The 60948-nt window shown below is 41.3% G+C and overlaps 1 protein-coding gene across 2 annotated transcripts; it reads right to left on the bottom strand.

Moving 5' to 3' along the window:
• Positions 1 to 19255: 19255 nt before the first annotated feature.
• IPMK (inositol polyphosphate multikinase) lies at positions 19256 to 59933 on the bottom strand. Of its 2 annotated transcripts, none has more exons than XM_039367358.1 (6): positions 59365 to 59933; positions 48185 to 48270; positions 43601 to 43697; positions 32306 to 32478; positions 27819 to 27900; positions 19256 to 24698 (listed from the first exon to the last, which is right to left on the bottom strand). In XM_039367358.1, exons 1-6 carry the CDS (start codon positions 59552 to 59554, stop codon positions 24100 to 24102), a joined length of 1227 nt encoding a protein of 408 aa, XP_039223292.1. In that variant the 5' UTR covers positions 59555 to 59933; the 3' UTR covers positions 19256 to 24099. The 2 variants fall into 2 exon arrangements, with proteins under 2 accessions (XP_039223292.1, XP_039223301.1); XM_039367367.1 differs by lacking the exon at positions 59365 to 59933 and adding an exon at positions 52320 to 52510.
• Positions 59934 to 60948: the final 1015 nt, after the last annotated feature.

Raw genomic sequence — 60948 nt, forward strand, 5'->3', positions numbered from 1 at the left:
ATGATGAGCTCTATACGCCATCAAAATTTAACATTACTAGTACGTTGATTGTCAGTCAGCAACAACTAAGACTTCTGTTTCCATCACTAGAAAATTTTATTTTGTCAGACGGCAATAAATGACTTTGGAAAAAGTAATATAAGATTGTATCAGTTGTGCAGCCTGCAGCAAAACATACATTCTTCTCTTTTCATCAGATACCGAAACAATTTAATTGTAAAGCAATGTCCTACCCTGAACAGGATCATTATAAAATGTTTTATTCCAAAAATTATTCATAACATTTTGTTAATTTTAAGAGAAACAACCCTTCCTTGCCATTTATCAGCGACTCCTACATCAGGGAAGCCATGGAAATCGAAGTTGGGAGACTGAAAATTACTTTAAAAAAGAGAAATTTTTTTTATTTACTATGTCAAAGTCAATTCCTGTTAGCTTAATGGACACCTCAGTGTTGCCTTTGTGACATCAGTCTAGAACTGATTTATGTTTGTTTTCTTCTAGAAAAATTACTTAATCCAAATGAAGTTCTAAGGGTTAGTTCTCAGACTGATAAAGGTGATGTTACACAAATAACCAATGGAAGAATCCTTTATTATCAACAGAGAGATTTGCCACTTTATTCATTTACTGTAAAGGAGTTAGGAAAAAGATAAAGATGTCTCTCTTCCGTGTATATAGGAATATATTGATTTTTAAATGGGAAGTAGTTTGTAACCTATGCTTTCTTCTCAATAAATCTTGCTAAAGGCATCCTGTGGGAATCATGCTTGGGAAATAATTATTTTTGTTGTGGGCAGATATCAGAGAACCTGACAGAAGGGTAAGTAATGGGATTTACAAGTTGTAGCAAGTGTGCTGAATCTGTGGCCATCCAGTTATTCTTTGGCTATAAAGATAAAAGTGTCCCTGCAGGTTTTACCCTGCTAGTCGTGACTGATTTTTGTGAGTGGTGTTCATCTCTGTTTATTAAGCCAAAGAGCCAGCATTGTCTGGAGATGTTTCCATAGTCATGTAGCCAGCATGAGGTCCCTATTCATCTGCTTGCATACTTTACGTGCTTTTGAATTGCTAGATTTGCAGGAGTTGGGACAAGCAATGGGAGCTCACTCCGTCTGAAGCACTTGGCACTCAAATTACCAAACTGTAAACCTTTAACAGTTTAAGACTCAGCGTCTTACTCACTGACCCACCACATCTACTCTTTGGCTATAATTATAATAATTTGAAAGTTGGATGTGATAATCACAGCTGTTCAGAATTAGAATATAACTTGTGAATGACTATATCAGTGATGGCCAAACTGCAACCCAAAACCCACTTATGCATTGCCGGGTGCCAGGTGGATATGGCCCACTGAATGGGCATGGCTATGGTAGTCATGGCAGCATGGTTGGGCATGCCGGCTTCGCTCGGGATGCCCGGGGCGAAGAATGGCCACAGTGGCAACCCTCCTTCCACCTTCACGGTTGCAGAAGTTTCCCTCTGATCAATCCAATGCACCTGAAGGTGAGAGGGTTGGGAGCCTCCCTGCGGAGGCTATGAAAGGAGGAGAGGACCCCGGAGCGGGCAGCATGGGGCCGCGGGGCAGGATGATCTGCTGATTCTCTGCCCGGCAGATAGGATCACTCTGGCCCGCATGCTGTCAGAAAGGGCTCTGCATGCCTAGTGTGGCACACGTGCCATAGGTTCGCCACCACGGGACTATATGGTCTGCATTTGGGGCCAATGGTCATATCACCTCTGCCACCATTTCCTCCTGTTTTTCTGCCTTCAATCCTTTGTGTGAGATTTGTTTCTTTACCATGTAAAAGAGGAGAGTGTATGGATGGCCATTCTCTTCCTCTCCCATGTGATCCAGGTGGATATATTTATTTTGGGGACTAATGGCAAAATTATTTCGGGTGTTGAGCTGGAGATTGCCAATCTCTCCTTATTTTTTATTAAAAGTTTTACAAAGAGCATAAAAACTATCACAAACTGAGAGAGGGAGGGAGGGAGGGAGGAAGGGAGGGTGGGAGGAAGGAAGGAAGGAAGGAAGGAAGGAAGGAAGGAAGGAAGGAAGGAAGGAAGGAAGGAAGGAAGGAAGAAGTGTAGAAAGAATTGAAAGAAATAGAAGCTTCTGATTTCCTTTGCAGCAAATATAAATACAATTACAAATTTACTGTTACTACGATTAAAAAAAACTCTCTCTTTTCTATTATCTGCTTGTTTTCCTAATCAAAACCACAAACCATAAGTGCATTTTGTTCCATGTTATAGGAAAAGTCTAGGAGATGTAATTCCAGAGAGGGAATGAGACGGCCATAGGAGGCCGGGCCTCCAGCCTCTCATCCGGTTTCGCTTTGCCTAGCATCTCTTAAAGGGATGGAAAGTTGCCCTGGAGGGGCAACAAAGAAAGAGGGATGTTTCAGGAGCTTGGATCTGGTGGCGACCAATCTAGGTGTACTGAATGCCCCCTCTAAAGGGGCAGAAGAAAGGTTGCCAGGAGAGCTGAGGCAGCCCAAGTTGTCTGCAGCCGGAAGGGAAGTTATGAAAAACAGCTGATCTCCAACAAGTTATGTCTGGGTGAGCTGAAGTCTTTTCCTTCTCCTTGTGTTTGAAAATATTGAGACCCTGAAAGGGAGAACTTGAAAGAGTAAAGACCCCCAGAGAGACTTTTGGAGCGGCAATTTAACATTAAGGGGAAATGTTAAATGAATATCAAATTACCAGACTACTGGAGTTTGGAGAGTTGATAAATAAGCCAACGAGGATACCTACTGGCGAAAAATAAGAATTAAAGAATTAAAAACACAGTGACCTTGGAAAGCTTGAACAAAACAAAGTCTTGGTCTGAGATAACAAGTGAAAGACTGTTTATAGCTATACTTGTTGACATTGGCTAAAGACTAAATAGACATTATCTGAGGAAAAGAAAAGAAAAAGAGAACATTTTAAATCCAAGAAAAGACTGGAGGAGGTAGGTTTGCCTCACAACAGCTGATTCCTGATTACACTTTGGATATAAGTTTAAGACTGTGAGCAATAAAATTAGTACATCTAGTATTTCCAGACTTGCAAAGAAAACCTCTTCGGTGCCCTCTGTCGGACAAGCCAGCCCAACAACTCAGAGTTCTGTCGGCAAATTGCTACAGCATGAAAAAGCAAGCATGGCTCAAGATGAAACACAGGCCTCTTTAAAATTAATTCAAGAAATTTTGCAGAGAAACCATGAGGAAACACAAAGTAAACTGGAGAAAGTAAGTGAAGAAATTACGGATATAAAGGCATAATTTGAAGCTCAAAATCAAAAGATTATAAAAAATGAACAGAAAATCCAGGAAGTGGAAAATAAAACTGAAGACATTGACAAAAAGGTGGAAATATTATTGCAAAAGAATGAAGGACTGGAACAAACAAATCAAGAGCTAGAATAGGCTATGGCAATGGTAGAAATGAGAGAAGTGGAACATTATTTGAGGTTTCAAAATATTTCTGAAGACAGTGAAGAACATATAGAAACGGTGATTATTGAGCTGTTGGCAGAACTCTTAAACGCAGACCGAGTAGACATTTAGAATGAGACGGATCAAATTTTCTGTATGAAGTCAAGCTATGCAAGAAAAAACAGATTACCAAGAGAAGTGCATGTGAGGTTCATGAAGAAATCAACAAGAGATGAATTACTGAGAAAAGTGAGAGAGGAACCCTTACAATATAAAAATAAAGAAATTGTGGTCCTAAAACAGATACCCAGGAGAGTAAAGGATACCCGGAGACACTACCATTTTCTAACTACAAAATTGATTGCCAAAGGCATAAATTTCAGATGGCTAATGCCAGAATGCATTTTAATAAACTGGAATAATACAAGATATCAACTGGACTCAATTTGGAAAGCAAAGGACTTTGAAGTAAGAAATAGAATAATTTTGGATGAAGGATTGCATCAACAACAAGAGGATAAGCAGATGGGAGAGATGCCCAAGGAGCAATGGCACAAGCAGAACAACAGAAGGAGAAAAGTGAACAAACGGGTGAAGGAGAAGGAACTGCCAGAGAACAAAGGACTACAAGATCAACTAGACCAAAATACAAGTAATGAAAGAGGAAATGGAGAAAAAAAATGAATTTTTTTCAGTAAACATAAATGGACTAAACTCCCCAATAAAAAGAAATAAAATTTTTAGGAAACTTCAGAAATTAAATATAGATATAATCTGTTTACAAGAGACACACATAAAAAAACAACATTATAAATTGTTGGAATACCCGAAAATGGGGAAGCTTTATTATACATCAGCACAACAAAAGAAATGAGGGGTGGCGATATACGTTAAAGAGACAATAGATTCTAAATTAATATATTCAGATGAAGAAGGAAGAATTGTAATGGTTGAAATATATTTACATCAAAAACAAATACCGTTTGTGGTAATTTATGCCCCAAATGATAGTCAAGAACAATTTTATCAAAGATTACACAGGAAATTAATAGAAATGGAATACCAAAATATTTGTTTAATAGGAGACTTGTAATGCGATAGTAGATGGAACAATGGATTACAAAAGTAGCAAAACAGGAAAACCCGTAAGAAGAAGACTACCCAAGACATTCTTTGATATGGTGGAAGAAATTGGAATTCAAGATGTCTGGAGAGAAATCAATCCTCAAAATCGACAATATAACTTTTATTCAAATAGCCATAAATCTTGGTCAAGAATTGACATGATTTGGATGACTTCTGAATTAAAGATGGATATACAGGAAATTGAGATAGAAATGGGCACATGGGGAGATCATAACCCTTTAAAAGCAACATGGAAAGGAGCACAAAAAAAAAACCCAAGATGGATTTTAAATCAATCTATACTAAAAGATAAAGAATTGATAGACTTGGCGAAAAGAGAAATGGAATTCTTCTTTAAAGAAAATAAAGAAGAAGACATATCACTACAAAACGTATGGGATACAGCTAAAGCGTATTTTAGAGGTATAGCTATAACATATATGGCAAAGAAAAATAAACAGACAAGACTGCAATATTTATTATTAAAAGAAAAATTTAGAAAGTTAGAGATAGAATTACAACAAAATCCACAAAAAAAGACTTTGAAAAGAGAAATGGAAATAATAAAACATAAGCTGAATTTGTTGGACTCAGAAAAATTGGTGGAACAAATAAAGAGAGCAAAACAAAATTTCTTCAAAAATGCCAACAAGCCAGGAAGATGGCTAGCTTATAAGCTCAAAAAACAGAAAGAGAAGAAAATAATACATAACTTAGTAGATGGGAAAAATTTAAAAAGGAAGAAATAAAAAAGATAATTAAGAAATATTATAAGGATGAAGGATTGCATCAAAGATGGCAAAGAGGAGGCTGCAAAAGAGAGAATTGCTCAATATTTAGAAGAAAGTAAATTGCCAAAAATTCCAGAGACATTCAAAACTATGTTAGAAGAAAGAATAACAATGATGGAGATATTAGAGGCTATAAAACAACAAAAGAATGGGAAAACACCAGGCCCAGATGGGGAACTGGCGGAACTTCATAAAAATCTACAAGATACATTAAGCGAACCACTGAAAGATGTTTGTAATGGATTATTGTTAGAGGCCAAACTTCCAAATACATGGATAGAAGCAAATATTACTTTGATACCAAAAGAAGACTCAGACTTGACATATATTAAGAATTATAGACCGATTTCATTACTCAATGTGGATTACAAAATTTTTACTTCAATAATGGCAAAGAGACTGAAAAAATACTTAGTTGAATTTATACATCCAGATCAAAATGGCTTCTTGCCAAAGAGACAAATTAAAAACAATTTAATGGTGATAATGGACGTATTAGAATATTATGAATTACATCCAGGGAAACAATTAGCATTAGTGTTTTTAGATGCCCAAAAAGCATTTGATAATGTTTCCTGGCAATTTATGGTTCAATAATTACAAATAATGGATTTTGGAAAAAATTTTACAAATACAATAAAAACAATATATAGCAACCAAACAGCAAAAGTGATAGTGAATGGAGATTATACTGAGAGCTTTGAGATAAGAAAAGGTACGAGACAAGGGTGTCCACTATCTCCATTATTATTTATCTTTACTTTGGAAGTACTAAATAGAAGGATAAGTCAGGACACAGAAATTAAAGGATTAAAAATAAAAGATGAAACATATAAGTTACAAGCATTTGCTGATGATTTAGTGTTTATCTTGGAAGAACCTTTAGAGATGATTCCTAAACTATGGGGAAAGATAGAAGACTATGGAGAAATGGCAGGACTAAAAATAAATAAAGAAAAAAACAAAGTAATAGTAAAGAACCTCACAGATAAACAAAAAAGGCAAATACTAGAGAAAACAGAGGTACAAATAGTGAAAAAAGTTAAATATTTAGGTATTCATCTTTCAGCTAAGTGTTCGTCAATAAAAGAAGACAATTATACAAAATTATTGAAGCAAATAAAGCTAGACTTGGAAAGATGGAAAAATCTGCAGCTGTCAATATTAGGAAGAATTGCTACAGTAAAAATGAATTTGTTGCTGAAGATTTTATTTCTGTTTCAAACGATTCCGATAAAACTTGAGAGAAAATTCTTTCAAGATTTAAATTCATTGGTTTTGAACTTTATTTGGCAGGGGGAAAAAGCTAGAATTAAGATGAAAACATTACAAGATGCTAAGGAAAATGGAGGTTTTGGGTTGCCAGAATGGACGTTGTATTACCAAGCATCTGTGTTAACATGGGTGAAAGAGTGGATAACACTTAGAAATAAAAGGTTATTGTATTTAGAGGGACATGATTTACAATTGGGGTGGCATGCTTTCTTATGGTACGGGAAAAACAGAGTCCATAAGTACTTTCAAAATCATTTTATAAGAAATGCCTTGTCAACAGTATGGGAAAAAATTAAAGCTAAAATATATTTTAAAATTCCAGGGTGGTTATCAACGATGGAGGCATTTATACATCCAAATTTGGTACACTTTGAAAAAATATGGACATATAAAGATATTCTAAATATTGATGGGAAATTAAAATCTAAACAAGAATTGGAAAATCAGGGAATTAGCTTGTCCTGGTGGGCACATTTACAGATACAAAGTAGATATGAAAAAGATGTAAAGATGTATGGATTTTACAAGGATCAAACTGTGTTTGATAAGATTTTGTTAACCTCAGATGAGAAATTAATCAAGAAAATGTATAACTTTTTGTTAATTTTGGATATGGAAAGTGAACAAGTGAAAGAAACAATGACAAGATAGCAATTTTTTTTGGCTATAATATAGAATTAGAAAAATGGCAAATGTTATGGGAGAGAAACTATAAATTAACAATGTCAACTTCATACAAAGAAAATCTGTATAAAATGTTTTATAGATGTCACATACTGCCAGCAAGATTAACAAACATGTTTAAAAATATGTCAAATAGATGCTGGAAATGTAAACATAACATAGGCACGTATTATCACATTTGGTGGACATGTGGTAAGGCAAAGGCCTATTGGAGAAAGATACATATGTGGTTAGAAAAAATATTGGGTGAACAAGTGGATTTTAAACCTGAACTTTTTTTACTAGGTATTATGCCTGAAAAGACTAATAAACAGAAATTATATTTAATCTTACACATCACTACAGCAGTGAGAATAATTTTTGCACAATACTGGAAGAATGAAGGACTGCCATCAGAGGAAGAAATAATCAGGAAAATATTGGAATGTGCAGAGATGGACAGATTAACTATGAGGTTGAAAGATAAAGAAGATACAGACTACTATCAAATTTGGAACTTATTTTATTCTTGGCTAGAGGAAAGAATGAAGGATTAGGAATTGAACATGTATTAGCAAACTCCAGACAACTTGTTGATTGGAAAAATTAACATATGTTGAATGAAAAAAAAACCAATAAAATCTTTATTTAAAAAAGGAAAAGTCTATAAAGGGTTTCCAGCAAACCATCTATAGATATTGTTTTTTTCTCTAAAAAGGAAGCTAATTTAATTGTCTCTGTAAGTTTCATCATTTTCGCCAACTATTTCTTCATTGTGGGTAGTGTCAAAACTTGCAATATTTGTGCAAATAATTGCTTCAGTTGCAATGGCAGTTCTCATATGTAAAAACAAAGTTCCGTGATTATTTTAAATTGCTTATCTTTAGAATATAATAGATCTGAAAGGGACCTTGGAGGTTTTATAATCCAGCCCCTTGCTCAAGCAGAACCATCTCAGAAAAGTGACTGTCCAGCCTCTTCTTAAAAACCTCCAGTGATGCAACAAAAGCAAAGATAATTTAAAAAGTGCCTTTCAGCATATAAATAACAAAAAAAGTCAAGGAAACAGTTGGTCCACTAAAGAGAGAAGTCCCAAAAGGCTCTGGTTCCAATTATAATTTAACCTTTAAAATCTTCTGATGTTCTCAACCTCTGCCTTAAGTAAAAGAAATCATATCACCTTTCAGTTATCAATAGCAGTAGTCAACATGATATGACTTGTGAAATAACATTAAAATACAGTACATTCTTCCAACATTAAGATCTATTCTGATTTAACCATTTTTAAAGCAAGAATATTAAGCTTTATGCCAGGTTTTTATTTTATTTTTCAAATTTGTCAACTTTAATATGTGTAGACTTCCAGAATTCCTAAAACAGCAAATTTGAAAAACACTGCTTTATGTTAAGCAAACCCCAAATTTTAGTTTGGGTTTCCAAGTTGAGTTAAATTTTGTGTCAGATGTATATTTGATATACGAATATTATTGCCAAGGTCTATAAAATGATATTAAAACTGAATTTAAACATGTAAAACACTATATGATTCATTGGGCAAGGAATTTGGGGTATGTGATGCTTGAACAATGGGAGAATATGTGGATGGAAGGCTTAAAATTCACACTAAATTATAACTTAAAAGAAAAATTTTACAAGATGATGTATTGCTGGTATTTAACACCAAATAAGCTATCTAGAATGTACAAAGATATCTCAAATGAATGTTGGAAATGTAAATGTAAAGAAGGGAGTTTTTATCATTTATGGTGGACATGTGATAAATCAAAGAAATACCGGAGTAGGGTTCATACATTAGTGCAGAAAATTCTTAAAGTGAATATAAAGATTAAACCAGAAATTTTCCTTCTGGATCTAATGGAAAAAGACTTGGAAAAAAATTTGGAACTTTGAGTTTATATATGGTGATGGCAGCAAGACTGCTCTATGCACAAAAATGGAAGGAAGCTGATGGAAATAGCAGAGATGGCTAAACTGACTGTTTTGATAAAAGAAAATATAAGTGATTTTGTTTCTACTTGGAAACCGCTTCTGGATTTTGTGCTTGATGTGAAAAAAAATGATACTATGATTTTGGGTTTTACTAATTAGATTGATTTATTGATATAGAAATGGCTAATTCATACTATTACAGAAATGTGAAAAGTTGAGATTTGATCTTGATTTTACTGCAACAGAAGGAGTCGGAAGTCAACACCTTTTGTTTCTCCCCCTCCCCTTTCCACACTATCCTTTTTTCCCCTTTCCTTATTGTTCTGTTTCAGGAAAAGAGGCATTGAGACAAAGCAACGAGTTCCAACAGTCTCCTTTATTGCAACACCAACAGAACAGCTTTTAAAATGGTGCGGCCCCCTTTTATAGCCCCCCTGCACAATACCTTGCTGGCCAATCATTGCAAAAGGCTGGAAGCAGCCTTTCTTCTCCAAGGCAGCACAATACCTTGCTGGCCAATCATTGCAAAGGCTGGAAGCAGCCTTTCTTCTCCAAGGCAGCACAATACCTTGCTGGCCAATCATTGCAAAGGCTGGAAGCAGCCTTTCTTGTCCCAGGCATCCACATGGTCTGCTCAGGCCAATCGCTGCAGCCTGTGCCTGCCGGCCCAGGACATAACACCCCTCCCCCCTTGGCTAAAATATAAGGCATACTCCACACTCCATTACATTGCGTACATTGCATCTATATATATACAACACTACAGTCTTGCTATCGCCATGCTCCCCACTCCCCTTGAGCTGCATTACTTAACCCAGACTACCAGGCCTGCCCATGAACTGACAAGGACCGTACATAGTCTTGTAAGTATTTGAGAGGACCTCTGGCCCGCCCTGATCTTCTCATGGCTGGTGTGTGTGCCTGGCCTGCCAGCTCGCCTGCCAGGTAGGCAGACCAGGACTTTGTTGCCCCAAAGACCCAGGGGACCCATCCAGCTGCTGACTGCCTGGATCTGCTAAATCCAAGCCAGGGTTCCTTGGGGGGGGGTAGAATTCCCCAAGTCCAGTGGTGGGGTGGAATTCCCCAAGTCCCCACTGGACTCCTCTTGGGAGCACTGTCCCTTGAGCCCTAGACCCGCAGCTGGAGTGGCCTGAATGCTGGAGGCCGGAGCTGCCTCCATGGCAAACCCCCTTTCTGTGGACTCCCTGTTTGGAGCAGTAGCTGAAGCCTGGGGATGTTGGAGAGACCATGGCCCACAATCATAATTGTGGTCCTCCTCCCTCCCGAGAGCAGAGCTAGGAGCGGAAGAGATGCTGGGAAGCCTCCAGCGCAGTTGGTCAATGTGACATCAGATCACACGACCATCATCCAGGCCACTTCGTATGACAGTGGCCCAGAGACCTTGAATACCACTGCTATGACCCAGATATGTCCTGGTCCATAGATGGAACGATGCCGATGTGGCATGCCGGATCATGTTGGCCTGGAGGAACACCTTGAACTCAAATGATGTGAATTGGGGCCCCGTTGTCGGAGACAAGGACATCGGGAAGTCTATGTGCGGCAAAGATCCCTCTCAGCACCTGGATGGTCCTAGCAGTGGTAGTGGAGGAGACAGGCACGACCTCTAGCCACTTGAAATGGCTGTCCATGAGAATTAAGAAGAATTGCCCCTGAAAGGGCCCAGCATAGTCGATATGGACCCTCGACCATGGGGTATGAGTCTCTTCCCACCTATGAACTGGGGCCTGGGGCATCTCCGGTCTTGACTGTTGACAGTGCACCTGTGGACCTGGGCCTCGACATCTTTGTCGAGCCCAGGACACCAAAGATGGCTGCGCGCTAATGCCTTCATCCGGACTATTCCCGGATGTCCCTCATGCAGAGACTGCAGGACTCTAGTCCTCAATGAGGTTGGGATTACTACCCGGCTACCGCATAGGACACACACCTTGAAGGTGGAAATCTCATGCTTCCTCTGCCAGAAGCTCTGGAATTCTGAGCCTGGGCATGTGTCAGGCCATCCAGACAACGCCCAAGTCAGCATGCGTGTTAGCATGTGATCGGTGGCTGTTTCTGCAGCCACATCCCTAGCACTGAGGGGAGATTCAGGCAAGTCCTGAATAGACAGGATGCGATTGGCAGGTGCTGGATCTGCCTCTATCCACTGTAATGGCAACCTGCTGAGACCATCTGCATGACCCATTTCTTTGCCTGGCTTGTGAACCAGTGTATGGTCATATGCAGACAGGAAGATAGACCACCTCAGCATTCCGGGGGATATTGTGTGTGGGGTTTGTTTGTTCGTTGTGAACAACCCCAGCAGTGGCTTATGGTCTGTAAAGACCGTGAAGTGGTGGCCATATACGAAGTCATGGAACTTCTTTATGCCAGCCACTATGGCTAAGGCTTCCCTATCTATCTGTGCATAATTGCATTCAGCTGATGACAGGGTTCTCAAGTAGTATGCTATTGGGACTTGCGTTCCATCAGCCTTCAAGTGACTTAACACAGCCCCAATCCCATAAGGGGACGCATCACAGGCGATGCACACTGGCAAGTTCTCATTGAAGTGCGCGAGAACCGCATTTGAAGAGAGCAAGGCCTTGACCTCTTTGAAGCTCTTTTCATGTGCTTGTGTCCACTGCCACGGGGACTGGTTGTCCAAGAGCCGGTGTAATGGCTCAGCCACTGCAGCCTTGTGAGGAAGAAATGAGTGGTAAAAATTTAGCAGTCCCAGAAAGGCCTGAAGTTCGCCCTTGGATTTGGGACTTGGGGCCTGCTGAATTGCTTGCAGCTTGGATTCCGCAGGATGGATGCCCCGAGCATCAATGCGGAATCCTAGAAACTCCGTGGAGGTAACCCCGATCTTGCACTTGTCTTCCTTAAGCTTCAGCCCCGCTTGGCGGAAATGTAGCAAAACGGCTCTCAGCCTTTCGGCTAAATTGTCAGCTGAGTCACCAGCGATGAGGACATCATCAAAATATGGGCAAACGCCAGGAATATTTCAGAGTGTTCACTCCATTACACTCTGGAAGATGCCAGGGGCCACATTTACCCCAAATTGCAATCTTCTTACCTTGAATGCCCCCCTGTGAGTCATTATAGTTTGGGCCTCGGCCGTTTCCTCATCAACTGGCAATTGTTGATAGGCCTGAGCCAGGTCAAGCTTAGCAAAGATCTGGCCCCCCTTGAGGGAGGCTAGAATGTAACTGACCACTGGTACTGGGTATGAATGCTGCTGCAGCGCTTTGTTAAGCGTGCACTTGTAGTCCGCGCAGATTCGAACTTCACCATTGGCCTTCAGTGGCATAACTATGGGCGTTTCCCATGGACTACTGTCCACAGGCTCTAAGATACCCTGCTGAATCAGTTTATCCAGCTCTGCATCTATTTTTCCCTTTAAGGCAGTGGTTCTCAACCTGTGGGTCAGGACCCCATTTGGGGTCGAACGAGCATTTCACGGGGGTCACCAAACAACACAGTCCGCCATTTTTTTCCCCTTTTCCTTAGCTGTGCTACTCCCTTTTATTCTATTGGCTTTTGAAAGCCAATAGAATAGACTCTCTTGAATAGAGTCTAATTCTATTGGCTTTCAAAAGCCAATAGGAATTGTCCAGGCTGTCTCTGCCCTGCTGAGCCCACCAAAACTCCTATTCTGCAAATGGTGCTGCACCAGTTGAGTAGTCCTTGACTTACGACCAATTGAGTAGTCCTTGACTTACGACCGGTTGGGGGTTGCTGCATTAAAAAGGTTGAGAACCACTGCTTTAAGGCAAAGGGCACCCTGTGTGGCTTGATTCTAATGGGGGCTATGGCTGGGTCTAGCCTCAGAGAAATAGGAGGGCCTTTGTAGGAGCCAAGTTCTGTACTGAACACATCTGCAAACTCCTTGCAGATCCCAGCCAGGCCTGTTGTTTGCACGCTGTGTATTCCAGTCACCTGAATTCCTAGGGCCTCAAACCAGTCGAGTCCAATGAGGCTCGTACAGTCTCCCCCAACCACAACTATATCCAATAGCCCCTCAAAATTCCTACGCTGCCCCTTGAGTGTGGCCTCCCCCTTCACATTGACTCTGGAATTTTGGAAATCTGTGAGGATGAGGTTTGATGGCCTGAGTTTCACCATAGGCCGCTTCTGCTGCAGACCTTGTTAAAGGTGTCTAGGGAGATGATCAATAGAGCAGACCCAGTGTCCAGCTCCATCAACAAGGGGACCCCTTGCAACTTCACGTTGATGTGAAGCTTCTTCCTAAATGGCCTGTGGACCCCTGTTCTAAAAACGCTCCTACGTGATGCGCAGAAGCCCACCCTGTTCTGGCTGGGGACCCTGGTACTTTTCTGAGGCAATTCTCCTGAGTAACGTTCCTTCTGGTGACCCAAACAGACGGAGGCAATGTGGCCTTGCTTCCCACAGGCCCTGCAGATGGCGGAGCGGAAACAGCAGTCTGTGCGGCGATGGCGGCCTCCACACCAAATGCACCAAGGGGATGATGCTGGCTGGGCCTTCCCCCTGTGAAGCCTTCTCCCTGGAGTTTGATGCAACCGGTCCACTTCCAATTCTGGATCCTGTTTGGATTCTTCGTGAGCAACCTCTTGATGGACGGTGGCTGGAATTTGCGGGAACTTGGAGAGCCGCAAGGCCTTCACAGCTCCACCTGCTGCTTCTTTGGCTGAAACTTCCCTCAGGGCATCTTGGAATGTGAGGCCTTTCTTCGCGAAGAGCTTCTGCTGCAACTCCCGGCTTCGCAGGCCACAGACCAGCTGATCCCTCAGTCTCTCCTCCAAGTCTTTGAATTCGCAGGGCCTAGCTGCTTGTCGCAAGGCTGCAACAAACTCTGCTGCAGACTCACCAGGCCTCTGGTCCCTCTGCTCGAACGTGTGTCGCCAGGCAATCACTGAGAGCTTGGGTTCAAAATGCTCTCGAAGCATCCTCTTCAATTCTGTGTAGGTGATTGATTCCAGTGGTGCTGGGGCAACAGATTCTCCGCAATCTCGAAGGTCTCTTGCCCACACACACACACACACACAGCAGCGTGGCAGCTTTGAGGTCATCTTCACAAATTTGATTCACCCGGAGGTAGTTCTCCACCTGGGCTACATATGAACTCCAGCGTTCTGGGTGAGCTGTGTCAAATTCTGAAAGCCGGTCTATCTTTGCCATCGTTTCAGCCCAGGAACTTCATCCACGCCTCTTGCTGCAAGGATTGAGAAGGGGCCCCCTTTTCTGAGCTCACCTCCAGTGTCTAAGTGCTGGCAGGCTAAGGCAATCTCCAGGAGCCACACTTCTCCAAGCTGCAAGCCCCCCTGTGGTGAGTCAGCTTGGCTTCTTAATCTGTTTGCCTTGCAGGCATCCCACCTTTCTCGCCAATGTTCTGTTTCAGGAAAAGAGGCATTGAGACAAAGCAACGAGTTCCAACAGTCTCCTTTATTGCAACACCAACAGAACAGCTTTTAAAATGGTGTGCCCCCCTTTTATAGCCCCCCTGCACAATACCTTGCTGGCTAATCATTTCAAAAGGCTGGAAGCAGCCTTTCTTGTCCTGGGCATCCACATGGTCTGCCTGGGCCAATCGCTGCAGCCTGTGCCTGCCGGCCCAGGACATAACACTTATCATTGTTCCTTAGTATTTGCTTTTGCATTTTCATATTTTTATGTTATAAATGAATAAAACTATATAACTAAAAAAAGATATAAGGTTATTTTGCACATCAAGGCATATTCCTATAACCTAATTAGCCATACTTCTACAGAGGTAGAAGTACATACTTTCCAATAGGAAGTCCCAAAGGTGCTTTTTCAAAAGGCAACTGGACTTTCTTTCTTTTTCCTTGAAGATGTTTCATTTCTCACCCAAGAAGCTTCTTCAGATGACTGAGAATCTCCATAGACATTTCCAATAGGAAGTATAGAGTATCCTTGGACAAGTTCCATGAACAATATTAAGGTTTAGCAATATTGAAAAATAGCAAATTGAAAAGAAAATTTTAATTTTTAAATTTGTTTCATTATAGCATAAATAATTTTTCAAATTGTTGAGCTTTATATTTTTATTTTATATTTACATTACTTTTTATAATAATGAATTTTTTTATTTTGTTCCTTTTGCTTTTTTATTTTTCTATTATTATTTTAAAAGGAATAAAACAGCTATTAAAGAGTTCCAAATTGTTGAGCCTTATAATAATGTTACCGAACATGTTAAAAAAAATTCAACCTGGTTAATACATTTCTAAACAATATTTAGAGAATGAACTGTCCATTTTAGCAATTGATACTGAAATAATGCATCAGCTGCAAAACATCTTATATTAGTTTTCTCAGAGTATTATACTCCCACTGTTGCATGTCGATAACATCTTAATTCTGCATCCATTTAATCATAGATTCTGTAACTAATTCAGCTTCCAAATCCTATTTCATTAACAATTTCAAAATAAACTGAGGTTTGTTGGTTTGGGCTAACCAAAGAGGAATTCTCAAGATAAGAGTTATTCGTAAGCAAATATTGCAATCTATACAATTTGTTGACTCTCCATTGAACAAATTGCTTTGTGCTTTTCTCACCATGAAAATAAATACATGAACATAATTTACTGCAAACTATTAATATGCTGCTTGTTATTGCATTATGAATTGTTTATTTATGTTTACATGACATCAGTCCAAACGTATCTGTATAAATCATTTGGAAAACCTGCTTTTTCAGTAGAGGTAGCCAAAGCATAAAGGGAGGCAACCCAATCTGTGATCTAAGTTAAAACAGCCAACTTGCTTATACAGTTAGAATCCCAAAGGTGTTTTTTCAGGAGGCAACTGGACTTTGTTTTTCTTTGAAGATGTTTCACTTCTCGCCCAAGAAGCTTCTTCAGGTCTGACTGGATGGTGGGAAATGGAAAGATTTATACTCCTTGCAGACAGCTGGCCATTTGCATTCTTTTAGAGTTGTTAAAGCTGGGGTCTTCAAACCTGGCTCTTTTATGACTTGTGGACTTCAATGAGTTGAAGTCCACAAGTCATAAAAGGGCCAAGTTTGAAGACCCCTGAATTAAAGCTACCTAGAGGCTTATCTGTGTCTTTAGGGTCATCTGAGTAGTGTAAATGGGTGTGGAGCCTTCTTGGAACTGTTGAAAGGACTGTGTTGTAGACCGGAGATAGAGGATGTCAGATCCCTCCCCCTCTGTTGGGAGAAGGCTGTTCAATTTTGACATAGATGGCCTCTTTGACCCCTCTTTCAAACCAGCGGTCCTCTGTCCAAAATATGGACTTTGCTGTCATTGAAAGAGTGGCCTTTGTCTTTTAAATGCAGATGGACTGCTGAATTTTGTCCTGATGAGTTTGTTCTCCTGTGTTGTGCCATGAATTTATGAAGTGGTTGTTTTGTTACCCCAATGTACAGATCTGCACATGGCTCACTGCATTGTACTGCATTTACGTTTGTACTGCATATACCTTGCAGTGAGCATGTGCAGATCTCACCAGATGTTTCTTTTAAATGAATGTAGACAAAAATGGAAAAGGGAATGGGGGGAGTGAGTAAATGGCATTGGGTATACAAGCTTGACGTGGATTAGCCAAACATTTGTTATCCTAAAGAACAAAAGCAGATGTCCAAGCTTTGAAAAACTTCATAATATGCTGGTTCAGCTCCCTACTATAATCTCCCCTCCCATTGTAAATGGTAATAATTGTTTAAATAATTTTAAAAATAAATTGAAATCAACAGTTTTCAGAAATGTTGAGATGCAGAAATATGTCGAATCAAAGAGTTTCAAGGCTGCATGTTTTACACCATGAGTCCAAAGAAATTGAAAAAAAAACCAGATTATTCATGATTGTTGCTGGGCTATTGTACTTCTATGGAAAGAGGGATGAGTTGGCCATCCTGGGGAATAGTCTGTATGTAAGGACCCACCCCACTTTGCATCTTAAGAAGACAGAACTCTTGGAATAATTCTTCCAACAGGAATCCTTTATTAAGAGAAAATGGTTGCAGGCATGCTAGACAGGACTTGGGGTTCAAGCTCTTCCATTCAAGGTTTTAAGGGGTTCCCCAGTAGTCCCACCCAATCAACCCCCCTTCCAGTGATAGTTTCAAGTATCACAATTCCGCCCCCTTTCTTCTTTCTTCCGTCTGGATGGGGACTTCAGATAACTACATGAAAGGCAACTACCCTCCTTTGGTATGCTAACGCTTCGAGGTTACAATAAACACACATTCAGCATTCCGCTCTTTGAAGTGTAAAGAAGGAAGTGAGGGCCATAAAACCCCTTTGTTCTCCCCCTTCTCTCCCTCTTATGGCAGGATCCAGAGAAGGCAGAATTGGGAGTTTCTATATTTGATAATTTAAAGATGAAATATAATTGGATTCTGACACTGTACAGAAGATCTGTTGATCTTATAGGACTGTAACTTTCCCTCAATATAATACATTGTGGTGAGATCCCGTCAACCAGGCACCCAGGCAAGCCTTCCGTTGATATTCCCAAATCAGGATATAATCAAAGCTGAAAATAATTCAGTCATGTAACAATTTGTTAGGGAAGGCTACTTTTGGGTCAGGGAAAAGGGAGCAGTAGCCAAAGTGGGCAGCGAATTAAGACCATAATTTTAGTTACTAGCAAAATTGCTTCATACCATAAACATTATTCTGACAGGGAAAAGGTGGTATCTGAAGAGGACCTAAGCAGCATGAGGGACAACTACTGGACTGGTATATCCCAATTGCATGCTTTGTCATTTTTTGAGAAAACAAAGGATTTTAGCAACAGCCCACAACAGTGTAGCAGATCTGCCAGGATCAAATCTATAAAATAATATGCTACAGGTTTAAGATGAGGAGCCTATGGCTGTCTCATTTGTTCATTAGCAAATCCATTCTCTTTGCGGCAGTATGGAACAGACTGTTTTTTAAAAATAAAGTCTTTCCCAAGCAGAGATGTAGAAAGCAATTATTTTAGAGAAATGAAAGCAAGTTCAGCTTCAACATTCCATAAGGATACCGAGTAGAAACAAAAGTTACAGTATCAAGAGGCTTTGTCAAAGGAAAAATGGGAATAGCAATAGCACAGCATTTAGCATTTTAGAATTATATACTGCCTCACAGCACTTTACAGCACTCTCTGGGGAGTTAAACATTATTTGCATAATGCCTCCAACAATCTAGGTCCTCAATTTACCAACTTCAGAAGGATGGAAGACTGAGTCAACCTTGAACTCCACCAGGATTGAACTCCGGCTGTGGGCAGAGTTTTCCTGCAACACTACACAAGGGCTTTTCAAAAGTAATTAGGGTCCCTAGGAAACTTCTCAACATTAGAGGATTGAGGGATGCGTTCCAATTAGCACAGCTCCTTCAATTGCTGCTCAGCCAGGTGCACTGTCAACTTTGATGAATTAATTGGTTGTCACTGATCAGTTAAATGTATCAATGACCCAGTTGAGGAATAGTTTTAGAGAGTCTACCAAGCCAGATTTTGTACTGCTGTCATCTGTTACTCTGGTATTGTTTTTCTCACATCTACAAGTGGTCCTGAGTGGATAAAATAGCTGGTAAATAGGTGAATAAAATAGCTGATTTACTGTTTGATCGAAGTTAGCAGCCTAAAATGGAACTCTACACCGTATTACCATTAATATTCATGGTAAAAGTAGCAGTGTCAAACCATTTTCTGCAATAAACTTGTTTTCAGTGGTACCTAAAATAGATGAAGCTTGTCAGACATTTCTTAGTGAGATCCTGACACAATAGAATTTAGCTACACAACAGGAAGCCATCTTACCCTTGCTTATCCACCCCCTTCACCATCTCTTTTGCTATGTGTTCCTTATCCCTCTTCAACTTTCATCTAAATTTCTCAAATTTCTATCTTACCTAATTTATTCTATCATCAAGGATACTGATATTTAGTAAGGAAGCTATGAAAGGCTTGATTGTATTTGTGAGGGTTTTTCATATCTTGAATAGATAGGAAAATGCTTTTTCATACTAAAAGAAGCATTACTTAAAAACAAGGAAAATGTCAAGATAAATTAAAGAAATTTTAATAGTCAGCCAAATATACAGCTATAAGAATTATCTAAATATCACATAAATTACAAAATGATTGCTTTATATATAGCATAATAGGGTTTTTAAAATGATAAAATAACCAACAAATCTCTGCACGTCTGTAAGTGCCCCCTGCCTAAATTATCATTTATAATACAAATAAACCCATTAAAGAATACTGCACAACACAATCCATTGTTCTTGAATAAGAAATAAATGAGATCAAACTAAGTACATTCATTCAGATACAATACACTTAAAGTAGTAAAATTCTCCCTTTCACCTATCCATCACAAACTGCAAATTAATACACAGTAGCTATAGGTGCAATTTCATGTTTCCATGTATTTTTCAGTACAGTTCCCACAATATTAAAGTGCTTATGTCACTTATATCATTCATGGTAAGATGTGCAATATCATCATATTTGGATGTTTTAATTCAATGTCAGTTCAGCCAGTTGAGATTTTCTATCCAGTGCCAATGTTATGTTGTGAAAGCATACCACTTTGACAATGTGTAAAAATATATTTGTTCCCAATATCACTGTTGTTTTCCTTTTCCTGTTGCTAATTTATATATAAGATCTAACATAATGAACAATTTTAAATACAAAGAAGCCATTCCTACAAAACTAAGGACAAATAAATTAATTTATGTTAAAAAAGAGGCAAGATTAATATGACTATTCATAGTATGGAAGTTTTAAATGTGCATAAACTCTTCAGTGAACCATAATTCACAATTATAAGTGTGCAGTATGTAGCTTGTAGATATGTCATGGAGTAACATTTCACAGTTGAATGGCCCATCATTCTACACCTAAATGCAATGATTCACCAGTAAGAAATATTAATACAGAAAAAAGGGGGGGAAATGATATAAAGCTTTTCAAGGGAGATGATTTGCAAGAATTCCACTTTAAGGAAAAAAAACTGTATTCAATTCAGTGTGAATTACAAAACAATCTTGCTTACTTTAATCTACAAGTCAAACTTGTCTTGTTCAAACTGTTTACCAGGTATGATGTGGAGGCTCATATTCAGCTCATTTTCATAAATCTAAAGGCCTATTCATAGTCAGAAAGATGGAAATCCCTCTAACCAAAAATTATAATCAACTAATTCTAATTGAGCATCAACAAGCCATAGGGTTCCATGTGACTGCATATTAAGTTTCTAGTTTTTAAGTATCCTGGTCAGATATGAGGGAGATCCAGGGAAGAAAAGATAGGGAACTATGTCAGTCTACATCCCAATTTCCCTTCTGTCAAATGTGCCACTCCCAAATTGCTCCGGCTATAGATCTCATTGCCTCCACTGGTACTGTAAACAGAGACCCACACAACATCCCCTGAGCCCTACATCTGGCAGGACAAAGAGCTTTAGTTCCTGAATATGTGGTTAATTTGTGGATTTGTAAACACAATTCATAATCGAAGAAATAGAACTTTTACCAGCAAAAAATGGTTTTAAGATGAACATAAAATATTACAACAGTGTTCTTGAACTATCGTGGGGTATTACTATGTTCAAGCTTTCAATTAAAGCATTCCATTCTGTCACCCTGGATGTTGTATAATGTCATTTAAATGGTATCAAACATGAAGCAGAAGGCACTCAGTAGAGGATGTTATTGCAAATAATGTTAATTTAAAAATAATTTGGATAAAAAGGAATGACTATTTATACAAGCTGCAGTCTTTTAAAAGAGTAATATAAACCATTTGAAAATGGTTTACATGGAAGTGGTTGTGCCCTTTTCGCTTTCTAAACTAGTACATCTGATGTGGGGTTTTTTTCTCTCAAAACTTGGGCAGTTCTTTCCACTTTGATAAAGATCACATATTTTTATATAAACTTTAAATCTACTATTTCAGATGGGGGCTTAACATTATAATGACTTCTGCGAATTTCAGGGGATTTATTTTCAGATACGTCAAGGATATAATCTATCAAGTTTTGTATTAGGTGCACATTAACAGAAAATAGTCCCTTCCTAAAATGTAACAATCTATTATGGAATGGTATCTAACATAAGCAGAAATTTCCATTTTCCTGTACAACAAAAATAACTCCCATCTCAATATATGCCCTTCATATGAAACATGATTATACACAACTGCATAATTCTGCAAAATTAGTAAGATAAAATAGTTTTAACATTTCATAACACCATAGTTTTAAATAGATCTATGCAACAAGAAGCAAAATATCCAAAATACCAAGAATGAAACTGTTCGGCTATAAAAAAATTATAGAATTTAAATTCTTATATTAGTTTGTACATAATTTTTCATATAATATATTTTAAGGGAGCATCTTCTTAATCTCATTGGAAGCAATATTTAAGATTCTGCATTAGTGGTAAGGATAAGCTTGTCAATATCAGTGGTGTTTGGGACAGCTACAAAGTAGTTGTCATTAGTTGTTATTTATATCTATTCCTAAGGAGTTTAGAAATCTTCCTTCCAAAGAAATGTAACTTAATTTGAACACACTTTAGATCAGATACTAAAATACTCCTTGTTCTAACTACAGACTTAAATCTGAAGCTCAAAATAATTGCTATTTTACAGACTCTTAACATGCAGGCTCTCAAATTCATTTCAATTAGAAGCAAGCAGTTAAATGGGTAAAACTGAGACAATTCCTCCATAACATGACTATAAATTATTCCATCTGTATCCTCTATACACAGAGTTGTAACATACAGAATAAGCTGAAGGATTAGAATAGAAAATGAAATATAAAGATCAGTTCTACACTTATATATCCAAAGGATGGATGGATGTGTGTGTGTGTGTGTGTGTGTGTGTGTGTGTGTGTGTGTGTATGTTTATATATGTATATATGTATATGTATATGTATATGAGATTTGTTCACATATGAAAATTGCAAAATGTTTATTTCACAACTGTTTAAAAACTGGTAGACAATAAAAGTAACTGGAATATGCTTTTCATTAGATAAAAAAATGAAGGGTTACTTGGGCAACTGTAACCAATTCTCCCTAGTTTCCAATTTAAAGCAGTTTACTTTCCAAAAAGAATAATTTACATTAACTATATTTATGACTCAATTACAAAACTTGAAAATTTGATGTCAGTACTTACTATTCCAGAACCTTAAACTATTAGCAAAAAAATAATTACACTACAAATACTATGAAGCACAGAGGTTATTGCCTGAAAGATGTAGAATTATATGTTCTTAACTGGCCTACAATGGAAACATTCCCAGGCTGCAGCAAATATACAGATATAGCCAAATTAACTGATAACAGTTAATGAGAAACTACAGTAGAATAAGCTACCAATGATCAAGAAAACTGATTCGCACAATTCTGCATAGCAATTATTTTTCAACAATATGGCTTAAATTACTGACAGAAGACCGAATTCTTGATTTCACTCTTAAATTAATATTACCTTTGAATATCTGATATTAAGGCTTTCTTTATAACCTACAACAAAACTACTTAATAGAGATTTATATAACACATTTGGAATATAAAATATAAATGTAAAATTTAAACTACTGCTATTTAATGTCAACTATCCACCAGTTTAAAAATTGAATTCATATCAGCACAAAGTTCTATTGAACTGAAGGAAATGAATGTAAGGACAATTGTTATGAATTCCTCCTTTTCTATACAATTCCCAGCATCACTTTCCACACTGTTTAGGAATGAAATAGGGGAAAGGGTTAAATGAAAATCACTGTTCTATTATCCTTTCCTCCAAAGGAGCTTTTTACAATATTCCTCTTTCTTCTACAAAGCAAATCCAATCTTCCATTTGCAAATCCAAACCTGTATAATGAATACCATTTGTTCATACTAAGAAGTTATTTAAAAAGTAGCTTCAGACATTAGACTACACTCTGCACCCCCTTTGCAATAACTAAAACTATTTTTGATTAACTATTTTATTATTCATTTTCTAATAGAACCTCCAAAACGCAAGCTTCTCTTTAGATGGCTCATTTCTATTTCATAAATTTAGAGGGGAATGTTACATATTACGAATATTTGGCCATGAAAAGATTAACACTTCTACCCAAGTTTAATAATGCAGAACATGATTATCTTTCACTAAAAAAAAATCAGTTACACTAGAATAGTTTTTAAATATGTACTCCTTAAAAATATTATTAGCTCCAGTTTTAAAAATATATCAAATATTCAAGAATAATACAGTAAACTTTTAATTTAATGGACCCCAGTTTGGTGGTCTTTTGATATAATGGTCTAACATTTTGCTCAGACTTCAATGCAAGTTTTTCTGTCAAATGAAAGATTTCTCTGCTACATTATTTTACTGCAAATGATATTATTTGTCTATTATGTAGTTATGCAAACAATGTAAATTCACAAAAGCGATATAAATTTCAATTTAATGGATGCCCCCTCATCCTGAATAGTCTGTTAAATTTTAATTTTAGTATTCTCTAATGATTTCTAGTATTCCAGGAGAGATATGGCTCAACATTATGGCTGCATGACAGGTTTTCAATTAAAATACGTAAGTATGTAAAATAACTCAAGTCATTTCAACCAATGCAAGATATATCCAATATCAGATAGGCTTTGTTTGTTAACTGTAGATTCCTATAACTACCAGTTAAATCTCATTAGCTTTTTCTTTTACTAATTACAGAATAATTTTCCTGAGTAACGTTATAAAATACCTGGTAATTCTACCAAAAGTATAAAGACAAGAAAATGTAGAATATAAACTAAGGATCACAAGTGCAGAAATGTTGTTGCTTTTCATTATATTTGGCCCTCAGTAAAAATCACTGCAAAAATTTAGTTATCTAAAATATTCTGAAGGACAGTAATTAAGTTTTTCAGCCCATAAATGTAACCTTCATCTCGCATAGCACTAGGGAATACATGAGCAAAATCTATCATCCGGACTTCAACTTCTTCATTTCCTGGAAGAGACATGGGCATTTGGCTGAAAACTTTTTCAAGCTGAGGTATAACATTTCCATTCAAATGTTTTTGTGAAAAGGAAGAACTGCTCTTCCATAGATGGTCTCTTAACAAAAACTGATTCTGGTGCCTGTTGTGAAAAGTATATGTTTTAGAAAAATCTTTGCCATCTGAAGTCTCTACCTTCCCCGTTTCTGAGGCATTGATGATATGAATATTGTTGTTGCATTCCAATGTATTATCTGTACTATCACTTGGCACTTGGTCCTTGGCTACTTTGTTCTTCTCAACCAAACAGCCATCATTTAACCACGGAGACCAACCGTCATAGACAAATAGTAAAGAACTTGCATAAAAGTTAAGTTGCTTCTGGCTCTCAAACCAGTGCAAGATTTCTTTAATCTTTTGAATACTAACAGCTACAGCGTCTTTTCTCAGAGTGAATCCATTATAGAAAAACTGAGCCACACCTACAAAAGAAACAAAAACAATTAGCAGGCAAATATCATAATCTAACAGAATTCAGGATTAAATTGGCACTACAAAAGTTCAGCAATATGTATTACTGCCCTAAGTTTGCATTTTTAGTTTTCAAAATTAATTGCAGAAATTTACGGTGAAAGGACAAATGACAGGCTTGAAATAATCAGAAGTTCATACAGTTGCCAAGTATACGGTACTTCTGTTTCCACAACTCAATTATATACAGTGGTGAAAGGAATTAGTGAACTCGTTAGAATTACCTACAACCTTGCAGCTTTGTGTCTTGCAAGGTGATCTGAGTTTTAGTTGAGTCGTTTTAGTAGATAAACAAAAATTGGGGTAAATATTATATGTTCTTACTGAATACATTGAACCAAAGTTCACTCGCTTGAAAAAAGTGTGTGAAGTTTTAGACCAAACATGTCAAACTCACGACATCACGTGATGTCGTGTAACGTATCGGGACGGTTTTGCCATTGCTGGCAATGGGATGGGTGTGGCTTCCAGATGACGCATCTGGCCTGCAGGCCAGCAGTTTGACACCCCTGTTTTAGACTGAGGAATTCTGGGAGTTGAAGTACACAAGTCTTAAAGTTGCCAAGTTTAAAGACCCTTGTTTTAAACTAACTGGTGGCAGTTCCTTTAGCAGCAATTATTGCAAAATGTTTCTTGTTTGTCCTTCATCAATCTCACATAGCGGTTTAAGGGAACTTTGTCCTCATTCCTCCTCACAGAACTATTTTAATTTACTGTGTTGAATTAAAACATCAGTATGGTGGAGCCATGCAAATTTCAGGGAGAATTCAATCCAAAGAATAAGTGTTGCAAGATACCCTTCTGGGGTCCCAATAGATGACACTGTTTATTGAAGAGACCCAACACTTGTAGAAACTGGGTAGAAACAATGAGAGATAGGCAGTCCCTCAGGTAAGCTAGCCCTATGTCATGGAGGCCTTTGTAAGTAATAAAGAGAACTTTGAATCATACCCAGAAGCAGAGAGGAAACCAGTGCAACTCACAGAGTAGAAGTGTCACATAAGAATACTCATCATTGCCTGCACTGTTGTATTCTGGCCCAGCTGAAGCTTTCAAGCCATTTGAAAACAATCTTACATAAAGTGCACTGCGAAAATCTTGAGGTAACTAGGGCATGAGTGATGGTCTAAAGCAGGGGTAGGCAACCTTTGGCTGGCTCAGGAATTCTGGGAGTTGAAGTTCACGAGTCATAAAAGAGCCAAGGTTGCCTACCCCTGGTCTAAAGGATGAAATCCTTTATTCGAATTCAATGTTTTTTCTCCAAACATAAAATTTGTTATTAATGCCAAAATTTCCATTCAGTTTATCTGCCCATAGTGTGGCCTCTGGGGCATCCAGGTGGTCTTCAGAAAATCTGAAATGAACAGCAATGTTTCCTGGAGAGAAGATTCCATCTTCTCATGCATACTACTCTTTTTCAGTGTTTTCTTTATAATGCAAATTATTGCAGACCTTGTTCTTGGGATATTTTTGTTGGACAACCATTCCTGGCAGAGTGAAAATGGCATTGTACTTCTCAATTTATATACTGTCAATCTGACTAGAAATAGAGAGTGGCCAAAAAAATTTGTTGCCCTTTCCAGTCTGCTAACTATTAGCAGCCCCTTTTCTGAGTTTGGCAAAGACCTCTTATAATTAGGTTATGGTTTGCTTCCATAACCAAGTGTTGGATAGAGCTACTTGTCTTTTTGTTGATTTGTTTTTGTTTGAAGAAAGCCTTCAAATTCACTTCTAATTATGATCTATTGATTGGAATATTTGATTCAACTTTTACTGTTTAAAAGTTCATAGTCTTAGAGGACTTCACATTTTTATTCAAAGACAGTGAACATCGGTTCAATGAGTTCAATAAACATGACATAGTATTTTTTTCTGGGTGTTCTTTGTTTAACCAGAATCTCTGTATCTAATAATAGGGCCTAAGTGCACCTCTGTTTATTTCAGGTTACAGCACTACAAGAGAGCAAATAATTTTACAGGTTTCAAAAACTTTTTCTCACTGCCATCAACTAGAACAGCAATAAATGACAGGCCATCTGCAGGATTCATTATTTACTAGCAGTCCATATATATTTTTAAAAAAACATAGCTAAAAGATTGCCAAGATCAGACAGAATGGAGGCATTCTGAGCACCTTCTATCAAGCAACATCATCTAGTGGGACCCCAGAAGTATGCCTTCTCTGCCACAGCACCTGCCCTCTAGAACAGCATTCCCTCCTCCCCCCAAGTTCCACACAGCTCCAAACCTATAAGATTTCCACAAGTCTTTAAAAACCTAACTGTACTCTAGTCTGGCAGATTTTTTATCATTTAAAACATGATAAACATGCTTTGTTCAGCTGCACCAGTTTTCTTTTTTGTTATCCTTTCTTTTTAATTATGTAAAAGAAAGGGCATTTGTGCTTCTAAATCTAAATAAATAAATGAATAAATAGGATGGGTAATTAATTCATTCTTCAGAGATTTATAACTACCTTTTCTCCTGATATGCTGTAATTTATTTATTACTAAGGCTTATGTGCTGCTTCAATCACAGATGTCTTTAAAAAGCATAGAATGAAGGCCTTTTTCCAGAAGGTTCTGGAGCCTCATGCTAGTCCAATACTGATTGGTATATAGAGGTTTTGCAACTCTTGTCCTAAGAATAAGTGAGCAAAGTCACCTAAACTATGACTTGTATACCTAATGGATGACTAGAACATGGGCCTCGTCAATCCAACTCCAGCACCTTAAGTGCTATACCACATTGTTCTCAATATAAAGCACAATATTAATGCTCAGTCTTTTTACTCATCATTCACAGTAAGAGATTTGTGCATAAAATAGCTTTATCCCTTCTATAAATACTACTGGAAAATGTCTCCAACTATATTTTACAACAGCACCAACTCTGGTTAAAAAAACATGCTACTTCTTTGTCTCATTTGGCATTCTGTTATATTATATTATCAACAACTACTTTCTTAATTACCAGGCACACATGGTTCAAAGTCCATAACACAAACTCTAGCCTGACTGTACCTTTTAAAAAGTCATTTGTTTAATATAGTGCTTTTATACAAAGATTACCATCTTTTATCGTTTCTTTTGTTAATCCTCTTCCATAATGCTGGTTCTGTGTCTCATAGCTACCAGTAGGGACATGATAAACCTTTAAAAAAGAAAAGAGAAATGTCTAGCTCATATCTTGAAACTTTTTTTTTTTCATTTTTATTCTAGCTTAATGTTACACTTACATTAAAACATTTTGCCTCAGACCACAGAAGTCTGAAAGAATTTGAGGAGTTAGATCTAGTTAGATCTTTGTAAAACACAAGAATAGGGTATTTTTTTAAAGAAGTATCATAATGCTTTATTTATAGTATAATCAAAGAAACAAATGAATGCAAATGAATATTTTGTGTATAATATTGAGGAATTGTCAGACATATTCCTTCAAATCAATTGCCCTATGAAGATTGATAGCTTTATGTTTTATTGAGAATCTAAATTAACTAAAAATCATAGCAAAGCAAAATTTGATTCAGAGAATATAAATATTTGGTACATTCAAATTTCTAGAAACTAAACCAAAAATATAAATGTATATAACCAGATACAGTAGCAACTTTTTAAAAAAAAAAATCTAGAAAACATTTAGAAAGAAAATCTAGAAATTTCTTGCTTAAACTCTGTGCTTTTATAAAATGCATTTTCATAATTAATTAAATAGCAAAATACTTTTAAATAAACAGCAAAATAATCACAAATCACCAAACAATCACCACAGCCATAGTGGCGCAGTGGTTAGAATGCAGTACTACAGGCTAACTCACTGCTCACTCCAGGAGTTCAATCCTGACTGGCTCAAGGTTGACTCAGCCTTCCATCCTTCTGAGATGGGTAAAATTGTTGGAGGGCAACATGCTGACTTTGTAAACTACTTAGAGAGGGCTGTAAAGCACTGTGAAGCGGTATATAAGTCTAAGTCAGACATGTCAAACACAAGGCCCAGGGGCTGGATGCGGCCCGCAAAATGGTTTCATGTGGCCCGCGAAGCCACCCTGGAAACAGTGAGGGAATGGCCCCCGCTGCCGTGGTCCTGGCCCAGGCCGGCCGGGAGGGAGCCAATGTACAATTTTGTGGAGGTCGGGTGGCATGAATCTGTTGAGAAGTGTAATGCTGCCTAGCCCCCAGCCTGCCCAGTTTCAGCAGGCAGCAAGGTGCTAAGCTGATGAGCTTCGCACCACCCGGCTCAACCTCTCAGCGCTGTGAGGAGAGCGCCCCGCTGCCTGCCAAAACCGGGGAGGCTGGGGGCTGGGTGGCATTGCACAGGTAATGTTGATTCTGATGCTGCTCATGGCACCCCCTCTCCCAGAGTCCACCAAGCCAGATATGTGAAGTAGATGAGGGCCATGTACTGGCCACTTCCAGGCGATGGTGCATTTCTTCATTCCTCACAAAGGGTGATACCTCCCCAGCTGCATTTCTTGCCTGTTTTTCTCCCTCCCTCATCTCAAATATTTTCCCACCACTCTGTAATTAGGAAGGAAGAAAAGAAAGAGGGAGGGTCTGAAGGAAGTCCTGCCTTGGTCCTGCCCTGTTGCCCTTTCAACATCCCCTTGCCCCCTCCTCCTGGCCTATCCTGGGGGTCTCCCATCCTATTGCTAAGGAAGCTTCAGATACAAAGCTGGGTCTCCTCCCATGGAGAGGGAATGGGCCTCCCTCTGACTTTGCCCTTGTACCCATCATGAGCAACCTGGGTAAGGAGAGCAAGCACAGCAGCAGCAGCCTTGAAGAGGAGGTAAGTGCAGCTGGGTGCTACCTTGGGGAAGGGGGGCTGGGCTTGGTGCCGTGGGTGCTCGAGGGCCAGGCTGGGCAGCCCGTGCCACCATCCAGTCCCCCTTGCATGGCCTGAGAGAAACAGTGAGGTTCCTCCAGTGCAGCGGTTCTCAACCTGTGGGTCGGGACCCCTTTTCGGGTCGAACGACCATTTCACGGGGGTCACCAAACAACGCAGTCCGCCATTTTTTCCCCCTTTTCCTTAGCTGTGCTACTCCCTTTTATTCTATTGGCTTTTGAAAGCCAATAGAATAGACTCTCTTGAATAGAGTCTAATTCTATTGGCTTTCAAAAGCCAATAGGAATTGTCCAGGCTGTCTCTGCCCTGCTGAGCCCGCCAAAAGTCCCATTCTGCAAACGGTGCTGCAAGTTGTCTGGAAGTTTCCACCCCTCCCTGCTGAGCAACTACTAAAAATGTAAGTAAAAGAGAGCCAGGGGTGGGAGGCCGGGGGCGCAGGGAGGGTTGCTGGCACGCGTGGGGACCGGCGGGTGCCTTACCTCCCTTGGGCTGGGCCAGCTGGTGGCCCAGCCGGTGGTCGGCCTGATCCGTCTCTGCCGCTTGCCAGCTACGCCTCGGTTGGCGCAGGGGGCACCACGCATGTGCAGCGCTCCCGGGCAGGGAAAGTCCTCGACTTACAACTGATTGGGTAGTCCTCGACTTACGACCAGTTGGGGGTCGCGGCATTAAAAAGGTTGAGAACCACTGCTCCAGTGGACCATGTCTTGGCACTTGCCCTGGTCACACCCCCTTCTGCCAGAGACCCTCAGATCTGTCCCACTCCTGCCCAGGCCCCCATAGGCACCCTTGACGTGGACAATGTAAAGCTTGCCACACCCACTCCATCCATGCCCACCCAGTAGGCCATACGCATTGTGGCCACACCCCCCCACCCCCCCAAGGGCAACCACAATGCTGATGCGGCCCTCAATGAAATTGAGTATCACCCCTGATCTAAGTGCTATTGCTATATTTAAGGACTTGTCATATATCTGTACATGCATATAAAACTGTACTCAACAGTTTCAATAAAAGGTAACTATATTTCATTATAACTCTCTGTATACAGATAGTCCTTGTTTAACAACCACTCATAGTTACAACAGTGATGAAAAGTTTACATCCAGTCTTCACAATTAAATCCTTTGCAGATGTGTAAAGAAAGGAAAACTGAAGTACTATAAGATTGTAAGCAGCTGCAGTTTTATTTAGTGACCATTTTGCTTAATGACTGAGTTGCTGATCACAATTGTGGTAGCCAAACAAGGATTACTTGTAAGTAAGAAGAAGAACTACTCACGTAAAGTAACGTCACTTTTTCAATCTGCCAAGTGGAGTCACTTTTCTTGTCCAGCCATAATTTTGATGTAATAAGTAGTTTTTTAAAAAATCCAAAATATTTTTCTACAATAAAGTTGTAAGTTAACTTACCAAAGCCCTTTAGATAATAATGTTGCTACTGTAAACACCTTGAAGGTGCATGAAACGATAACAAATATAAATCTCTCACAAAGTATGTATTTATATAGTAAGAGAACCTACAGATTTTAATCATATAAAATCTATGCCAGTCTTCAACAGGGATGTATTTATTCTTCCGTTGAGGAGAAACAAACTATCTAGGTTATTTTCTGGCTTATACAGTAGTACCTATATAGTATTCCACTCAAATAATTAAAAGGTAACCACAAAAATCCTAGAATACTAATGGCTGCAGAATGGAGCTAGGATCTTTGGGTTTGGAGCTTTATTTCTCCATCCCACCAGTCCCTTTGGAACATGGAAGGGAACTACTTAGTGGTGGGATTGAAATACCTGAACAACCGGTTCTCTGAGTGGATGCAGATCTTTTCTATGCCTTCGAGGCCTAGAACAGACTTCCAGAAGTGGCATCCATGCACGTCCGGCGGGCTGTTCTAGGCCTGGGAGGCCTCCTCCAGCCGGTTCTCCGAACTCAAAAAAATGTAGCTACCAGTGCAAACCGGCTGAATCCCACCACTGGAAGTACTCTGGTGGGTTGCAGAAATGGAGCTCGGATCTTTGGGATCAGAGCTCCATTTCTGCAACACTTCAGAGAAGTTCCCTCCCCTCCATGCACAGCAGGAAATTCCATCATAGGCTGCAGAAATGGAGCTCAGGTCTCAAAGATCCCAGCTCTGTTCCTGCAGCTGCTGGAGCAGTTCTCTTTCATATACAGAAGGGAGATTAACTCCTCTGGCAGGAAGGAGAAATACAATTGCCTGTGCTTGGGGGGGAAATCTCAGCTGCACTGCAAGTGGGAGCAGCTTGCAACTTGCCCCTCCCAGCTTCCCCATTAGCTTTCCGGCGTAAGCCAGCAGAGAGGACTGCAAATGGCAATTATGTGATTGTGGGGCACTTGGCTACTGGTCATGAGTGCAATCAGGTTGTCAAGGCCTAGATCACAATCACATGATCAGAGGGGGCAATGTGACATTTTACGATAATCAGAAATCTTTACAGGCGATAAAACATCCTTTAATGAGGCTGTCGTAATTGCAAACAACCATTAAATATTTGGTCATAACTTGAGGGCTATCTGTAATGATGAAAACAGGAAATGTTTCCTGCTTATGTGAAAGTTGTATATAAGGAAAATATATGAACTCCAAACCAATCCTTAATTCTCTTCATAAGAAAAAAAATCATCTGGAACAAGCTTATGTTGCACACATCTCTTCAAGGGCACACTCTAATTAAAATCCAACAGACAGCTTACCCTCATGCCAAGCACCAAAAACCCAATCTCTTCCATTAGTGGGTATTTGCTGATTTGTTGCTTTATCTTCTCTTCTGAAGCATATGGATCATAGCTTTTCTGGCCTATTTTTACATCCATTATGCATGGTTTCTTAAATCTGTGTGTCACATCTTCCAGTTTCAGGTACAAATCTGTAAACAATTAAAGATAACTCAGCTTTATCGGTATCTGAAAAAAATGTGATTTCCATACACCACAGCTATCATACCAGGCTATTAATTATTCAATGTCTTGGAAAGGAAAGCCAAAAGCCCAATATTTCTTCAGTTCATGAATGAAAACTCTTAATGTTAACTGTCAATCATACTCCTTTTCTCTATCAGTTTTAGCAATAGTTATGTCTAACCATCATTCCTCTTAACCAAAATTTGCAACTAATTTCAAATCTTGCTTAATATTAACCATAGCACTGCAGATTTTATATTTAAAAAATGATTAAAATCATTAGGGAAACAAGAGAAATTATTTTTCTAACAGAAATTCTGAGTGAGGTGGGCAGGGCTTCTGGTTTTACAATCATGGTAAGAGATCAGGAACACTTATTGATTCATGGGCCTGGGATTTATTTACACAATCTTCCCCTCACAGAATATATAGGACTGGAAGGGACCTTGAAGGTCTTCTAATCCATCTCCTGCCTAAGACAGGAATCTTTATACCATCCCAATCAAACGGTTGTCCAATCTTTTCTTGAAAATATCCAGTAATGACTGAGAATCTCCATAGACAACTCAGTAACTCCATAGACAACTCAGCATCCACAACTCAGAAGGGCAAGCTATTCTACTGGCAAATTGCTCTGTCAGGAAATTGCTCTTATTTCCAGATTGAATCTCCCTCTGACAAGCTTGCACCCATTCTTCTTGTCCTGCCGTCAGGTGCTATGGAAAATAAATCAACACCTTCTTCTTATGACAGCCCTTCAAGTATTAGAATACTGCTATCATGTCTCCCCTAAACATAACTAGATCCTTTAGCTGTACATCATATGATTTAGGCTCCAGATTCCTTATCGTGTTGTTCTTCTCTGCGCTCTTTCTAGGGTAGCTGTTCTCAACCTGTGGGTCGCGACACATATTTCCGATGGTCTTAGGCAGGGCTTGTCAACTGCCTTCTCTCCCTCCCCCCCTCCACTCCACCTCACTTGTTTGTGGAAAATATGCTGCTTGGCGGCAGTCTGCACGAACTCTACCAAATGTGCCCTGCAGGGGGCGCATGAAGAGCGCAGGCGCAGAGCAAGGCCCTGCCCTCCCCAGAGACTCATTGTGCAACAACCGGATTGACTTCTTCTCATACATGCAGGTCAGTGAAGGGGAGACCGCTGCAGCACCCAACTCCTGTGCCCGTCAGCTGGTGACCTCCGAACTTGCGCCAGCTGACACAAGAGGGAGGGAAGGAGGAAGGGACTTCCTCCTCTCCTAAGCTTCAAAGCATGATCGGATTCCCAAGGGCGCCACAATCCTCACGAAAGCAGGGGAGGGGGGGAGAAGGGGTGAACGCCTTTTCTCAGCATGAAGAATGGAGAATCCACCCGTGGGTAATTTCAGTCTTTCTTTCTTTCTTTCTTTCTTTTCTTTCTTTCTTTTCTTTATTTATTTATGAGACTTATATACCGCTTTAAGTGCAAGCACTCTCTAAGCGGTGTACACCAGTAAGCAATGTATGTATGTATATATACAAACATACAAACCCCTAAATACAGATCCCACCACCTACCTGGAAAAAACCACCAGAACCAAGATAAAAGCCTCCCCCATTAGCGAAGAGATCCAGCAAAGAATCATTCCCAGAGAGAAATCATCCAGATGCCCTAAACTCTATGGTCTCCCCAAGATACACAAAGAAGGAACCCCACTCAGACCTATAGTCAGCTCCATAGGCTCACCTCTACAAAACCTAGCCAAATTTCTCGCCAAACAACTACAGCCCTATGCAGAATCCATCACCTCACACGTAAAAAACTCATTCCAGTTTATAGAGATCATAAAGAAACAAAGCTTACAGCCCAGCGACCTACTAGTGAGCTTCGATGTCATATCCCTCTTCACCCAAGTGCCTATCAAAGAAGCCTTGACAGCTATTCAAAACAAATATAACGCCCCCCAAACACATCTTAGATCTGACCAACCACTGCCTATCCAACACATACTTCATCTATAATGGACAAAAATACAAACAAACAGAAGGAGCACCCATGGGATCACCCCTCTCACCTGTCATTGCAAACCTCTACATGGAACACTTTGAAACCCAAGCTCTAGAAAAATCGGATCACAAACCCAAACTCTGGCTCAGATACGTAGACGACACCTTCATAATCTGGCCACATGGGAAAGAAAAACTGGACAACTTCCTCACACACCTCAACAGCCTACACCCCAAAATACAGTTCACCATGGAAACAGAAGCTAACAACCAACTTCCCTTCCTGGATGTCTTAGTCTACAAGAAATCCAATGGCTCCCTAGGACACACCATCTACCAGAAGAAAACACACACAAACCGCTATCTGCACGCTCTCTCACACCACCACCCAGCACAGATCAACTCTGTAGCCAAGACACTCATCTCCAGAACAAAACGCTTAGCTGACGAACAACACCTAAAACCCGAACTACACACTCTCACCAATGTACTAACATCCAATGGATTCCATAGAAATAAGATTACAAACCTAATCCAAAAAGAAACCCCCACCAAAATCCAAGACAAAGAACAAGAAAACGGCAAAGCCCTCCTCCCATACATAAAAGGCACCACAGACAGAATCAGTAAGATCCTTCATAAACACAACATCAAAACAGCATTCTGCACAAACAGAAAAATATCCACCATCCTTAGAAACCCCAAAGATAAAATTGAATTAGAAAATCAAGGAGTATACGAAATCCCATGCACCACTTGTCCCACCACATACATCGGACAAACCAACAGAAGAATAAGTGCACGCATTGAAGAACATAAGAACTCAGTCAAAAAAGAGGAACCAACATCTTCCCTGGTCCAACACCTTAAAGCCACAGGACATGAAATTGACTTTAAAAATACCAGAACCATTGCCAAAAGTGAACATTTTAATAACAGAATAATCAGAGAAGCCATCGAGATAGAAAAACGCCCACACAGCATGAACAAGCGAGATGATACCTCCCGCCTACCAGCCATTTGGAAACCTGCCCTTATTGACAAACGACTCCCTAACCCCAAAATCTTAAACCCCTCTGCAACTCAGACTAACCTGAGCACAACCAAACAGAACACTCCCCCAGCCAATCAGAGCACAGCCAAGCCCCTAACCATTCAGAACACACCTCCACCCAATCAGAACACAGCCAAGCTCCCACCCAATCAGTTCATACCCTCACTGGCAGTTAAAAGGAAGAAACAGCTAAAACCACACATTGCTGCTCAAAGCAAGAAGCTAAAAACACCAGCCTGAAGATGACGAATGTGACTTCGTCGAAACGTTGCCAAGACACTTCCAATTTTACGCGGGAGAAAACCCGAACAACCAAAGACCTATATACAAATACCCGCGAAAACCTCAGAAAACATATATATATATATATATATATATATATATATTATATAATATATATATATATATATATATATATATATATATATATATATATATACATTGCCCCCAACAATCTGGGTCCTCATTTTACCTACCTCGGAAGGATGAAAGGCTGAGTCAACTTTGAGCCGGTGAGATTTGAACCGCTGACCTGCTGAACACAGTCAGCTAAAGTGGCCTGCAGTACTGCACTCTAACTGCTGCGCCACCTCGGCCTTCCTGCTCAGATGAGACTAAGTCAAAACTTTACGCACGCCGCCCTCTGGGTGTGTCTTCCCAGTTTTTGACGAGGCGAAGTATCCCTGACGAAGTCTGGCGCAATGGCTCCAATAATCGTGACACTAGCCTAGACTACCCTAACGGGAGAGTGTGGATTCTACATCATCGTGCTGAGAAAAAGCGTTCAGGTAAGAGAACGCCCCTTCTCCAGCATGATGAATGTAAAATCCACCGGTGGGACATACCAAAGCCGCTCATGTCCCTACGGGGAGGGAAAAGTCTAGGCTTGTGTCCCCTGAGAAGAAACTACTTGTTGCAGAATCCGTCTGCCAAATGCAGTGTCCGCCGCTGCAAACCTATCAATCTTATAATGCCTGACAAATGAAGGAGGACCACGTCGCTGCCCTACATATCTCCTCGACCGAAGTCTGGGTGGACCAGGCCGCTGACGCAGCTGCACTGGGCGTCGAGTGAGCTGTGATGTGCGCAGGAACTGGAAGTGACTGAGAAAGATAGGCCCGAGCAATGCATGCTCTGATCCACCTACCAATGGTCGAAGATGAGACCTTCTGACCCATGGCGGAGGGTTGAAAAGACACGAAGGCCTCCGACTTGCGAAAAGCCGAGGTTCGCTTGACATAATGGCGTAGAGCCCTGCGCACATCCAATTTATGCCACTGTCTTTCTAGACGATGTGATGGATTAGGACAAAAATTTGGAAGAACCAGACCTGTGAAACCAGGTATTAACCTTTGGAAAGAAGGAAGGGTCCAATCTGAGGACTACCCTTTCCTTGAAAAAGGTGCACAAATCACTCCTGACTGAGAGTGCGGCCAATTTTGAAATCCTTCTAGCCGATGTTATGGCTACTAAGAATGCCACTTCAAAGACAGAAAATGAAGAGAACAAGAGCTGAGAGGCTCGAACGGAGGAGAGGTCAGAGCCTGCAACACCCTAGGCAGGTCCCAAGATGGATAATGATGTACCGCGGGCGGTCTAGCGTTAACTGCCCCCTTTAGAAAGGCACTAACTGTCGGATGTTGCGACAAAGGAACCAAGTTGTCACAGGTAAGGATAGTTGACAAGGCCGCGACCTGCCTGCGGATGGTACTAGGTGATAAACCCTTGTTCATACCTTCCAGCAGATAATCCAATATGTTAGGAATGGTGATGTAGAGTTGAGGGCCAGGCAAAGGTCATGTGCAGAACACTGCCCCTCCAACGCCTGGGTGTCTCTTCTCTACATTTATCTCATTCCTTCACATCACCATGGCGATGTGAAAGTGCGCAGGCTTGTATGACCTTGCCTGTCTGATAGCAGCTAGCTCACACCAACAAGATGTTATTGCCAAACTGCTCCCTGTTTCTGGCTTCTATATTCTTGAAGATTGGTAAAGGAGTTTAGCCAATGAAATGCTATTGTCATGTAGAAACTTTTGCTGCTTGTGAACTATATAAACAATAAACTGCTACGTGCCAGCGGCCATTTTCTGCACCCTGCAATGACTGAGCACTGATTACTACATGTTGACTGATAGCGGCCTGTGCTGTTGCCTAGTGCACCACGTGCAGAAGTTCCTCCACATGGCGTCATAAATCCTATTAGTTGAGGGGCGCCTCGAGGCTTGAATCATCGAGATCACCCCGGACGAATAGGATTGCCTAGCTAAACTTTCCCGCTCAAGTGCCAGGCGGCCAACTGGAGCCACTGTGGATCTGGATGTTGAAGATTCCCTTGGCTGAGAGCCACTTGGTCCAGAGGAATCCTCCATGGTGGCGAGAGCGATAGATCCAAAGGTCGGCAAACTACGGACGCCTTGGTCAATGTGGAGCAATCAAGATTATCTCCGCCCTTTCCTGAATCAGTTTGCGGATGATTGCCTGTAACAACAGAAGGGGAGGAAAGGCATAAAGCAGGCCCCCGGCCACTGACACCAGATGGATCCGTTCCCTCCACTCCCTGTGTCGGGAACCTGGAGAAGAACCTGGGAAGTTGGGTGTTCGACAGGGAGGCAAAGAGATCCAGATGTGGACGACCAAACCTGATCGAGATGTCCCTGAATAGTGCCAGGTCCAGGCGCCACTCCGAGTGGTCAGGGAATCCGCTTGTCGATTTGCCTCCCCCAATATGTGTTCCGCCCTGATGGAACCCAGAGTGGACTCTGCCCACAGACCTAGATCCAAGGCCTCCTGCATGAGTGACCAGGATCGGGTCCCTCCCTGTTTGTTGACGTGAGCCTTGGCTGCCACGTTGTCTGTCAGAATCAGGACATGCTGTCCCGTCACTAGGGAGGAAAACCACCAGAGTGCTAAGTGTATGGCTCTGAGTTCAAGCCAATTTATGTTGTGAACTAGGTCCGACCGGCACCACTCTCCCTGAGCCAGATGATTTTGAAGGTGGGAACCCCAACCGAACTGGCATCTGTAGTCAAGGTGAGCCGGAGAGGCTCCTTGAAAATGGTCCCCTTGGTCATTGCGGATGAAGCCCACCATAGGAGGAATAACAGAGTGTGGTAAGGGACCCTGACCCTTCTGTTGGATGAACTGAGGTTCCGTTTCTGACAGGGAAGGAGGAACCACTGAAGGCTTCTTGAGTGAAGTCTGGCCCACGGAACGATCCCCATGCAAGAAACCATCTTTCCCAAGAGTTGAGACAGCTGTATCAGAGGCACTATTTTCTCTCTCCGAACCTGGTGTACCAGCTTTCGGATGCTGACCCGACGCTCCTGTGAAAGATAGACCTTGCAAAGGTCTGAATCTATGATCACCCCTAGATGAAGGAGGCGCTTTGTGGGGATCGTGTGGCTCTTTTTGAAGTTTACGGAGAACCCGTGAACCTGAAGAGTATGTATCGTGATTTCCAGGTCTGACTGAGCCAACCAGAAAGAACTGGACTGAACTAGGATGTCGTCTAGATAGCATTGCACGCACACCAGCATCATCCTGAGGTAAGCTGCCAAGACTGCCAAAATCTTTGTGAAAATCCTTGGAGCTGAAGATAGACCAAAGGGAAGGGCTCTGTATTGGTAATGCCGGTGCGCGTAACAAAACCGAAGGAACCTGCGGTGTTCTGGAAGTATCGGGATGTGTAAGTACGCCTCTGTCAGATCTATGGAGGAGAGGAAGTCCCCTTTCCTGATGCTGGCGAGAATGGACTTTAGGGTCTCCATCTTGAACTTTCTATAGGTCAAGAAGTAGTTCAGACCCTTTAAGTCCAGTATCGCCCTCCATGGGGACCATGAACAGAATGGAGTAAAACCCCTCTCCTTCCTGTTCCTGTGGTACAGGTTCTATGGCCTTGATTTCTGTCAAATGGGAGATGGCCGTGGCTACTAATTGTGCCTTGGTTGCATTTCGTGACATCGGGCACTGTATGAAATGGTCGGGGGGAAGAGAGTAAAACTCTAGAGTGATACCGTATTTGATGGTCTCTCTGACCCAAGAGTCAGTGGTGGTAGCCTCCCAAATGTCGCTGAACAGAGCCAAGCGACCCCCAATGGGAGAGTTCCCCTTGGCATCACTTGGACTGCCTGTAGGGACGGCCCCCCGAGCCCCAGAAGGGACGTTTGGATTGGAATTGGCCCTTGGATCCAATGCTCTGGCGGTCCTGTGGACGATCCTGCCTGGGGGGAAAGGATCGTGAGCCTCTTGACCAATCCCAGGACTGCCCAGTCCAAAAAGGCTGCCTCCACTCCCAGGAACCACTGGGACGGAAAGCCTGCCTAGGAAACTCCTGTTGGGACCGCCTATCCGACCGTTTGGAGGGATGTGCCAGGATCTTGCATTTATCCTTGCCCTCAATAATGTGTGGTTCGAGGACTGACCCGAATAATTGTGTACCGCTGTACTTGGCTGTTGACAAACGCCACTTGGACTTCAAGTCAGTTCTCCACTGTTTCAGCCACAGTAGCCTACAAGAGGCAACCGTGGCTGCAATAGATCTAGCGGAGTACCTGGTCGAATGAAGAGAAGCATCTGTTATGTACTCAGAAGCAGCCACTAGCTTCCCTAGTGTCTGATGTGTCCGAACCTGATCCGGGGGAACGACTGCCTGCAGTTCACGGAGCCACGTTTGATGCCCTTGCGAAGAAAGAGGATGAAGTCACAGCCTTGATCGCCCATGCCGAAGCCTGGTGAGCTCGGCGAAGAGACAACTCAAATTTCTTGTCCTCCGCCTTCAGAGCTTCAGCCATATCCCCTGGAATAGCAGATGTGGAAAACAAGGAAGTCAGTGGAGTGTCTACAGAAGGCACCTCCAAGAGGGAAGCAAATGAAGAAGAAACTTTGAACAGTTTCTTCTCTGTACTATTAGGAGAAGGTAGAGTAACCAGGGATTTCTCCACTGTAGTACGGAAAACCTGTGGACAAGGAATCTGCTTGTCCTCCACAACCTGTTCTGCGAACAAGGGGTTAGACTCCTGGCTGGTGGAGGTGGAAGGTTTCTCTTCCTCTACCGAAGTGAGGTTGGCGGTGGTACAGGCCTTCATCAGTAGAGACCTGAAAAGAGAAGGGTCAAAAAACCCCGAAGTTGGCGCCTGTTCAGGCGCTGCCTCCTCATCCTCTGACATGGGCATGTCGGCTATCTCCAGGTCCACTGACCCCTCTTCCCCTAGCTGGGAGGAAGTCTCAGAGATGCTTGAACCAGGGACTGTGGCAAGTCCCGCTTGAGAAAGAGGTATAGACGGAGGGGTGGTGGTTGCAAAGGTCTTTGACTCCTAGAGGAAGACATGAATTGCATAAACGCATGGTGCATGAAAGACTGAAACTGTTCTGACCACATATCCCTTTGTTCCATAGAACTAATCCCAGCCTCAGTTGGGATAAACGTGGCTTCAGGACCCTGATGAGTAGATGAAGATGAGGAGTGAGGGGGACCAACCTGTTTGGTTTCCCCGAGGAGACCATGCCCTAGGGGCATCATGAGAAGGTGCAAATGGAGGCTCAAATGGAGAAGTGTCCAATGGAATGGGGGGAACCACTTCAGCTTCACTGGACATGAGCCTTTGGGCTTTGGAGAATTCCCTCTCCAGTGCCAGATGTCTCCTCGAGGCCTCTCGCTCGGCTGCCTTGGAGGGCTCTTTGGTGGAGATGTGTTTTGTCTTGGCTTTTTTCTTTCCCCCCGCGCCCAAATCAGTTGATCTACGTTTTGTTTGTGCGGGGGGAATACCAGAGCCCTGTGATGCCTGGGGCGAGGAACTGTCTGCCATTGTAATCCAGAAAATCCGGGTAGGAGATATCCAGAAGTGGGGGGAACCCAAACACGCAGATCTAGTTGACAGAGATGGAAAACGATCCTCGCTCTGCACAACAGCAATGGCAAAAGACAGCCAGACAGCTCCCTAGAACTGCCTGTCTAGGCCTGTGACACAGTGTCACACACTAATTGGAACAGGTGGATCTAAAATAAATTCCCCTTTGCTCAACTCACACAAGAAATTGAGGATATGTGACTGAACTTCAATGAGTAGTTAGAACAATAACACCAATACAGTATAGTAATCAACCATGCGATTCTCCTGATAACACACGGAAAAACTTCTCCCCGGTAAAGAGCTGACAATGCAGGCCAAGGCAATAAAGGCAGGCCTCAATCTTTGACAGGAACATGAGGTCCCTACAAAATGGCGTCCGTGCCTAATGACACTCTCAAAATGGCGTCCGTGCCTAATAACACTCTCAAAATGGTGGCCGCGCCTAATAACACACTCAAAATGGCGGCCGCGTCCTGAGCACGCGGTCAAAATGGCGGCTGCGCCCGTTAAGTGCCTCCAAAAGAATGGCGACCACGCCAAAAATGGGGAATAGAAGGTAATCAAGCCCCTCGCCAGGTAGAAGCTTTAAGAATCAGCCAAGCCAAGTAAGGCACTCTTCCCACCTCCATTCGTAAAAGGCACTTGCTGTTGGTTGCGCAGCCTCCGCTGAGATCCGAATTCTCTGCTGCCAAAAGAAGCCTCGTGGCCTCAACAAAGGTAGAAAAGGGAAGCCTCCGATCTGCCGGAGCTCCGAAAAGCCTCCATTCGCCGCAAGCCAGCTGGTCGGCTGGTCCGCGCTCCCACTAATCCGCTCGATCAGGACTAAAAGCCCCACCTGAAATCAGCCTGCAGCCTTTTCCACAGGAGCCTGTTAAGCTTGAAGCCAAGAGGTCTGCTTAAAATTCCTATGCCAAATTTAGCCATTATGAGTCCAAATTGAAATAAGGAAAAAACACTACAATTTAAAGACTGCAGAATGAATTAAATTCAATTAGATAATTAATTAACCTAGTCTAACTAAGGAGCCCAAAAGATTTGCACCCTACTGAGCTGAGACTAAGTCAAAAACTGGGAAGACACACCCAGAGGGAGGCGTGGCTAAAGTTCTGATTTAGTCTCATCTGAGCAGGAAGGCTGAAATTACCCACCAGTGGATTCTACATTCATCATGCTGGAGAAGCAAAGGGGGCGAGAAAGCTTGCAACGGGCTCGAAGCAGCACCTGTCAGCGTTGGTGACAAGAAACTCCCCACAAATCCAGGGAATGGGTAGAGAAAATGAGCCCCCTTTGGGAGGAAACCACCACCTTCTTCTCCTTGGCTTTGCGCTCTTCTGTTTCTCGGCAGCCGGGCTGGCAAGCCTCTCCTGGCTGGAACTTCCTTTCCTTCCCTCCCTCTTGGTTTCTTCCTCCTTCCCTCCCTCTCCCATTGTCCCTTCCTTCCTTCCTTCCTTTCCTTCACCTCCCTTTTTGACCCTCCTTCCCTCCCTCTCCTCCTTGTTGTAAGTCGAGGACTACCTATACTTTCCCATTTTTTCCTTTTTTTTTCGGTCAAGTTTTTGATACTCCCCCCATCCCCCGCCAGCTGGATGGAGGTTTGGGGGTCACCACAACATGAGGAACTGTATTAAAGGGTTGCGGCATTAGGAAGGTTGAGAACCACTGTTCTAGGGTTTCAGCATCTTTCCTGAATCGTGGTCACTGGAAGTGGACTTAATTAAGTACATCAGCTCTGAAATATTTTTTCCACGAAGTTCTATATCAGTGGTTCTCAACCTTTTTAATGCCGCGACCCCCAACCGGTCGTAAGTCGAGGGCTACTCAACCGGTCGTAACTTGAGGACTACTTAACTGGTGCAGCACCGTTTGCAGAATGGGACTTTTGGTGGGCTCAGCAGGGCAGAGACAGCCTGGACAATTCCTATTGGCTTTTGAAAGCCAATAGAATTAGACTCTATTCAAGAGAGTCTATTCTATTGGCTTTCAAAAGCCAATAGAATAAAAGGGAGTAGCACAGCTAAGGAAAAGGGGGAAAAAATGGCGGACTGCGTTGTTTGGCGACCCCCGTGAAATGGTCGTTTGACCCCAAATGGGGTCCCGACCCACAGGTTGAGAACCACTGTTCTATATGATAGAATTTAAGAAGACCCTCCACAGTAATTTCCATCAAATTCATGTCTAGCAGACTGAATATAGCAATAGTACCATTAGGTGCAGTAGGCAATGACCAGGTTCCATAATATTTTGGCAAATATTTTTGTAGTTCAAGAAACACAGAGTCTTCACATCCATCAGCAAATACCTGAAATAAAATAAATGTTAGTAAAATACATTGGATCCTATAATAGTTTCTCTACTTTTCTGCTATGATAGCAACTTTGGAAATTTGAACCTTACTTTATATAAATACCAAATTTATAGGAGTAAAAATGTGAGTTACCTCCAGTATGACCAATATAGATATAGATAATCAATGAGTTGCTAACATATCTATCCCTATCAAAAATCCAGATTTTATATTTTATTATTTTAAAAAATCAGTTTTTGTCACAGTCTAGGCATCCAACTTCCTAAGATTCTGATTCTCAAGCTTTTCTTCATCACAGATCCCCTTTAAATATGTTTTGTGGCCAAAGACCATGGCCAATTGGCTATGCACACCCAAGACTTAAGATTTAAATCATAACATTTCTTCAAGCACTCTTGGACACCCTGTGATGACATTGTGGCCTCCCAGGGGTCCACAGACCACAGGTTGAGAACCATTCCCTGAAGGACTTCTGAAATATAACTAACCAAAATAGTTTAAATAGCTTTTTAGGCTCCATACAACTGGCTGGCAATAAAGACAAATAAAGTATAGGAACCCACTAAGTATTAAATTGTGACAAAATTGTGTATGAGGAAGATGTTTAGTCAAATCTTTAAACATTTTTATTTGTATAAACACCTAAAAAATAAATTCTATTACAATAACCATATATCCCTCGGAAAGCTATCTGAAAAATATTGAACAAAACTATTCAGTTCTTTTGATAGAAAATGGAACTAATCAGATGACAAAAAAGCAGACAGAATATAGATTGGCTTATATTACTCTTATATAAATAAGGAAAGAGATTAAGCTTGTTAGCAAGTTAATTTTAGAACCCTGATAGCTTGAAGTTTTAGACTACTTATAACATAAATTATTTTATTCATTTCAAAATCATTTCTTCTCCAAACTCTTAATCTGCAGAAGTACATTGAAAATCATATTATTTTACTACAGAAATTGCAGATTCTAATCAGCATGTCTAGAAAACAAACTTTGATGCACAAAAATCATCCTAAATGGGTCAGCTGCAGACTGATTTTGGTTTGAAAAGGGAATTGAATTATGAACTGGTTTAAAAAAGGAACTGAATGTTTCAGAGCAAGCTGTTCAAAAACTTCTACAGTAATTAACTGTTTGTCAGAATCCAATTATATTTCATCTTTAATTATCAAATATAGAAACTCCCAATTCTGCCTTCTCTGGATTCTGCCATAAGAGGGAGAGAAGGGGGAGAACAAAGGGGCTTTATGGCCCTCACTTCCTTCAGTACACTTCAAAGGGCTGAATGTTGAATGTGTGTTTATTGTAACCTCGAAGTGTTAGCATACCAAAGGAGAGTATTTGCCTTTCATGTAGTTATCTGAAGTCTCATCCAGACGGAAGAAAGAAGAAAGGGGTGGAATTGTGATACTTGAAACTATCACTGGAAGGGGGGTTGATTGGGTGGGACTACTGGGGAACCCCTTAAAACCTTGAATGGGAGAGCTTGAACCCCAAGTCCTGTCTAGCATGCCTGCAACCATTTTCTCTTAATAAAGGATTCCTGTTGGAAGAATTATTCCAAGAGTTCTGTCTTCTTAAGATGCAAAGTGGGGTGGGTCCTTACATTAGACAGGACTTGGGGTTCAAGCTCTCCCATTCAAGGTTTTAAGGGGTTCTTTCTAAGTTCATACTATTGTTATTCTAGATAATTCCAGTGGAAGACACATTATGTACTCTCTCCAACTCAGCAAGGATTTTACATTCCTTTTTCTAAAAAAAAAAAGTATTCATGTTTTAAATATTGGTTAGGGGTGGAAGACGGGGTCGAACAACTTCAAGCACAGTTGCTTATAGACTTTCTGATTTTATGAGTTTGGGATAATAGGTGAACATGAATGTTTAACTAAAATTAAACTAGCCTCTACTACAGTATCACCTTTACCTTACATTCAAATGTCTAAACATACCTTTTTAAAATGTTATTATAAAAGGATATGAACATTATAAATCATGGTGAATAACTGCTATGTAAACATATGACACAGCCATGAATACTTCTGACAATGTTTAATTTTTTAAAATGTGATTAATGATTCATATCATTGATAATTTTTTTCTTTCCAGTATGTAGGTTTCCATTCTAAACACTCTCTGGTATAGGGAATATCTAACAGATATATAACAGATTCTGTAAATAGTTTTCAACATCTAAATTTGATTATTTTTATGTCACATATTGGTTCAACTCTGACATAACTACAAACTATAACTATAGTTTATATGTGTAATTAAAATAAAGTCTTGTTAAGCCTTTACAAATACTTGTCTAAATAAAGAAGGGTTATCTATGTGTTGGAACTAAAGTCTTCATCCTGGTTCATCCAAGCCAGGAATAAATAAGCAACATGGCGACTGCTTTGGGAAGATGGTTACAGTTTATTGAAGAAGCAGAAAGATGGTTCTTGCAGGAAAGACCAGAGGAGAGAAGGGCTGAGCACATGGGCAGTAGGTTTTTATACCCTCTCTAGCCTTTTGTTTGGAATAGTTTCCTGTTCCTGTGGCATGAACTTTGAACTGAGTCTGAGTGCTTTTCTAGGCCTTAATATCTGTGGTTTAGTCCTATTATGTCCCAAGTTTGCGTGAGGTATGCAGATTTTAAGTCTCTTTGTCTTCTTGAGTTCTCTGGCTCCAACTTTCTGATGGTTTTACATTTGCATTCGTATAGGGCTGGCTACTGCTTGGGGACAGAGAGATTTGGGGCCAGGTTTGGTTTCTGCTTTTAAAAATACTTTTGAGGAAAAAAATATATTTTTCTGCCTTTTTAATATTTCCTTCTCTGGGGGGCTCTGACTTCCCACATATGCTTTCTAAACAGAAGCAGTAGACTAAGAACAATTTTATTGATGATAAATAATTTGTTACTATATTAATTATATAGTTATACTATAGAAAAATGTGGGGTAGACAGCATCACCAGCAGATGGATCTGTAGCTGACTGACCAGCCGTACTCAGCGAGTGGTCCTCAATGGAACCGCATCTACATGGAGGGAAGTGTGTAGTGGGGTGCCCCAGGGCTCTGTTCTGGGCCCAGTGCTCTTCAACATCTTCATCAACGATTTGGACGAGGGGATAGATGGGGAACTCATCAAATTTGCAGACGACACCAAGCTGGCAGGAATAGCCAATACTCCAGAAGACAGGCTTAAGATACAGAAGGATCTGCACAGACTTGAACACTGGGCACTATCTAACAAAATGAAATTTAATGGTGAAAAAAGCAAGGTTCTACATTTAGGCAAGAAAAACCAAATGCACAGGTATAGTATAGGGGGTACCTTGCTCAATAGTAGTAACTGTGAGAGGACCTCGGAGTCCTAGTGGACAATCACCTAAATATGAGCCAGCAGTGTGCTGCAGCTGTCAAAAAGGCCAACACAATGCTAGGCTGCATTAACAGAGGGATAGAATCAAGATCACATGAAGTGTTAATACCACTTTATAATGCCTTGGTAAGGCCATACTTGGAATAGTGCATCCAGTTTTGGTCACTGCGATGTAAAAAAGATGTTGAAACTCTAGAAAGAGTACAGAGAAGAGACACAAAGATGATTAGGGGACTGGAGCATATAAGGAATGGCTGCTGGAATTGGATATGTCTAGTTTAATGAAGAGAAGGACGAGGGGGGACATGATAGCAGTGTTCCAATATCTCAGGGACTGCCACAAAGAAGAGGGAGTCAAGCTATTCTCCAAAGCACCTGAAGGCAGGACAAGAAGCAATGGATGGAAACTAACCAAGGAGAGAAGCAACCTAGAACTAAGGAGAAACTTCCTAACAGTTAGAACAATTAACCAGTGGAACAACCTGCCTCCAGAAGCAGTGAATGCTCCAACACTGGAAGTTTTTAAGAAGAGACTGGACAGACATTTGTCCAAAATGATATAGGGTTTCCTGCCTGAGCAGGGGGTTGGACTAAATGACCTCCAAGGTCCCTTCCAACATTACTATTATTATTATTATTAAATTAGTTTTGATTTAATTATTATTGCCTTTATGAATAGTTCTATGGTTCATTCTTGAATTATTGTGAGCTATATTCTGGGTTCTCTCAGAAGGAAGAGTGGTAAAAAAATAATGCCATAATCTCTAAACAACAAAAGTAATACAGAAAAAATTCAAGACATTGTTTTAAAACAGCAATACTTTTAACGACACACCCTTTGTTATCCCAAGATGGCAAATAAATTCCCAAGTCAAGATGGTATTCAGATCAGCGTTGGAAAATGTGATTACATCAGGAATGGAGACATACAACAGTTAAATGCACTAGGCCAAAAATTTAAAGCTTTCAGAACCATTATACAATTTAGAATAATGGAAAAGTAAAATGCAAGACATGTTCACAAGGATAGTACACAAAATGGGTTGTTCAATTCTACAAAAAAATGTTATTGCTTCCAGTTGTTTTAGAAAATGAATTATTTTACCTTATTGTAGAAGTCTAGTTCTCTGGGTCCTCGAGGAGGTGGCTGCAATTGTTTGAGGACAGTGCCATCTGGATGCTGCAATATGCCTGAGAGACAAACAAAACAAAACCAAATATGCTGATCTTCAAACTACAATATAATTTCAGTTTTACTTCATAATGAACAGAAATCCAAACACAGAAGAGCACTTTTTAACATAAAAGCCCAAGAAATCTAATTTAGAATAATTTCTAATTATTTATTTGAAATAAATAAACCGGAGAAGGCAGACTTGTGGATTTTAATAGGAATTAGTTTTTCCAACATAGTGAATAAATGTTTTCTGAAACTACCCAACATGAGTTAGTGAACAATAATATTGTCAGGATGCAATTCTGCTACATAAAAGCAAATGATCCACTGTTTGTCATTATTTTCAACCTGACTAAAGACAGACCAGATCTAATTATAAATTGCAAAGCAAGTTACTGGTGAAACTTAATATAACTTACAGAATTAACTAATTCATGTGGTAAGTATATAAAAAATGGCAATTTTACAGCCTAATTATTGGTTATTTTCAACTTTCTTGTGCAAATTGTTAAGGTTGGGTTACAGTTCCAGAGGCCCTGGAAGAAATTAATTACCGTATATGCCGGCGTATAAGGCGACTTCCGCAAGCGCTAAAATCGGTGCCAAAGACAGGGGTCGTCTTATACGCCGAGTCATCTTATATGCCGGAAATACTGGTAGTTTCCGGCGTATAAGACGACGTTCTAGGAATGCGGCTCGGCGACAAAGACGGGGGTCGTCTTATACGCCGGGTCGCCTTGTACGCCAGCATATACGGTATCTGGACAGATTCAAGCCTGAATCCAGACCTGGTACAGCAGTGAAACAGCATTGATTGCACTTGTGGATGACTTTTGATAAGAGTGTGTGTGTGTGTGTGTGTGTGTGTTAGTTAGTACAACCATTCTGGCCTTCCTTCTCAAGGCTTTCAATAGTGCTAACCTTCTGGATTTGTTTAGGGGATTAGGTGTAGAAGGCACAATACTGCAGTGGTTTTCCTCTTTTTCAAGGCCAATTTGTCAGTATTGAGGAAGGGGGAAAGACTGAATCTAAGGCCCCTTTCTACTTCTCCTCTTTAATATCTACATGCAGTCACTGAGTGAGGTTATTCAGCATGGGTGTAAAGTATCAGCAATATGCTAATGATATCCAGCTGTACAACTCTGTCCTAGACCAGTGGTGGTGAACCTATGGCAAGGGTACCAGAGGCGGCACTCAGAGCCCTCTCTGTGGGCACGCGCACCATCACCCCAGCCCCACCTCCCCCCACAGCCCCCTCCTCACCAGCAGCCCCCCCGGAGGAGAGTTGCCCTCAAGCATGGCCCGCGCGGAGCAGTGCAGCCAAGGACATGGCAGCCGGGCAGCAGAGACATGACTCCGCCCTTGTGCCCTGTCGCACACAATTGATGCTGCGGAGCACAGGTGGAAGGTATGGCTGCCATAGCACTGCTGGGCCGCCTGGGTGATCTGCGACAGGCCGTAGAGGCGGTGGATGGCCCTGCGGGTGGGGGCGGAGCTGGGGCGGAGCGGGCAGGAGCAGGGGGCGAAGCAGGGGCCGGTTTTTGGGCACTCGGTCTCTAAAAGGTTCGCCATCACTGTCCTAGACTGACCAAGTGATGCCATTAAGGTTCTTTCTTCAAGAAAGGGGGATGAATCTGGAAGCTCTGGGTTTGGGAGAGGGAGAATAGGCTTCAGCTCACCCTCTCCCCATTTCAGAGACATTTCATCTTACATTCTGGGTGAGGCTCTACTTCCCAAGTTGGTGAATGATTTGGAATTATTTCCTGGATTTATAACTCTTGTTCAAAGAACTGATGGCAGTCATGGCTAGGGAAGTCTTTGCACACATTTTCCTTGTGTACCAATTGTACTCATTTTCTGGATCCGAAGGCCTTATTCCTAACAAGTTCACAGTGACTTGGTCACCTCCCACTCAGACTAATGTAACACACTCTGCATGGAACTGCCTTCAAAAAGCATTCAGAAGCTGCAGAGAGCTCAGTAATAGAAACAAAGTTTAAATAGGTAAGTATTGAGGGTTTTTTTTGTCTTTGTGCATCTCAAGATTTAAATTAGGATAACATGGGTCATGATTTCTCAAAATCAAACAGAACAAATTCAGTCCTTAAGTTACTAATTATACATTTTATACATTCTATTATTAGTGATTTTATGAACTGAGAAGCTCAGAAATTAGTTAAGATTAGGTTCAATGTCCCCTTACTTTTTATAAACTGCAGGAACTATGAGACCAGTTTTTCATTTTCTCATACTGAATACTTAGTATCTTTATTTAGACAATGTTTGTTAATAATTCTTGTTGGATAATCAATACATAGTATTGCCTTTTATAGAGATGTATACAGATGATTAATTTTATCAAAACCACTATCCGTACATTTCTGGGCATCAATTTAAATTTAGTACTAACATCAGTTGTGCCAATTCTGTGATGTTGAACTGCAGCTTATTTTATCTTAAAAAATTATATTTAAAGCCTATTGTATTCTGAACAGATTCTATACTTTAAGATTTATATTACAAGAATTACATTAGCTAGATCTATCCTGGCCCACCTGTTCGTTAATTAGAACCACTCTGATTCACAGCAGTCTACAGTACCACTGTAACTTTATCCTAGTTTCTCTGTTGGAACTCTTGGTCTCCTGCCTCTCACTGAGAAATTTCCTAACTGGCAGCCTCAGAATTTGAATCTTGAAACGCTGGTAGAATTGATGTGGGTCTCTGTATCCAAGGTGTCATTTAATCAGAATGCTTCAAGCAAGAAACGTATTTCTGTGTGATACATATTCCTTCGTTTCCATAAATCTTACATCTGTAACTTTCAAGTCCACTGCCACTTCCTTTCTTGTCTGTCTCTTCTATTATCACATTTTGTCAAACAGACAGCATGTTAGCAGGCTATAGCAAAAATAAATCATGATTTATTTTAGTAACCAAATAGTAATCCTAAACCTAACCTTAGCATATAAGATTTCATAATTAAAACTCTGCTACTCCAGATGTTGTGAACACTAGCCATTAGAAATCCTATTTATTGCAAACAATTTGCCAGGCACAAGGAACCAGAAAAAACACAATGAGCTGATCAGATTGGAATGTTTATTATTGCTCACAAGAATCTCACCAGACTAAAGCAGACAGTACATAGCTACTAGATAAATACTGAAACAAGTTTTAAGGAGAATCTCCCTTTAGCCGCTTCCTCTCCACAAGTGATTCAAGGTTAGTCAGCAGTTTCACTCCCTAACTCAGCACCAGATGCCACCACACAATTGTGTATAATATATATGGTTGGCTAAACCTAACTGAAACCATATTCTTCTTTTAAAAAATAACAATGATCTTGCACCATGTGTGCGTCTTTGTCAGTCTTGATTCCTGGTGACTATATGGAAAAGTCCATGCAATTTTTTGACAATGTTTTCAAAAGTAGTTTACATTGCCCTCTTCCTAGAGGGCTAAGAGAGAATGAATGTCTCAAAGCCTCCCATTTGGTTTCCATACTAAGGCAGCACTAAAATCCAGGGTTTCCTACCACTAGTCCCGTGATGCCGAATCTATGGCACACGTGCCACAGGCGGCACGCAGAGCCCTCTCTGTGGGCATGCGCATCGTCGCCCCAGTCCTAGGCCTTCAGCCCCATCCATGAGCAACCTGCACCAAAATCTCCCTGGGCAAGTGGCTTTTTAAGCTGGTTTTATAAAATGTTTTCGCTTTAGGCCTCTGCCGCCGTGTGCAAAAAAAAAAAAAAAAGTTTAATCAATCAATTTCAACTTCTCAGGGGAAAAAAAAGATCTCGTAAAGTTGGAATTGATTGATTGAACTTTATTTTTAGTCCAACATAGCGGCGGAGGAAGTGACGCGTTGGAGCTGGAAAGAAGGTGCCGCGAGGGGGTGGAGTGGAACGGCAAGAGCAGGGGGCTCCATGCAAGGAGTGGGGCGGGGCCTGTGCATGGGGTGAAGCAATGCGGCGGCGCTAGCATGGTGGTAGATCAGCTGCTTCCCTCCCCCTGCCAGACATCTGCTGAAGCCCGCCTCGCCTCACCCCTCCCAGCCTCACCCATCACGGCCTCCATTCCCCGCTTTGCCAGGCCTCTCCTCTTCCGGCTCTGGTTTGCTGCACCACATCTTTCCTTGCTTGGGCTTGGTGTTCTGGAGCCTGGCGCCCCAGGGCACGCCCGGCCTGTGGGATGAAAAGCGCAGAGATGGGAGTGTGCAGTGACACAAGCCGAGCATCAGCCGGCTCCCATTCGCCCTCTCCGCCACATTGTAAGGCCGGAGAGGGGAATGCAGCAGTCATGCAGAGCCGCAGCCTGGAACTGCTGGTGGCCGGCAACATGTGGCAGCTGGAGATAAAGGGTGAGAAGGAGGAGAAAGCAGGAAGGGTTTCTTTCTGTGTGTGTGTGTGTGTGTGTGTGTGTGAGAGAGAGAGAGAGGGGGGGAGGGAGGAGGGGAAGAGGAGGAAGCCGAGGTGTTACAAAAAAGGGGAGCTTCCCCCTTTCTCCCCCTTCTCTTTTTTTTTAACCTCCTCCCACTCCGTTCAGGTGCAGCTGGAGAAAAAGGGCAAGAAGTGGGAGAAAGCAGAGAGAGTTTTTGTGTGTGATGGAGAGAGAGAGAGAGATTGAGCCAGCAGGGAAGCAAACGTGTGGGGAAAGGAAAGCATTTCAGAGTAAGCAAACTTACAAAAAGGGGATCTCTCTCTCTCTCTCTCACACACACACACACACACACACACTCACACACACACGTTGCATCATAGAACTCTTTGGATTGAATGGGAAGTTAAGAGGAATTGGCATGAGTTGAAATTAAAAGGCGAGTCAACTCCCCCCCCAATTATTTTGTCAGAGACGTGGAAAGTGGTTCTTGCTTCTACTTCCTCTCATCTGCTCTTTTATAATTTAATCCAGCCTTACCCAAAGTAATGTCATTTGGGTGTCATAGACCACAGTTCCCATAATCCTGTGGCTATGCTGGCTAGAAATGCAATGCCTTATTTTCTCTGCAGTATGCACCTAGGAGACAGTAGGTCTGTGCGATTTAGATGTATTTAAACATTTGTTTCTTCTGCCTAATTTATTAAATCAACATCTTATTTGAAATTAAATGTTTCTGAGAAATCCAGGGTGGTTTACAAAAAAAACTCTCAAAGACATCAACATCAACAACACAGCTTAAAACAATATTAAAAGTGTGTATTTTAAGAAAGAAAAATATTAGTAGTAATTTACTTAGTGCTGTTTGACCATAAAATGTGGTGTTGCTCTACATACGCCTGGTTGAACAGTATTTTCCTTGGAAGAAAGTTCTATAAGTGGGGTGCTGTCTCTGAGAAGGCTCTGCTCATGGCCACTGTTCTATAAACCAAACCAGGGGGACCATCTGGTCTAAATGGATGGTAAACATAAATGATTAGGTGGCTGGAGGCTAAAACATATGACAAATGTTTGTGGGAATTGGGTGTGTCTAGCTTAGTGAAAAGGACTAGGGGTGGTGACATGATAGCACTGTTCTAATATTTGATGGCTGCCACAGAGAAGAAGGGGTCAACCTATGTTCCAAAGCAGTGGTGGCGAACCTATGGCACGGGTGCCAGAGGCGGCACTCGGAGCCTTCTCTGTGGGCACACGTGCCGTTGCCCCAGCCTTACCTCCTCCCGCAACCCCCTCCTCACCGACCCCCTGGAGGAGAGTCGCCGAGCGTGGCCCACGCGGAGCAGTGCAGCCAAGGACATGGCAGCCAAACAGCACAGACAAGACTCTGCCCTCATGTCCCATCGTGCACAGTTGATGCTGCAAGGCGCGGGCAGAGGGCGTGGCCTCCATGGCGCTGCTCGGCGATCTGTGGTGGGCCCTGGAGGCGGTGAGTGGTCCTGCAGGCAGGTGGGGTGGGGGCGGAGCAGGGGCAGGCAGGGGTGGAGCAGGGGTGAGGCCAGTTTTGGGCACTTGGTCTCTAAAAGGTTCGCCATCACAAAGCATCAGAAGGCAATAATAGATGGAAACTAATCAAGAAGAAAACCAGCCTAGAACTAAGGACTTGTCAAAACAACTAAGCAGTGAAAAGGCTTGCCTTCAGACGTTGTGGATACTCCATCACTAGAGGCTTTTAAGTAGAGATTGGATATTCCATTGTCTGGAATGGTATATGTCCCTTGCTTGAGCAGGGGCTTGGACTAAAGACCTCAAAGGTCTCTTCCAGCTCTTTTTGTTTGAGAGAAGTGCTGCCAACCTCTCCCTCTCCCCTCATCACTTCCTAGGCACAGAGAGAGGGAGGGAGGGAGGGAGGGAAGGAAACAAGAAAGGGAAGGAAAGGAAGAAGATGGGAATGAAAGGGAGGGAGACAGGGAAGGAGGAGAGGGAGGGAGGGAGGGAGGAAGGAGAATGGAATAAGAGGGAGGGAGGGAGGATCTGAGGGAAGTCCTGCCTTAGCACATGGCCACCAGCAGCCCTGTTGCCCTTTCACCTTCTCCTGGTGGTCTCCCATCCTATTGCTGAGGATACTTTGGTTACAAAGCCAGGTCTCCTTGCATGGAGGAGAGTGAGCCTCCTTCTCACTTGCTCTCCTGCACTCACCATAAGCAACCTGGCCAAGGAGAGCGAGCACAGAAGCAGTAGCATTGAGGAGGAGGTAAACGCAGCTGGGCACCCCCTCGGGGAAGTGCAGCCAGACTTCACCTTTACGCAGACTACATCACTTTCTTGATGTTATCATAAGTACTTGTAATCTGACTCACATGTAACCTACATCTACCCGTACATAACTAGCCTTCTTCCCCCATTTTTCCAATCCTAGTTTAAATCTTTCAGTTTAGCTACTCTGTGCATCCAATGAAGTTAGCTAAAGCTCACAAAAGCTTTTTCCTTTCAATAACCTTAGTTAGAAAGGGTACTACTTTTTCTGATTTTTTTTAGTATAGGCTAAGATGACCATTTTTCTATTTCTTCTCAGGCAGTCCGACTTTACTGACAGTTTTTGCATGAACCCAATACTAATTCCATGAAATTTATCATTACAGTAATTGTTTTAGCAAAATTTACAAAGAAAAATAATTGAAAATTTAAAGATCTGAAATACATATAAACTTGTCTTTGCTTCTAGCCTTTTATCATCAGTTTATCATGTTATTTATAATATAAAATGATAACTTACAGTAGATATATTTTCATTTTTTTATTTTCATTTTTTAATATTAATAGATATAATAGACTGGTATGTTTTCTTTCCATTATCTTATATGACTTCCTTGCTGTGTTTGCTGGGAAACCTGCTTCTATGCTTGGTCTTCTAAATTTCAGGAAATTTACTTATTTCTCTGCCTCCCACAATGATGTTTTTAAAATGGTTTCAAAAGTAATGCTACTAATTTTCCAGAAGAAATTATAACAAATGGTTGTTTTGTTTAGGAAAGATATCTGATCTAAGTTTCTACAGGAAGCAGAAAAATGTAGGATAAATGCTTTTTTTAAAAAAAATATGGAAGGGTCTGTATACATGTGTTAATTGAACATGTTGGTTTGTTTTTATCTGGGTGCTTTCTGTCTTATAAAAATTAGACATGGGTGGAAGTGACCAAGAGGAAGAATGAAAACAGGGAATGGGAAGAAGAAAATAATGAGCTATTAAAGATACAGTCTTGGTTGTTTTTCACAGTCAGTGAACTTCAAAAGGGTTTATTGGAAATGTTCTCATAAAACAACAAATGAAAGAAGACTTGCATGCCCATTTAGAAGAACTTCTAAAGCTGTTTTGTCCATTTTTCCTAGCCTGATTTTTATAGAATTACAGTATATCAGATGGAAGACTGTAAAGTAAGAATTTAGAAAGAACTTTAATTAGTAAATTGCCACTATTTGAAATAAAAACGTTATTAGATGCAGTCTCCAGAAGAAATGTTTATTAGGCTACTCTTCTTAGATTGGACTCAGTATTTTGTCTAACAGAATGTGTTTAAATTATCTGACTCTAGAAAAATTGACACCATTTTTGTTTAAGAATAAAATTTATTTCACGTTGACTTCAGTTGTTAGGAATTTTATGTTAGAAACCATATAAAAGGAGTCTAACATTGCTGTTTTTAGGATAAGTTTTTCTTCCAGTATAACCTACAGCTCTGATGTTTTCTATTGATCCCGTGGTGGCGAACCTGTGGCACGCAGGGCCCTCTCTGTGGGCACGCGTGCCATTGCCCCAGTCTTAGGCCTTCAGTTGGGTTTTATAAAATCTTTTCGCTTTAGGTCTCCACTGCCATGTGCAAAAAAAAAGGTTCAATCAATTAATCAATTTCAAGTTCTTGCGGGAAAAAAAAAGATCTCGCAAAGTTGGAATTGATTGATTGAAATTTTTAATCCCACCCAGTCTGCTGTTACCACCGCAGCCATGCCCACCCAATGGGCCACACCCACACAGCACCAACAATACATAAGTGTGTTTTGGGTTGCAGTCTGGGCACTCGGTCTCTAAAAGGTTCACCATCACTTTTTGAAATCAGCCAGGATTGCGTAGCTGTAGGGACTACAAACCATTAGTAATAAGTTTATATTCAGGCTGATATGAAAGCCTTGTATATAGTTTTGATTGTGGAATTAAGCTATTTTAGCAGCTTGGTTTTTTAAAAACTTTAAAAACATTTATGGCAGTTGGGATTATGATAGGATTAAAAATGCACAGTGAATGGATTCTTAATTCTCAGATGCCAAAGTAATAGTTGGAAAATATTTCTTGATTAGAGATGCGGCCTGGTGCTCTGCATGGTTTTCCCTGCCCCATCTCCTCGAGAACTAGCAAAAACAGAATTATCCTAGTTCTGTGATAATGTTAAACTATTGTGTATAAATCTTTTAAAATAAAGTTATGAGAAGGAATAAATGTTAATATCATATGTATCACAACAATTATAAATTGAAATAATACCACAAATCACTGCTGCTTTGACAATATTGTTATATTATATTATATTAATTACATTATATTATATTGTTATATCAGTTATATCTGTAAAATTTTATGCTTTCTCTAGAGTTCAAAGAGTGTTTTTATAATCATAATACATATATTAAAATAAGAGCCTTGGTTATTTTTTAACTATGCGTGTAAAAATTAAAGAGCCAATTCGGTTAATGATTAAGTTGTTGGACTAGGGTAGTGATGGTGAACCTTTTAGAGACCAAGTGCCCAAACTGCAACCCAAACCCCACTTATTTATTGTCAGGTGCCGAATGAGCATGGCCCACTGGGTGGGTGTGGCCTACTGGGTGGGCAGGACGTCACTTGTGTCAGGGTCACTTGTGCGGGCCTGGGGCAGATCTGAGGGTCTCCAGCGGAGGGGGGGTAGGACCAGGGCGAGCGCCGGGGCATGGTCCACTAGGGGAGGCTCACTGAGCCTCAGGCCATGCAGGGGGTCCTTGGACGGTGGCACAGACTGCCTGGAGCCCTGGGCAGTGGAGGTCAAGTGCCCAGCCTGGCCTTTGAACTCCCATGGCACCAGGACCCCATAGCCCTGCCTAGCCTTTTTTCAGATGTTTTAGCCTTCAGCCCTCTAATCAACTTAATTGTTCTTCTTTGCACCCTTTCCAGAGTCTCAACATCTTTTTTATATTGTGGTGACCAAAACTGGATGCCATATTCTAAGTGTGGTCTTATCAATGCCATATAAAGCCGTACTAACACTTCATGTGATCTTGATTCTATCCCTCTGTTGATTTTGGATTAACAAATTTTCTGTTTCATTTTTGGATTAATTTTGCATTTGGGACACAATCAAAAGTTGGACTGTTTCTCATGAAAATAACCAGCAACTCTTACATAGAGAAAATACCCAGTTGCTCAGCAGCACTCAGAGCAAGCTAGTTATATAAACATAGTTGGGGGAGAAGCATATATTTTGAAAGAATAATGTACTAATATCAGTTATTATCTTGGATATGGATTACTATGTAGCACATAAGTCACAACATTAATTGTGCAAGGTACAATTAGAAATAGACTAGCTTGTTCTTCTTCTGTCTTTCTCTCTTTCTTCAGTCCTAGAATAAACAAGACTCTAGGGCAGGGGTATCAACTGCTGGCCCCTGGGCCGGTTCCATCATACAGAGACCGTGCCCACCCCAGCTCCGGCAATGCAAAAAAGTCGCGATACGTCGCAATACATCACATGATGTGGTGAGTTTGACACCTATGCTCTAGTCTAGGGAAAAGATAAGGAAAAACAAAAAATACAGATTAACCTAAAGTTCTGTTCCCTTAGGAAACCAAAACTGAATGCTTGGAACTTTTTTGAACAATTAAAATATTGACTAAAATGCAATTATTCTGCATTTATCACATTTGTCTGACTCTACCTGCTTCTCACTCAAAATGAGTGACAGAGAAACAGGGAAATTCTGCCATTTCTCTAACAGTTCTAGTCATCCCTTCACACTGTGGCAGAGTCACTACATCAATTTAGCCAGACTATGCATCTGATGGAATGAGCTAAAATAAAATGTGTTAGTGAGAGAAGCTGGTATCAGGCACCTCCTGATCCGGAGAACAACGAAATTCAACCGGACGTCCCTATTCAACCACCTTGCTCGCCTCACAAAACTCAGCCTCTTCTTCACCGGATCAGCTGAAACAGAAACACTATGAAATTCCTCCCTTCTTTTGCACGTCACATTCTCACCGCTCCGACAGGATTGTTTAGTACACAAAAGGAAATCAGTCAGTCATGCAGGCTGTCTCCTGAGCTGTTTAGGACCGCAAATAGCGAGGCGACGTGCCATAAAGAGTGGGCTGGCTGGTTGGTTGGGTCCCACCCAGCCCTCCGGGGCAGCTCTTCCCATCCACCCGGTCCTTTTCCCCTATGAAACCTTGCAACACGCATAAATGCAAAACGGGGAAATAGGAGAGGATAGAAGCCCAAGAGAAAGATGAGGTAACCCGGCGGGAAAACCGGGAACTAGATGCGTACCGGCCCCGTTGCAAATGATTTCCCGGCAGCAGGCCGGAGGAAGTTACACCGCGGCGAGGGGATTTAGAGCCCCCCCAAACCGCTGTCCCGCCCGCCGACAGGCACAGCCCCGCGGGTCAAACTTTCGCCTCTTCTCCCTCCACCTCCCGCCACTTACCGCCCTTATCCTTGCCAAACATGTGCCCGGCCACTTGGTGAGAAAGCGGCACGCAGCCGTCGAGGAGCCGGACCGTCGCTTTAACCTCTTCCCCGTTCGCTGTCGCTGCGCCCGCCGGCGCCGAGCCGGGAAGTCCGTCTAACCGCTCGGCCTCCCGGTTCTCGACACAGCGAGGCGGCTCGGTGGCCATGTCCTAGAGAGCCGCGATGGCTGCGCCTCCCGCTTCAGCCTCAAGGCCCGCCGCCGCCCCGTCCGTCTGTTTGTGGACCCGGCCAGGCCCGGGGCTCCATCTCGCCTCCGCCTCCGTTTCTCTCCCTCAGGGAGCTAAGCGGTCCTCATCTTGGCGAGGCAAAGAATAGCTACCGAGGCACTGCTGAGCAGGCGCGTCGCGCTTTGCGCCTGCGCACTGGTAGCGATTGAAGCAGCCTTTGGCTCAGAGTGACCTGAATGTGTTTCCTGTGCAGCCATCCGAAGCGTGCGGTGGCGGCGACGGTGCTTTAGTCACTGGTAGAGAGGTGTTTTATGCACGGTTTCCTCGTTGCTATTTCTGAAAGTGGCTTCCGTTCTTCAACCGGGTTAACATTTTCGTGCTAAACCATAGTTCGATTCACTGTGGATGAGTTAAAAGATCAGAGTTGTCTAAGTTTTTAAAGCACGTTTAGCGATAAACCACGCTGTGTTCTTAACATTCTTTATTTGCTTTTGGGTTATTAAACCCTGTTGGCTGAGTTTCCATTACATTCTTTCCTGTGGTTAAAAAATAAAGAGGGAATTGGATTTCTGGTGATTGGACACCTCTAGATAGTTTTCTTGGTAATGCACAATGTGTTTTGGCAAAGCTTTCTTCATGGTTACCATGACCACAATTTACTCAATTGTCCCAGTTGGATGGGTTCACACAATATATTGAATTATAAATTAGCTGTGTAACTAAAATGTTTTTTTAGTTTGTTCCATCATGTGCAGAGAAATATAGTCACTTGGGTGTACAATACTGTAGTTTTTCTGTGGCAAGCTAAGCTTAAAAATATTGGTAAGTATGGCACATCATACCAATTAACTCCCATCAAAGTGTGTTCTTGAACCAAAATTGTAATTACATTTTGGATATGTGCAAATTGAGATTTTTCAGAGTTTCACACAAGTCAGAGTTTCATGAGACACCAAGTCATAGTTATTTCATAGTTATTTCAGGTTCAGAGAATGCAGAAAGCCACAGAGTTAAAAAAAAAAAACAACAGCAAACAAAAGGAGCAATATAATAAAATGGAACAAGTGCTCTTAATAATCAAACTTTCAGCTTAATGTGCCATAAATAGAACAGACAATTATGGAATTTTAACTAAGAAATCCTCCAGGTTTGCAATTACTTCCCATCATTTTTCTCAATCCTTTTGTTTGTTTCCAACATCTTTAATATAAATCCCTGGACTGTCTAAATACTGTAAAAACCCTATAAGCCACTGGAGTTTTTTTGTACTTCAGAGGTTAGGGTTTTAAAAAATCACAAACCAACCCATTTTGTGTTGGTGTCAAAGTAATTAAAGACCACATTGTCAAATAAGAACTTGCCATGCACAGCAA

This window comes from Crotalus tigris, unplaced genomic scaffold (assembly GCF_016545835.1).
Source record: "Crotalus tigris isolate CLP2741 ecotype Arizona unplaced genomic scaffold, ASM1654583v1 scf7180000017600.4437325, whole genome shotgun sequence".
Taxonomy (NCBI): domain Eukaryota; kingdom Metazoa; phylum Chordata; class Lepidosauria; order Squamata; family Viperidae; genus Crotalus; species Crotalus tigris.

Excerpts from the sequence above, each read along its gene's own strand:
- IPMK (XM_039367358.1), bottom strand. The coding sequence starts at position 59,554 with ATGGCCACCGAGCCGCCTCGCTGTGTCGAGAACCGGGAGGCCGAGCGG. Across the intron at positions 48,271-59,364 it reads GTTTGGCAAGGATAAGGGCG|GCATATTGCAGCATCCAGAT; the intron begins GTAAGTGGCGGG and ends TTTGTCTCTCAG. Across the intron at positions 24,699-27,818 it reads AAAAGAAACGATAAAAGATG|GTGTGGCTCAGTTTTTCTAT; the intron begins GTAATCTTTGTA and ends TTTCTTTTGTAG.